Genomic DNA, 72089 nt, shown 5'->3' with positions numbered 1-72089 from the left:
GAGAAGAGTAAAGGCAGCTATAGCTGCAAGAAGGGGTCCAACTCCATATTACCGCCCATGTTTTTGTAATGGGATGTCCAACAAGCTCATATAGGTGTGATGGTCAGGTGAACACATCATTTTAGCTAAATAGGATATATTGTTATTGTTATATTATCGAATGTTTGACCCTAACTTGTCTAAAGATGGTCTTGCGCTAGAAGAAGTTTTCATGACTTTATTTGACATTTGTGTGTGGTGTATGCTTGACATACAGACACACACACACACTCCAGATGCGCCAAAACTGGCGCGACGGACAAGTGGTGCAGTTGCTCAAAACAACAAATCAAATTGCTGCTTTCATTTTCCAGGATCCCTCTAAGAAATGAAATCTGATTGGTTGCTACAGGCAACTACTGCATTTTTCCTTTGCACTAAATTTGATAAATCTCCCCCGAAATTTCCTCTCTTCTGTCATTCTAAAACTATAATTATTTATTGTCCTGCCTTTTTGATTGCAGTTCATTGGCACTTTTTAACTGCTAGAAGAATTCCTGCAACAAATTAATGATTATTTCAGATGTTATGCAAATGCATTCACTATTGAACACCATGCAATAAGCTATAAATCTGATAAATGTTCTCAACCCTGCTGTGTTTTCCACAGGGCTAAAGTGAATATATTTTCCTTTGAAAACAACTAAATCAAAACAGTGTGAGCTTTATAATTTACTTTGTAATATGCTGAAATTCCTTGTCACACTAGCATTCTATTGTCATTTATTGTAAAGCATCAAAGTTCTAAAGTAAAGAAGAAAAATAAATATATTTCATACACAGAAACCCAATGCAGCCGTGAATCATAAAGAATCCTTAATTTGGCCTTGCTTCTCCCATCCATCACTATACACAACTGTCATATATAGAGATGAAGCCCTAGCAAATCATCTTTTGAGCACTAATTTTATTGGATGGAAAATTGTTGAAACCTATTATAACAAACAGCATTGCACTTGGTAAGAAAGGAAAATATAATGTATAACAAAAGAGACTTAGTAGGAGATGGCGTGGATTCAAAGAAGTAATAATTCTCCATAGCCTTGTAAAGGTCTCCCAGATAACTTAAAAATATTAAAATATTTTTTTATCATTAACCTGTTCTTTTTGCTCATTATGTAATTAATCCACCGCTTAGCATGCCACTCTTCTATGCCTGGTTTATACTGTACTATGCGAGGGCACATTGAGATACTGTGTACATCATCAGATCGTATGCTGCTTTTGTATTGGCGGCCATCGGCGCTTACTTCAATAAAGAAGTTTTTACAAATATCACCAACCCAAAATGGCATTTATTAACTGTAAAAAAATGGTTGCTGATTCAAAGGCAATTGAATAGTCATTAGAAACTAAAAAACAGATTGCACTTCCGAGCTCTCTATTGAATAATGAGTAAAAATAAGGACTAATAAGCAATGCAGAAGACAGCTAGTTATATCTAATGGACACAAAAATAAAAATAAATATCTGCAAATGTGCTAAGATTCTAGTGATTGCTATTTAAATACAAAGTATTAACCCCTAGGCGCACCACGACGCAACTGTGCATCCATGTGGCCAGTGCCTTAGCGCAAAGGGACGTACAGTTACTGCGTGGTTCTTGGTGCACACTGTCGGCAACAGTGTGCACCGGGAACCGGGAGGCCAGCTGTCCCTGATAGCTGACACTCCACCGTATGCCGATCAGCGGCTTATTTCCGCTGATTTAACCAATTAACCCCTTAAATGCGGTGATCGATTGCAATCACCACATTCAGGGGTTTCTAGCACTTCGGCAGACCTCACAATGAAATCGTGAGGTTTGCAGATGGCTAGCATGGTGATCGAGGCCAAGTAATAGCCTCCGTGTCTGCCATGAACAGAAGCCTATCAGGACCAGCCTCCTGATAGACTTCCTGTCAGGGTGACTGGACGCCACTGCCGTTCGCGATGCACACTGTCAATGACAGTATCTGTGACAGTGTCGGTGACAGTGTGCATCGGGAATCGGGAGGTCAGCTGTCCCTGACAGCTGACACTCCACTGTTGCCGATCAGCGGCTCATTGTCGGTGATTTCGGCAATTAACCCGTTACATGCGGGGCTCCGCATGTAGGGGGTTTGTAGCACATCAGCAGCCCCCATGCAATTATGGGGGCTGCTGATGCTTGTGATGGCACCCGGGGGCCAGACAATGGCCTCCGGGTCTGCCATGTACGGAAGCCTATGAGGACCAGCCTCTGGCTGGTCTTCGTAGACTAACTGTCAGAGTGACTGTGATGTCACACTGACAGTTGGAATACGTTACACTACCTAGGTAGTGTAATGTATTCTAGCAGCGATCAGAGCTGCAGGTAAAAAAAGAAAGTAAAAAGTAAAGAAAAAAGTAAAGAAAAAAGTAAAAAAAGTTAATAAAAATGTTTTACAAAAGTGTAAAAATAAAAGATTTTTTTTTCCTATAACAAGTTTCTTATTATAGGTAAAAAATGAAACCATTAAAAACACTACACATATTTGGTATCATCGCGTTTGTAACGACCCAATCTATAAAACTATAATGTTATTTTTACCGCACGGTGAACGCCGCAAAAAAACCAAACTAGAAACAATGCCAGAATCACTATTTTTTGGTCACCACCCATCCCAAAATATAGAATAAAAAGTGATCAAAAAGTCGCATGTACCAGAAAATATTACCAATAAAAACTACAACACGTCCCGCAAAAAACAAGCCCTTACACCGCTTTGTTGACTGAAAAATAAAAAAGTTACAACTCTCAGAATATGGTGACACAGAAAATAAATTATTTTATAAAGAAGTGATTTTATTGTGCAAACGCTGCAAAATATTAAAAAGCTATATACATATGGTATCGCCGTAATCTTACCGACCCGCAGAATAAAGTAAAATTGTCATTTATAGCACATTATGAACGCCATAAGAAATAAAGAATTTAAAACGCCAAAATCACTGTTTTTGGTCACCAAAGTTCTAAATAAAATGTAATAAAAAGTGATCAAAAAGTTGCATGTACCAAAAAATCATACCAATAAAAACTACAGCTCGTCCTGCCAAAAATAAGCCCTCACACCGCTCAATTCATGGAAAAATAAAAAAGTTTGGCGTTTGGAAGGCGGGGAGTGAAAAACTAAAATGGAAAAGCAAAAAAAGCATCTGTCCTGCAAAGGTTAATTAATTTCTATTAAAAAAATAAATTATTACCACATGTGGGTTATTGTCATACTCGAGAGAGATTGCGCCACAAATTCAGGGCGACTTTTTCTCCTTTATCTCTTGTGAAAATGAAAAAATTCAACATTTTAGTGGACTAAAATGTTTATATTCATTTTCACGGCCTAATTCTACTAAATTCTGCAAAAAACCTGTGTGGTATAAATGTTTACTATACCCCTAGAAAAATTCCTTGAGGGGTGTAGTTTCCCAAATGGGGTCACTTTTGGGGTGTTTCCACTGTTTTGTTCCCTCAAGGGCGTTGCAATCGCGACATGGCACTAAAAACCAATCCAGCAAAATCTGCGCTCCAAAATCCAAATAGCGCTCCCTCCCTTCTGAGCGCTGCCGTGGGTCCAAATAGCAGTTTATTACCACATATGGGATATTTCCGTAATCGGGGGAAGATGCTTTACAAAGGTTGGGGTGCATTTTCTTCTTTATTCCTTGTAAATATTACAAATTTCTATGTTTTTTCATAAAAAAAGTAGATTTTCATTTTAACAGACTAACTCCAATAAATATAGCAAAATACCTGTGCGGTCAAAGTGCTAACTATACCCATAGATAAATTCCTTTAGGGGTCTAGTTTCCAAAATGGGGACTTTTGGGGAGTTTCCACTGTTTTAGCACCACAAGACCTCTTCAAACCTGACATGGTGCCTAAAATATAATCTAAAAATAAGCAGGCCCCAAAATCCTTTGCTTCTGAGGCTGGTGTTTCGGTCCATTAGGGCACTAGAGCCACATGTGGGATATTCATAAAAACTGCAGGACCTGGGCAATAAATATTGAGTTGTATTTCTCTGGTAAAACCTTCTGTGTTACACAATTTTTTTTATTACAAATGAATTTCGGCAAAAAAAAGAGAAATTTGTTAATTTCCCCTCTACTTTGCTTTATTTCCTGTGAAACGCCTAAAGGGTTAAGAAACTTTCTGAATGCTGTTTTGAATACTTTGAGGGGTGCAGTTTTTAAAATGGGGTGATTTATTGGGGGATTCTAATATATAAGGCCCTCAAAACCACTTCAGAACTAAACTGGTCCCTGTAAAAATAGCCTTTAGAATTTTTCTTGATAATGTGAGAAATTGCTACTAAAGTTCTAAATCCTTGTAATGTCCTAGAAAAATAAAAGGATGTTCAAAAAATGATGCAAATGTAAAGTAGACATATGGGAAATGGTAACTAGCGACAATTTTGTGTGGTATTACTATCTGTTTTACAAGCAAATACATAAAATTTAGAAAAATTACATTTTTGCAAATTTTCTCTACATTTTTGTGTTTTTCACGAATAAATATTGATTTTATAGAGCACATTTTTCCACTATCATAAAGTACAATATGTCATGAGAAAACAATCTCAGAATCGTTTGGATAGGTAAAAGCATTCTGAAGTTATTACCACATAAAGTGACACATCAGATTTGAAAAAATTGTCTGTGCCACAATGCCAAAACAGGCTGTCCTAAAGGGGTTAAAATAATAATAATAATAATAATAATAATAATAATGATAATTTATCTAGGACTACGATATGTTCCGTCCTCAATTTATTGGATATTGTTCATACTTCTGTTTAAAAAAACATTTTGTGACTTTATATCTGTGATCAACAAAGGTTGACAGATTCTGTCAATTTCATTGGGATCCAGCAAAACTCTAATGTCCATTGGGACTGCCAGACATATGATGTCAGCAGAAATAAAGATTGGACAGGCATGAATTTTCCCATGCAATCCCTTTGTATTCCCTGAGGTGAATAAAATGTGCTTTATTAACCCCTTCAGGAAAGAGCCTGTTTTGGCCTTGTGGACGCAGCCAATTTTTAAAAATCTGACGTGTCACTTTATGTGGTAATAACTTGGGAATGATTTTACCTATCCAAGCGATTCTGAGATTGTTTTCTCATGACATATTGTACTGTATGTTAGTGGAAAAATTTGATCAATAAACTTAGTATTTGTTGGTGAAAATCACCAAACTTTAGAGAAAATTAGCAAAAATGTGCATTTTTCTAAATTTAAATGTATCTGCTTGTAAGACAGATAGTAATACCACACACAATAGTTACTAATTAACATTTCCCATTTGCCTACTTTATGTTGGTATCGTTTTTTGAACATCCTTTTATTTTTCTAGGACGTTACAAGGCTTAGAACTTTAGCAGCAATTTCTCACGTTTTCAAGAAAATTTCCAAAACCTATTTTTATAGGTACCAGTTCTGAAGTGGCATTGAGGGCCTTATATTTTAGAAACCCCCATAAGTCACCCAATTTTAAAAACTGCACCACTCAAAGTATTCAATACAGCATTTAGAAAGCTTCTTAACCCTTTAGGTGTTTCACAGGAATTAAAGCAAAGCAGAGGGGACATTTTTAGATTTCTTTTTTTTGTCAGAAAATCCATGTTAATCCATTTTTTTCTGTAACACAAAAGGTTTTACCATAGAAACACAACTCAATATTTATTGCCCAGATTCTGAAGTTTTTAGAAATATCCCACATGTGGCCCTAGTGTGATAATGGACTGAAACACCGGCCTCAGAAGCACAGGAGCACCTAGAGGATTTTGGGGTCTCCTTTTTATTAAAATATATTTTAGGCACCATGTCAGGTTTGAAGAGATCTTGTAGTGCCAAAACAGTGGAAACACCTCCAAAAAGACACCATTTGGCAAACTACACCCCTCAAGGAATTTATCGAGGGGTATAGTGAGCATTCTAACCCCACAGTTTTTTTGCTGAATTTAGTAGAATTAGTCCGTAAAAATTAAAATCTAAATTTTTTCCAATAAAACGTAGAAATTATCAATTTTTACAAGGAAGAAAGAAGAAAAAGCACCCCAAGATTTGTAAAGCAATTTCTCATGATTACGGCAATACCCCATATGTGGTAATAAACGGCTGTTTGGACACACAGCGGGGCTCAGAAGGGAAGGAGCACTATTTGGCTTTTGGAGCTCAAGTTTACTCAACTGGGTTTCAGGTGTCATGTCGCATTTGCAAACCCCCTGAGGGACCAAAACAGTGGACACCCCCAGAAGTGACCCCATTTGGGAAACTACAGCCCTAAAAAGAAGTTGTCTAGGGGTATAGTGAGCATTTTGATCCCATAGGTTTTTTGCTGAAATTAGTGTAATTAGGCGGTTAATACTTCTATTGTTTTTTATTCTTTTTTTTTTTACTGCGTTCACCGTGCGCTATAAATGACATATTTAATTTATTCTGTGGTCGATGCGATTACGGAGATACCATATGTATATAGGTTTTTATGTTTTACGGTGTTTGCACGATAAAATCACGGTTTTAAAAAAATTATTTTGTATTTTGTTTTTGTGTCACCATATTCTAAGAGCCATAATTTTTTTATTTTTCTATCAGGAAAGCTGTGTGAGGACTTGTTTTTTTGCGGAGCAAACTGTCGTTTTTTATTGGTACAATTTTTGGGTCATGCAACTTTTTGATCCCTATTTATTCAATTTTTTGGTAACTGAAGTGACTAAAAATAGCGATTCCGGTATTTTTTCTGTGGCGGTCACCATGCCGGATAAATTACATTATATTTTTATAATTCAGGCCATTATGGACGCGGCGATACCAATTATGTATAGTTTATTTTTTATTTTATTTTTTTCTAATAATAAAGGACTTTATAAGGGAAAAAGGGTGATTTTTTTTTAAATTTTATTATTTAACTTTTGTACATTTTTTTTGCAACTTTTTTTTAACCTTTTTTTTATAGTCCCACTAGGGACTTGAAGATCCAATCGTTGGATCGTTGTTATAATACCCTGCAATACTTATGTATTGCAGGGTATTATACCTGTCAGTTACACACTGACAGAAGGCATATTAGGTCACCTTCCATATATGGCAGACCGAAAGCCTTTGTTAGGCTTCCAGTTGCCATAGAAATCGCCCCCCCCCGCAACAATCGGTCCCCGCAATCGCATAGTGGGGTGCCGATGTTGCTATAACAACTTAAATGCGGCGGTCGCTATTGACTGTCACATTTAAGGGGTTAATCGGCTGTGATCCGACCCAATGTTTTCCCCCAGTACGAAGGCTGCTAGTAGCAGCCGGTACTGGGAGATGCCGGGCTGCGGGGAGCGTTTGTGTGCTCTGTTAGGAGCACACGTAGATTAACGGGCTGCAGGCACAAGGACCAGCTCTGCAGCCCGTTAATCTACGTAGGGTGGTCGGGAAGGGGTTAAAAGAATACTTGAATTTGGTCAAACATACATGTTAATGAGGTAATAGGGACTAATAATAGTAATAAAGCACTTTGTATGAATGGTCTCTTACATATCTATATTATAAATTAAATAAACATAATAACACATGAACTTTATATATTTCTTTAACATTTAAAACATTAATGTGATATTAAAAATAGACAAAAAATCAAACAAAACAATGAACCTCTAACTGTGCAGTAGACTAGAAAATCTGACTGTGAAACCCCTTAGGGAAAGTGGATTTTTTTAGAGCAATTTTTACAAACTTAAAACTCGATAAACAGCATGTTCAATGACTTGTAGTCTTCTTTTCGTCAGATTTTATTGACTTCAAAAGATCAGTGATTCAGTATATTTTGCAACTGTAAGAGTTAACAATTATATGTTCAACTGACTTTTACAATAGAAAAATATGTATACTGCTATTAAATGTGCAGTTATTTTCAATGAAACCTATTCTGAAATGAAATTCTATGTGATGTCTTTCAGAGATTATATTGTTTCTCTGGTGCTTACTTTATTGTATCATTAGGCCGGGTTTTCCACATAACATAAATGCTGCGGATTTTCAGCAACAGAATTCTGTGTGGAAATTCCGCAGCATTTGCAGTGGCAGCAAAGTAAATGAGATTTATAAAATCTTAAGCCCACGATGCAGAATAAAATTGCAGGAAAACCATTCATAAATTGACTTGCGGTGCATATTTTAAATACGCAGCTGCTTTTCTGTTGCAGGTTTTCCCCTTTGAATTCAATAGGGATGTAAAGCCCGCAACAATTAACCAAGTGTTGCAACTTTTGCAGCGCAACTCTGAAAAAAAAGAAGTTTTTTTTGGTTTCAAATTACTAAAAAAAAAGCTTATACTTACCACCCGGGCATTCTTCAGTTGTTCTTCTTCAGGGCCAGCCTCATGGGATGATGTTTCATCCCATGTGACTGCTGAAGCCAATCACAGGCAGCAGCGTTCACATGGGCTGCAGCGTCATCCCAGGAGGCCGGACTGCACGGACAATGGAGGGACGCGTCGTCTTGTCTAAGGCCGGGGTAAGTATGAGCTTTCAGCAGTGTAAGTTCTGCCCGAAAAACGACACCACAATGTGATGCATTTTTTGGGACGGAATCTGCTACTGGTTCTAGGTTTGGATACGTGTTGTAAATTTACGCAGCATTTCCATCCTGTGTGTTCGTACCCTTACTATTTACACAGTCCAATTGCTCAAAGATGATGAAATACTGTGTTAGGAGCATGCCATAAAAAACATTCCATGAATTGGATTAAAAAATAAAATATTAAATAAGCATAATCTGGCACACATGGCACCCCTAAATGGTATATATTTATGTAATTATTCATTCCAAATAATTTTTCATGAATAAATATCTTGTGTTAATTGGGACCATATAGTGCAAGTTAAATAGTTAAAGGGAGAAAAATGGTAACTTAGTTAATGGAGACAAACGGAATTTATCTGAAACAAAAGAATTACCATTGAAATCAATGGTAATTCTAACGCCGATGCTTTCCGTTTGGACTCTCGTTCATCTCTTCCTCTGAGGGAAGAGAGCTAAACAGAGCTTAACGGTAGTGTGAAAGGAGCGATACAAAGAAGAGTTGGTTATTAGACTTTAGTAGTAGTGTGAACTTAGCCTTAACCTTTTTGTCTACTTATTGAATATCTTTTAAAACCATAAAATAACTTTAAGTATTTCTAATGCACATGTACTAAAAAAAAAAACTTTTAGTTTTAATTAACATTTTATAGGAAGCCAACAGTTTAAGGAAAAATATCAACCAAAAATATAATAAAAAGTACTCCAGACAAACTGTACATGTAAGGGCATATTCACATATGCATTGGAGGGTCTGTTCCAGGCCTCCGTCGCATACCCGGCCGAAAATACCCAAAACAATAGTGCAACATGCTATTGTTTTTGGTAAAACCATGGAAACCTATTAAAGTCAATGGGTTTCGTCGAGCATGGTGGTATCCGTCGCACAGCGGAACCGGCGCTTCAGGTATATTTGGTGTTCTGCTCCTCGGATGGAGCAAAACAATGCATATGTAAACAGGCCCTAATATGCATAAACTTTTGGACCAAAAGTATGTGAACACCTGACTATCACACCTACAGTGTATGAGCTTGTTTAACATTCCATTCCAAAACCATAGGTTTTAATATGGAGTTGGGCCCCTTTTGCAGCTAAAACAGCCTCCACTCTTTTAGGAAGCCTTCCCACAAGATTTTGGAGTATGTCTATGTAAATTTGCGCCCATTCAGCCAAAAGATTGTGTGAGGTCAGGGACTGATGTTGGACGAGAAGTTCTGGCATGCAATTGGCATTCCAATTTATCCCAAAGGTGTTCGATGGGGTTGAGGTCTGGGTTCCATGCAGGCCACTAAAAATCCTCCTCACCAAACTCGTCACATCGTGTCTTTAGGGACCTCGTTTTCTTTACAGGGGCACAGTCATGCTGGAACAGGAAAGGACCTTCTCCATACTGTTGCCACAAAGTTGGAAGCATACAATTGTCCAAAATGTATTTTTATGCTGTAACATTAACAATACCCTTTACTTAAAATAAAGGGCCTTGCCCAAACCATAAAAAGCAGCTCCAGATCATTACCCCTCTTCCAACATATTTTACAGTAGGCAATGTGGGGGAGAATTAGTAAGACTGGCATTTCTTAATAAGAAACAAGCTGGACGAAGATGCAAGAAAGTTATTTAGAGGGTTACGCTTTTTAATAATGTTGTTAAATCTTGTGCTGTCTGTGTGCCACCGAATTAAACCTACGACAGCCAGGAGCTAGCCTACATTTCTGCTATAATTTACACCAGTTTCTGGCATAAATTATAGTAAATACGGCTGTGGGAGACTACTCACTTTCCACTAACTCCGCCCACTTTTTTAAAGATGTGAAAAACAGCGGAAATGGCCCAGAAGTTTAATAACGCTTATCAACTTTTCTACGCCATAAAACTAACATAGAAAGTTTGCAAATGGCCCAAAAGTTGCAAAATTGGGACTTTTCCATGCCACTTTTCTGGCGCAGAAACGTTGATAAATTCCCCCTATGACTTCGGATTAGTACAGTTCTCCTTGTGTCCACCAAGGCCTGATTCGTTTATCAAAATATCATATTGTAATGCCTGGGTAGGGAGAAAAACAGGTGAGCCCTAATCTACCCGCCACTCAGTCCCTGCCTACTTGCAACGGCCCATCCTAAGCGACGGCGTACAACTGGGCGACGGTCCCTACACTCATTAAGTGCACGACAGACAAACAGACAAGGGTAACAGAAGCTAAGGGAAATGGGGCTGTTGCCCACGGCAACCCCGTGAGCAACAAGAGTAGTGAACGAGCCGAGTCAAACCAGGAGTGGACGAGGTACAAAACGCAGAGCAGGAGAATAGTGAACGAGCCGATTCAAACCAGGAGTGGACGAGGTACAAAATGCAGAGCAGGAGACTAGTCAGTCAAGCCAGGGTCAATATGAAGCAGAAGACAAGTAGTAAGCAGCAGCAGCAGGGCCAGGAAACAGACTGAAAGAATCACAGGCAAAGGAGGAGCAGGAAGTGAAGATATAAATAGACAGAGGGCGGGAGCTAGCTCCGTCTGGCCAGGCTGTGATAGGCTCTCCCACTCCTCAGCCTCCCAGGCTGATTGGTGGAAGAAGGGGTCACTCGACCAGACTTAGGAGCAGGTGCAGAGTGAGTAACCACGGGCGTCGACACAGAAGCTGTGTCAGGCAGATCCTTTACACAGATAGTGAAATAGGAACCATCACTTCAGAGAATATGTTTCAACTACTCCGGAATTCACTGGCGGTGTGCTTTACACCACTCCAGCAGACACTTGATGTTTTGCATAGCGATTTTGACCATATAAACTTAAAGGGGTTGTGCCATAAATAGAAATCGCAATATATAAACTCAATATGCATTTTAGAGTAACTTTATAACAATAATATTGTTATTAAAAAAAAATATGTCCTTGCAGAAATATGGCAATTATCTGGTCGTAATAGCACCCCCTGGTGTTCACCTGGTGCCATTTCAATTGATGGCACAACCCCTTTAATTAATGAAACTCCCGACGCTAAGTTCTTGTGCAAATGTTACTTCCAGATTTAGTTTGAAACTCTGTAGTAAGTGATGCAAGAGGATAGCCGATTTTTACACAACACAGGCTTCAGCACTGGGCGGCCCCGCTTTGTGGATTTGTGGGATCTACCATTTTAACAATTTAAATTCTGAGCTGTTGTCAGATGTTTTCACTTAACAGCACTTACAGTTGACTGGTGCAGATCTAGCAGATCAGAAATGTCCTGAACTGACTTGTGGTAAAGGTGATATCCTATGACAAGCGCCACATTTAAAGAGGCTCTGTCACCACATTATAAGTGCCCTATCTCCTATATAAGAAGATCGGCGCTATAATGTAGGTGACAGTAATGCTTTTTACCAGCCTGGACGTGATGTTTATTCAGAATCCTGACACTTCTGAATCTTTTGTGTGAGATTCCAGCAAGGCAAGCGTAATATCGTTTGAAGTGACAGGTTACATCGTAATCTCGCGAGATTATGTTTGCCTTGCTGTAAATCTCACAGAGACGCTACAGACATGTCAGGATTCTGGATAAGCATCACGTCCAGGCTGGTAGTGATGTATATTCATTATCAGGACACTGCAGTAATGTTAGTGTTTGTGTATGTAGCTGCACATAATGATATAACTATATCGCTAGTGCAGTGTGAATGAATGGAGAGAAGTGTATGACGCTGATTGGTCAGCGTCATATACTCTTCTGTACAACGCCCACTTGGTCTAAAGTAAAAACACGCCCACTTGGGCTTTAAGAAACTCATTAGCATAAAGCTAAAAATCGCTCATAAAGTGGTTTAAAATAGATCGTTTTTTGAACTAAAAAGCATTACTGTCACCTACATTACAGCGCTGATCTCCTTATATAGGAGATAGGGCACTTATAATGTGGTGACAGAGCCTCTTTAAAGTCAATGAGCTCTTCAGTACTTCATACTACTTACTATCTGTTGTCTATGTTTGCATAGCTCTGTGCTTGATTCTATGAACCTGTTTGCAATGAGTGTGGCTGAAGCACTTAACACCTTGGCGCATAGTCACGTACATGCACGGCATGGAAAGGCAACCATTCGTGCATTCATCTGTGCATTCATCTGTGGATTTACGTGATTGTGAACGTGCGGGCACAGGAGCTGTGCCCGCATGACCACCGCATTGGCCTGGCTGTGAATGACAGCCGGCATCTGGCTGCAACGGGTATACTAAGTACACCAAAGCATTATATCTGAAATCAGAAGATCGCATTGTAAAGTCCTCTAGTGGGACTAAAAAAAATAAAAAATTAAAACAGGTAAATATAGTTTATAAAAAATTAAAAATAAGATTACAGAAAAATATTAAAAAAATAATTAAAAAACATACACATATCTGGTATCGCCGAAACTGTAACGACCTGAACAATAAAGGTAACAGATTAATTAAATATTAATTAAACTACTGGGTGAACACACAAAAAAACACACAAAAACAACAGCAAAAATGCTTTTTTTTCCATTCCCCCCAGCAAAAAATAAAATAAAAGTTAATCAATAAGTCCTATGTACTCCAAAATAGTACCATCTCGTCACGCAAAAAACAAGCCCACATATTGCTACATCCACTGAAAAATAAAAAAGTTACGGTTCTTTGAAAGCAGCAATGCAAAAACAAATTATTTTTTTTTAAACATTTTTTAATTGTGCAAAAGTAGTAAAACACAAAAACCCTATACATATTTGGTGACATGTTATTTACACCTTAAAGTGAACAGCTACAATTTAAAAAGCGAAAAACAATGCTGGAATAGCATTTTTTTTTTAATTACTTCCCAAAATTATTTTTATAAAAGTAAATCAATATAATATACACACTCATAAATTGTGCAATTAAAAAATACAACTTGTCCCGTAAAAAATTAGCCCTCATATTGCTATTTCAAAAGACTATTTTTACAGGGACTAGTTCAGTTGTGAAGTGGATTTGAGGTGCCCATACAATACAAACCCCCATTAATAACCCCATTTTAAAAACTGCACCCCTCAAAGTATTCAAAACAGCATCTAAAAAGTTTATTAACCCTTTAAGCATTTTACAAGAAGTAAAGCAAAGAAATTGTCAAATTTCATATTCTTTGCAGAAATTAATTTTAACACTTTTTTTCTGTAACACAGAAGGTGTTGCCAGAGAAACGCAACTCAATATTTATTGCCCAGATTCTGCAATTATTAGAAATATCCCACATATGGCCCTAGTGTGCTCATTTACTGAAGCACAGACCTCAGAAGCAATGGAGCACCTAGAGGATTTTGAGGCCTTCTTTTTATTATATTATATTTTAGGCACCATGTCGGGTTTGAAGAGGTCTTGTGATGCCAAAACAAAGGAGACACCCCTCAAAAGACCCCATTTTGGAAAGTACACCCGACAAGAAATGTATCTAGGGGTGTAGTGAACAATTTCCACAAATAATAAAGAAAAAGTCCTCCAACATTTGTAAAGCAACACCTCCAGAGTATAAAAATACCCCACATGTTGTCATAAACTGCTGTTTGGGCACACAGTAGGGCTCAGAAGGGAAGAAGCGCCATTTGGCTTTTGGAGCGCAGATTTTGCTGCATTGGTTTCTCGACACCATGTCGCATTTGCAAAGCCCATAAGCTACCAGTACTGTGGATACTCATCAAAAGTGACTACATTTAGGAAACTATACCCCTTGAGGAATTAATCTAGGGGTGTAGTGATTATTTTGACCCCACAGGCGTTTCATAGTTTTTATTTAAATTGGGCAGTGAAAATAAAAAATATATATTATTTTAATAATATGTAGCTTAATTTCAATTTTTTTTATTTTCTCAACAAATGAAGGCTAAAAAGAACCCCAACATTTGTAAATAAACTTCTCCAGAGTACGGAAATACCCCATATGTGGTCAGAAACTGTTGTGTGGGCACACGGCAGGGTTTAGAAGGGAAGGCGTGCCATTTGGCTTTTGGAGCACAGATTTTGCTGGATTGGTTTCTTGGCACCATGTTACTTTTTTAAAGCCCTTGTGGGACCAAAACAGTGAAAATACCCCAAAAGTGACTCCATTTGGGAAACTGTACCACTTGAGGAATTCATCTTGGGGTGTAGTGAGCATTTTGACCCCACAAGTTTTATAGATTGTATTAGAATTGGACAGTGAAAATAAAATAATTTGTAAATCAATTTCTCCCGAGTTCGGCAATACCCAATATGTGGTCATAAACTGCTGTTTGGGCATATGGTAGGGCTCAGAAGGGAAGGAGTGCTATTTGGCTTTTGGAGTGCAGATTTTGCTGGATTAGTTTATGGGCGCCATGTCACATTTGCAAAGCCCCTGTTGGACCAAAACAGTAGAAACTTCCGAGAAGAGAGCTCATTTTGGAAACTGCACACCTCAAGGTATTCACCTAGGGGCATGTTAACACTGCAGGTGTTTTCCAGAAATTAGTGTACACTCGATGTTGCAGAGTGAAAATGGTAATTTTTCCATAGATATGCCAATATGTGGTGCCCTCCTTGTGCCACCATGAAACAACAGCTCTCCAATTATTATGCTGTGATTCCCGGTTTTAGAAACACCCTACATGTGGCCCTAATCTTTTGCCTGGACATTCGACAGGGCTCAGGAGTTAAAGAGTACCATGTGAAATTGAGGCCTAATTTGTCGATTTACATAAGTATTGGTTCACAATTTGCAAGGCCCTGATGTGAAATAATAAAAGAAACCCTGAGAAGTGACCCCATTTTGGAAACTACACCCTTCAAGGCATTTATTAAGAGGTGTATTGAGCATTTTCACCCGACAGGTCTTTTCCATGAATGAATACGCTGTGGATGGTCGTGCCCAGTTTGTGCCATTGGAGACACACACCACAAAAATTGTTAAAAGATTCTCCGGGGTATAGTGATGCCAACTATCTGGAAGTAAACTGCTGTTTGGGCACAGTGTAGACCTCAGGAAGGGAGGCAGTGGCATTTGGATTTTGAAGTGCAGATTTTTCTTGGTAGTAGTTTTGTTTGGAGTATTACTGGTATTTCAGTTTATAATGTGGGGGTACATGTAAACTGGGCAGATTACCTCATGGCATAATCAGGTAAAATAATAATCAGGAATAAAAAAAAAAAAATAATCCATAGATGTGTGTTATGCCGTGATGCAATCCTTTATGCACAGGCCAGTGTCGCACTGATAAATGGTGTAGTTTCTTATTCCCCTTTTTGTCCACACTCCGCACCTTTGCAGGTTGGGGAATTTTGCTGGGAAAGTGTTGTCCTGGTATAATGCGGGCACTCTAGTTTTCAGCAGTTATGTTTGGGCCCTCCCATTTTTGGTTCTCTAATTTTAGGGATAAATTGCCTCTTGAAACATATTTTTTCTTTCCTGACTTGTTGGAGCCTTAACTTATTTTTTTTTTTTTATAGACGTAGTGGTATGAGGGCTCTTTTTTGCAGGTCGAGCTGTAGTTTTTATTGGTACCGTTTTGGGGCACATGCGACTTTTTGATCACTTTTTATCCTATTTTTTGGCAGGCAATATGACCAAAACACAGCAATTCTGGCATCGTTTTTTAAGTTTTTTTTTTATGGCGTTCACCACGCGGGATAAATAACAATATTTTTTTAGTTCAGGCGATTACGGTCACGGTGATACCAAATATGTATGGTTTATATATTGTTTTCCATAATACAGGACTTGATAAGTGAAAAAGGGCGATTGTGCTTTATTCTGTTACATGAAACTTTTATTTTTTCCAACTTTTAAAAAAAATGAAATACATTTTAGTCCCACTATGGGACTTGAAGGTCTAACTGTCTGATTTATGTTCTACCTATGTAGTGCAATGTATTAGTGTCACGGCGCGGGGTGTGGACCCACTGGGAACTAGGAAACACTGGGAGACCATTTGCAAGACAAACTTAGGTAAACAACAACGCTCAGGCGAGGAACAAGTGGGCAGAGCCCCTTATTATAGTCCAGCAGCCATTTGGGCTAATCATTGATGGATGACAGCTGGATGCGTACTGGCCCTTTAAGGCCGTGCGCGCGCCCTTCGGGAAACAGTCCGAGGAGCTGACGCCGCGAAGACAGATGTCCATGGCCGGGGCCGTGAGAGGGTAAGTCTGAACTAAGGCCCCCGGCCATAAACGTTACAATTAGAACTGTCAGTCGTCCACTGACAGCAAGCCCATTAGGCTCTGCCTCTGGGCGGGGCCTAATTGACTTCTGTAATGGCAAACCAGGAGGAAATTGTTAGGCCTCTTGTTGCCATAGCAGTCATCGGCACCCCTGTGATTGCATCGCAGGGCTGCCGATTTGTCTACAAGCCTCCTTGATGCAGCAATCGCTTTTGATCACTTTTAATGCAGGGTGTCAGCTGTAACATACAGTTGACACCTGCTGCTGATGACGCAGGCTCAGCTTCTGAGCCCGTGCCATCTTCCCTTCGGTACTGGAAGTCTTTTAGGCCCTGCCTCTAGGCGGGGCCTAGGAGGCTTTCGTACTAGGCATACCAGGAGGCCAGTGTTAGGCTTCCAGGTTGCCATTGCAGCCATCGGCACCCCGGCGATTTCGTCGCTGGGGTGGCGATTGGCTACAAACACTTTAAATGCAGCGGTCACTTTTGAACGCTGCATTTAAGGGGTTAATGACGGGGATCAGAGCTAACTTCAGTCCCTGCCATTACAGCAGGGTATCAGCTATAACATACGACTGACACCCGGGGATGATGGCACGCAGGGCCGGCCTTAGGGGCATGCGGCCTGTGCCTTCGCGCAGGGCGCATCACTCCTGCAGGTGGAAGGGGACGCTGCGCTGGCTCCCTTCCCCTGCTTGTTTCAGAAGCGCCCGGGCCCGGCGACTCAGCAGTTGCCATTCCTCCCGGGCGCTTCTTCACTTAGTGGCCGTCAATACCGCTGTATCAGACATAGTGGCTGCTAGCGGCGACACCGGGCATGAGGGTGGTGGCGCCGCTAGCAGCCGCTGCAACTGCTACAGTGGTAGCAACTGCACTATAGCAGAGCAGGGAGGTATCTCCCTGCTCCGCTATCCACTAGCGCCACTGTAGCTCCCTGAAGGAGCGAAATCCCCGTGTGGCCGGAGATTCCGCTCCTGGAGCACTCCTTGATGTCTCCGTCCATATATGGACAGTGACATCAGGGGAAACTCCTGAAGCGGAATCCCTGTCCACAGCATTGCAGACGCAAAAAAAAGGTCAAACAATGCTGTCACTTTTTTTGCCTTCAAAAAATATGAACATACCCTACAAGTGTAGTGCTTTTTTTTAGGCATTTTCTGCCTTTCTCTAAACAATTTATGGTAGGGGTGCCCTGAGGAAATTTTATTTTTCCAGTGATGCCTCGAGTCCGAAAAGGTTTGGAAACTCGGCTACAGGATCCCGTCGTGGAGCAGCTCAGTTCGTCGTGGGAACAGGGCCTAGGTGAGTACAATTTTTGTTTTTGTTTGGGGGCACTGTCTACAAGGGGGAGGTGGGGGACTGTATGGCACTGTCTACAAGGGGGAGGTTAGGGGATTTGTATGGCACTGTCTGCAGGGAGGCTGTATGGCAAAATCTACAGGGGGGCACTATACTGTGTGGGGGCCACTAAGCGGACATTATACTGTGTAGGGGTACTACACGGGGCATAATACTGTGGGCACAATTAGAGGACAATATACTGTGTCCTTGAAGGGGTTGTAATATATTCTATTATTGAATATTATTATTATACTATATGGGGGCACTATACTTTTTTTATGGGGCATTTTTTTTTAATGATGGGGTGGGGCGCCAAAAGATCACTTCGCACGGGGCGCCATCTATCCTAAGGCTGGCCCTGGTCTTGGTCATGGTCTTCCAAACACTGACGGACATTTTTAGCCGTGTGACATGTCGCATTGTCATGCTGGAAGATTCCATCTGCCCCAGGGAAGACAAACAGCATGTATATGTGGACGTGATCTACAACAGTGCCTTCCACATGGATAAGGGGGCCCAGAGAATGCCATGAAATAATTCCCCAGACCATAACGCTGCCGCTACCAGCTTGTCTTCTTCCAAGACAGGTTGCAGGGTGTTTGTTCTCTGATGTTTCTCACCTGACACGTCAATTTCCAACCGTTCGAAGAAGCAGAAAACGTGACTAATTGGAAAAGGCAACCCTTTGCCAATCATCGGTGGTCAAATTCCGATACTGACGTGCAAATTGAAGCCTTTTTTTCGGATGCACCTTTTGTTAGCATAGGAGCAGTGACCATCCATCTGCTTCGGAGCCCCATATGCAGTAGGGTTCGCTGAACTGTTGTTTTAGACACACATCTGGTAGCCCCTTGGTTGATTTTCACGGTGAGCTGCTCCATGGTAGCATGTTGTTCGGCCCTCGCGCTCCTTTGTAACCAACGTTCACCTCTCATATCAATGGCACGTGGTGCTCCGCAGTTTCCACATCAATTGTTCCCAATATTGTAATTTGTCCACTCATGATACACTTTCACCACAGCAGCATGCGAACAGTTCACAAACTGCTCTGTTTTAGAAATACTGCCACCCTTGAAAGCCAATATTCATCCATTTTTGCAACTCTAATAAATCGCCACTTTTACCCATGGCAAAAACGAGTGATATGTATTCAGACAGACTATCACACACCTAATATACCCACCAGGCCAGTTCATGATACATCATTTCCTTCATGGGCTACGCGCTGCCAATGTCGAAAGTAGGAGGTGGTCATAATAAGTGACTCAACTGTTTATTTACATATATATTATGAGTTTTTTCTGACATAGATTTAATTAAAATAAAAAAAATTCAATCGGAAGCAGTTTTTTGTTTTTTTAAAAATGGTATGTTTTAGTGTATATTTTAAATAAATAAAATACTAAGGTGATAGAAGCCTCTTGCGGGTATGTGAATTTCCTTATAATGTTTATTAGATCAGTGAGAGTATGTTCACACGGCAACACAAAATACGTCTGAAATTACGGAGCTGTTTTCAGGCGAAAACAGCTCCTGAATTTCAGACGTTTTTACAAGTGCACGCGTTTTTCGCGGCGTCCATTACGGACGTAATTGGAGCTGTTTTTCAATGGAGTCAATGAAAAACTGCTCCAATTACGTCCCAAGCAGTGTCCTGCACTTCTTTGAAGCGGTCGTAATTTTACGCGCCGTCTTTTGACAGCGACGCGTAAATTTACAGCTCATCTGCACAGAACATCATAAGACCCATTGCAAGCAATGGGCAGATGTTTTCCGACGTATTGGAGCCGTCTTTTCAGGCGTAATTCAAGGCGTAAAACGCCTCCATTAAATCTAAAAATAGGTCGCGTGCACATACCCTAAGGGAGTCAGGCTTGTATCCTACCTGGTTGTACATGGAAAATTTACGTTTTTTCCTACCTTGCCGTAAGAATTTCATATTCAACAGGATTCTTTATTTCTCTATTATTGAGTGCACACTATTGTCTCTTTTAAGGACCTTTCTTGATTTATGGTGAAAGATTCCAAGGTCATAAATATACTTTTAACAAAAGTTCACAATGTAAAAGGGTCAATTTCTTAGCTGTATCAGTTTTTGCGGAAACCAGACATCGCTCGCGGCCCCTTGCCATCCAGAGGGAAATGGGTAACTGATTTAGTAACATTGGCTTCAAATCAGTGGGAACTAATGCTTGGGAACATTCTTGTTGTGTCTCTCAATTCATCGTTTATAATGTCTCAATGGTTCATAATTAACAGGTTTCTAATACTATCCAGATAGACTCTTTAAGATGGTTTATAGGAAATTTTCAGACTGTCCTAAATGCTCAATGGAACACACACATATTTGATTAATCTTTATTAGAGGTGCCCTAAACTCCATAGATACTGGCAGCTAGTTGTAGTTGAGCTTGCTCAGAGGATTGCAGTTGAGATACATTTTGATCCCAAAAAACGGAAATATAAATATTGTCACTGCTATACATAGAGCTCTTATATGTGCATTCTTGTGTTGTTAAAGGTCTTGATATCTCCAAATGAACCATCTATTGTGGCCTGGAGAAATAAGCTCTCTCAGTCGAAAGAACAATCTATGATAATTGAAATCAATCCCTGAAATTTCAACAAATCTGGGGTATATGGAAAGAAAGGTGTGGTTTGCCAGGTTGAATGCAGTTTTGTGTACCTGAATAGGTAGGATATTTTTGGTTTTCCTTTTTTTTTTCTCAACCTTTTTTACAAGGATGGAGGTGGGAATGGGAAGTTGGGTATGGGGAATTAGCTTGATTGTATCTCTGTAAGATTATTTTTTTTTGTATAAAAATAATAATAATAATAATAATAATAATAATAATAAGGTGATACATTCCCTGGACCATTTTCCTCTACACATCACATGCATAATGTCACAAGAAGTAAGCTTCCATAATGCTAAAATAATAATGAAATCTATTCTCATTTAACTGAAGCAAACTTACAAAAGGGGTGTATATTGATATGTATTCTTATTAGAGAAAAGTTTTGTACAGTAACATTTTCATAATTCACATGTAACATATTCATTATATTCAGTTTAGTTTCATGTAGCATGGTCAGATGGAAGAAAAGCTGTTTATTATCTTGGAATTTACAACACTGCTTAGGGGAATGCACTGCTTATTCAAGGGTTCATAAACACTTTTAAACCATCTGTGAGCCTCAGTTTTATGCTTTCAGAAATGAGTCATGTCAAAATTCTTACAAGTAAAATTGACCTTCATAGAGGAATAGATGAATATGAATTTCCCCTTGTATCGAAACATTGAGAATGTGGTATATTTTATACAATGTTTACAAAATTTCACACATTTAAAATTTCAGCTTTTTGCAATATTTTACATACTGTATGTCCATTTGACCATGTCTATATTTATTGGTAGCCAATTTGTTCTTAGAATGGCTTATAAAATAATAATATTATTATTAATAATAATAATACTATCTTGTGAGTGAAATCAAGGTGAAATGGATGAAGAAAATAGAAAAAAAAAAACACTATTTAGAAGGGTGTGTAAGTTTGTACAATACAATGTACATTAATATGTTAAGCGTAACTATCACATTTGTTTTCCTAAAACAGAAGTACTAAATCCATTCATTCAAAATATCCAGTTTTGTGAGATATGAGGACAACAGGAAGCAACACCACAGCAAGGTCAAATATCTCAACAGAAAGAGCTTGTCTTCTAAGACACCATGCAAGGAAAGGTGATACATTTAAAATAACCAAGCAAATGGATGTAAAAGACCCTAAGGCTATGTTCACACATGGCAGATACGCTGCATAAAAGCACACGGCGTATCCGCCCTGGGTGCCGCAGCGAATTCCAGACGAAAAATCGCACCAAATTGTGGTGCGGTTTTTTGGCTGGAATGTCCGCTGCGGAAAACTGCATATAAAGAAAAAAACGTTTCATACTTACGTAGCCATGGCTACACGTCCCTCTATCGTCCTGTAGGCCGGCCTTCTGGGATGACGTTTCATCCCATGTGATCGCTGCAGCCTGTGTTTGGCTGCAACGATCACATGGGATGAAACGTCATCCCAGGAGGCCGGCCTGAACGAAGAAACACAGAATTCTGGGTAAGTATAAGTTATTTTTTTCTGAGTTGTTTTTTTTTTTGCTGCGGAATCGCAGCTTTTCCACTGAAAAAAAAGTGCAACAACTGCTATTTTTTGCGGATTTGACCTCCCATTGAATTCAATGGGGAAAACCCGTAACACAAAGCAGCAATTCCGCAAATACAATTGACATGCTGTGGATTAAAAAAATCCACCAAAGGTCAATTTCTGAGCTATTTTTCCGCTTATCATTTACGCAGCGTCTGGATGAGATTTGTTCAAATCTCATCCACTCTGCTGCTACTCTATTATGCTGCGGATGTTCCCCAACCAAATCCATGGCGAGAAATTCGCAGTATTTACACTACGTGTGAACTTACTCTAAATATTCAGATGGGACTCAATATTCCTGGTTGCACTACATTTGATTTAAATCTACGTACTGCTGCCTAAGGAGTGATTATAATTTTTATGTTTTTTGAATAATAGTTATGCATTAAATAGTTATACGTAAATGAAAACTCTGCTTAAAACTAAAGTTTCCCGTGTGTTCCATTACTGAATTCATGTATCAGCCGCACGCCTGGTCTTTTTCTTGCTGCCTCCATTACTATATCAGATCTACCACACCCGGTCTGTTGCGTGGTCTGAATCCGGCCTATGTGACACACTTTTTCGACTTGATTTACTGGGAATAAGCCGGTGTCACTTATACAGGCACCTGAACTTCCTGAAATTAAATGGACCCTTTCACACAGTCTCTCCTCAGGGGGTAACAGAAACTCCCATCACAATTACCGATGAGGATTGGACTGATTCCTGTCACAGGCAGAGATGGTCCTGGCTCTAGCTGATCATGTGATGATGTGCTGGGGTATCATGGGATTGATAGTATAGCACAGAGAAAACAAAGGCAGGATGAAGTCTAAAAATCAAGATGCCGTTTGATCAGAATTAGAAAGGAGGCTGGACTGCAGGGAAGTGACTACAATATGCTTAAAAGAAGTCCAGGGCAGGATAGACTATCAAGTGGGGGGTGCTATGATGGAAAGTTGTGTTATCCCTGGAGGCCTTCTTGAATAGTAATTGCTGCTTCATTTGAAATTGTAGTCTTTAAAGTGGACCTATCATTTTCTGGGAAACCTCATTAATGGGGGACTGATAAAAAAAATCCAGGCCTGTGCATTCATCCCTGTTATGAGGTAAACCATGCTGTTCTCAATTATTAAAAGGTTTACCACAGCCAAAAATAAATAATTTATTTGCCCTTTTTTAAATACATTTGTTTCCTCATTTATTTTACTACAGGGTGAGTGAGGGAAAGTGGGAGAGAGGATGTAATTTTTGGGATGCTCCTAAAGTTGTGGTACCATAAACCCCTTCATTTGCAAAATCCTGCAATTTTTTTTTAATTTTTTTTTTAAAGTAAAAGCACAAACTATATTCCCCTTTATAGCCCTAGATGAAGATTAATACTTTGGGCATCGGTGTTTCTAGAGTAGTCATTTTGAAAGTGTTATAGAAGCCCAGCTTTGTAAAATTAGCATTAAAATAAGGTGATGTTTGAAACAAGCTTCTTCTATTAAAGGCCCTCCGATGTCTCTATGGGATAAACAGGTCACATAAATTGAGTATCCTCATACATAAAGTAGCAGAATGTGAAAATAATTTTAACCGTGGCCCATATTGTGTAAGAAAACGACTTGCATAAAGTAACACTTTCTTTAAAAAAAAAGCACATTTTATTTTTTTCCATCTAATAAAAGAAAATGGCACAGAATATCTGGATCACTAAAAAGATGCTTAAAGGGGTTGTCCAGTGGCATAGCTGTTGGAGCCGCTGCAAACGCAGTTGCGTCTGGGTACCTAAGCCAAGGGGCCCATGGGCCCCCCTTACCACACTGTGCACTGTGCAGACCCAGCGACGTGACATCCGCCGAAGGGGCCAAGAGCGGAGGATTCCAGGGCAGGCTCTCCTGACTCCCAGAAAGTGCTGACTTCACACGAATTCAGTGATGTGTGAATTGAGTGAATTCCTGCTTCCGCCCCATCTCTGACCCCGCCATTACTTTCTGGGAGTAGGGAGAGCCAGCTCACTTCCCGCCTAAGTTCCCGAAAGCACTGGAGGGAGGAACTATAAGATTTCTGTCTGCTAGGGCCCTGTATCTAAGTCTACTTTGCAGTAGACTTAGATATAGAGCCCAGATTACTGTTTGCAGGGGCCCTGTATCTAAGCCTACCATGTGGTAGGCTTAGATACAGTGTCCAGCAGACAGTATCACACATGGGCCCTGTATCTAAGCCTTCCATGTGGTAGGCTTAGATACAGGGCCCAGCACACAGTATCATACATAGGCACTGTATCTAAGCCTATTATGTGCTAGGCTTAGATACAGGGCCTAGCAGACCATATTACACATGGGCCATGTAGCTAAGCCTACCATGTGTTATACTTTCTGCTGGGCCCTGCATCTAAACCTACCATGCGTGATACAGTCCACTGGGCTCTGTGTCTAATCCTATCATGTGTGATACTGTCCGCTGGGCCCTGTAACTAAGCCTATCATGTGCTATACTGTCCACTAGGCTTTGTATCAATTCCGATCATGTGTGATACTGTCGGCTGGGCCCTGTAGCTAAGCCTATCATGTGTGATACAGTCTTCTGAGCCGCTGTATTTAATCCTATCCATAGCTATAGAGATCGTAGTGCTATAGATGTGCTGTCAGATGTAACTGAAAGCTGCGGGTGGTCCAAGAGGAACTTTTGCACCAGGTCCGATGAGCTCTTAGCTACGCCACTAGTCTAGTCCCTAAAAATTGATGGCCTATCCTCAGGATAGGCCATTAACCTCTTCAGGACGAGGCAATTTTTTGAATTTTTGATTTCTGTTTTTCACTGCCCGACTTCCAAGAGCCATAACGCGAGCCATAATTATTTTATTTTTCTGTCAATGGAGTAGTCTGAACGCTTATCTTTTGAAGTTTATATTAGCACCATTTAAAAAACAATATAATGTATTGGGAGACTGAAAATTTTTTCTTTGCGGGCTGAAATTGGAAAAAACTGTAACTCCACCATTGTTTTTTAGATTTCGTTTCCATGGCTTTCGCGGTATGGTAAAAACGACAACTTAACTTTATTCTGTGGCTCAATATGATTATGGTAATATCAAATTTATATTGTTTTTTTTTTATATTTTACTACTTTCATAAAAAAACAAAAAGTTGTTTTGTGTTACCACATTCTGGGAGCCATAATCTTTTTATTTTTTCGTCGATTGAGCGGTGTGAGGGCTTATTTTTTGCAGGATAAGCTGTATTTTAGCTGTTAGCTAAGTTTACCAAAAAACAGCTATTTTGGTGTTGTAAATGTTTTATTTTTTTACGGCATTGACTGTACGCGTTAAATAATGGTATATTGTAATAGTTCAGACGTTTACAAAAGCAGCGATACCAATTTTGTTAACTTTGTTATTTTTTCCATTAGTTTAGAGCAAAATGGGAAAAGGTTTATTTTTTGAACTTTTAATAATTATTATTTTTTGACTACTAAAATCTTTATTTCACTTTTTTTCGACACATTTTATTAGCCCTCCTAGAGGACTTGAACCAGCGGTCGTTGGATTGCCTGTACAATACACTACAATACTAATGTATTGCAGTATATTGTAGTTTTTACAGGCTTCTGTTAAGCCCTGCCACAGGCAGGGCTTAACAGAGCCAAAGTGAAGGCAGGCCTGGATTGCCATGACAACCATCGCCCCCCCTCCTCCGACTGCATTGCCCCGATGAGCTGTCTTACTCCTCAGGTGCTGCGAACGCGATTGACCGCAGCTTTTGAGGGGTTAAACAGCCAGGAACAGCACGATTGCTGTTCCTGGCCATTGGTCCTGGGTGTCAGCTGCAGGGTTTCTTTGGAGGGGCAGGGCAGAGACAAGAGGTGTGTATCAAAGGGCAAAGGGGTGAGAGAACTGAAAGTAGCAGTGGTGGCCAGGGGGAGACGCAACCACACAGGGGCTCTGTGGAGTGACAGGGAAGAGACAGCGGCTTGTAAGGGGCAAAAAGGGAAACAGTGCGTGTGCAAAGAATCTGTCGGGGTGTAGGGGGGCAACATAAACAAAAATCAATTAACTGAAGCGGCTGCAGTCCTATACACAGCAGAGTCACTCACCAAAATTTAGTTCTGGCTGCTACAGATCCTAAGATCTCCCCCCGCAGTACGCCTGGATGATGTGTTTTTCTACAGGGTGGTCTGTGTGGCACTTTCTACAGGGGGTGTGTGTATGGCACTATCTACAGGGGGGTGTGGCACTATCTACAGGGGCTGTCTGTGGAGCTATATACAGGTAGGGCGGCTGTGTGACTCTATGTACAGGGGGTGTGTGTGTAACACTATCTACAGGGGGTGTGTGCGACACTATCTACAGTTGTGTGTATGTGTCTGGCGCTATCTACAGAAGGGTGGTGTGGCACTATCTACAGGGCGGTGTGTGGCGCTAGCTACAGGGGGGTGTCACTATCTACAAGGGGGAGGGCGGCAATATCTACAGGGGGATGTATGGCATCATCTACTGGGGAGTGTGTGACGCTATCTACAGGGGGGTTGTGGCACTATTTATAGAGGTTTGTGACACTATATACAGGGGTTGGAGTTTGGCAATGTCTACAGGGGGTTTGTGTGGCACTAACTACAGGGGGTTTGTGTGGCACTATCTACAGGTGTGTATGGCACTATCTACAGGGGTGTGTGACGCTATCTACAGGGGTGTGTGTGGCACTATCTATATGGGTGTAGCACTATCTACAGGGGTGTGTGGCACTATCTACAGGGGTGTGACAATATCTACAGGGGGTTTGTGGCACTATCTATGGGGGTATGACACTATCTACAGAGGTAAAAAGAAAAAAGGAGATTTTTGAAGCAGCACTAGTCCCGAGTATGGTGCGGTGCACGCTGTCAAGCCAGGCAAACCAACTCCAGCACGATGTATATCCAAAGAAGTAGTAGGACAACAGCACACGTCTTCAAATCATCAAAGTGGTTTTATTGTCAAGACATCCACAAACGACAAGCAACGTTTCGACCCATAGTGAGTGAAGGGTCTTGACAAAGACCCTTCACTCACTATGGGTCGAAACGTTGCTTGTCGTTTGTGGATGTCTTGACAATAAAACCACTTTGATGATTTGAAGACGTGTGCTGTTGTCCTACTATCTACAGAGGTGTGACACTATCTATACGGGGGCTGTATGGCACTAACTACAGGGCACTGCGACACTACCTACAAGGGGGGTATGTGACACTATATACAGGGGTTGTGTGTGCCACTATCTACAGGGCTGTGTGGGACATTTTCTACAGGGGGATCTACGGGGGTGTGTGTGGCACTATCTACTGGAGTGTGTGGCACTATATACAGGGTGGTGGCGCTATATACAGGGGCTGTGTGTGGAGCTATATACAGGGAGGGGGGCTGTGTGGCGCTATCTACAAGGGGTGTGTGTGTGACACTATCTACAGTTGTGTGTGGCGCTATCTACAGGAGCCGGGTGTGGCACTATCTACAGGGGGGAGGGTGGCAATATCTATAGGGGGCTGTGTGGCATCATCTACTGTGGGGTGTGTGACGCTTTCTACAGGGGGGTATGGCACTATCTACAGGGGTGTGTGGCACTATCTACAGGGGAGGGTGGCAATATCTACAGGGGGCTGTGTGGCATCATCTACTGGGGGTGTGTGTGTGATGCTATCTACAGGGGTTGTGTGCCACTATCTACAGGGGTGTGTGCCACTATCTACAGGGGGGTGTGATGCTATCTACAGGGGTGTGTGTGGCACTATCTACAGGGGGTGTGACACTATCTACAGGGGGGTTGAATGGCACTATCTACGGGGAGGTTATGACACTCTCGAGGGGGGTGACACTATCTACAGAGGGGGCTGTGTGGCACTATTTACAAGGGGGTGTGTGACGCTATCTACAAGGGGGGGTGTGGCACTATCTACAGGGGGTGTGGCACTATTTACAAGGGGGTGTGTGACGCTATCTACAAGGGGGGGTGTGGCACTATCTACAGGGGGTGTGGCACTATCTACAAGAGAGTATGTGGCACTATCTACATGGATGCCACTCACAATTCCACCTGTAGATAGCACCACTCACAGTGCCCCCTGTAGTAAGTACCCCATATAGAGCCCCCTGTAGATAGTGCCACACACGGAGCCCCATGTAGATAGTGTTATTCACAATGCCTGCTGTAGATAGTGTCCGATATAGAGCTCCCTGTAGATAGTGCCACTTACAATGCCCCTGCAGATAGTGCCATTCACAATGCCCCTTGCAGATAGTGCCCCATATAGAGCCCCCTGTAGATAATGCCCCTCAGAGCCCCATGTAGATAGTGCCACTCATAGATCCCCTGTAGATTGTGCCCTCTATAAATCCCAGAGTAGACAGTGCCCCCATAGAGTCAACTGTAGATAGTGCCCCCCATAGAGTTCCCTGTAGATAGTACCCGCATAGAACCCCCTGTAGATAATGCCCCCATAAAGTGCTCTGTAGATAGTGTTCCTATAGAGCCCCCTGTAGAAAGTTCCCCATAGAGCTCCCTTTAGATAGTGCCCCCATAGGACCCCTGTAGATCGTGACCCTCATAAATACTCCTTTACATAGTGCCATTCACAAAGGCCTCCGAAAAAAAATGACCATTACATACTCATTTGTCCTTGCTCCTGCGCCGTCCTCCAGCAACGCAGGCCAGGCCACTTCTGACCATGCCTAATACAAAGAAACAAAGCAGGTAGCTTGATGACGTCATCAAGCCGCATGCATCGTTGGTAAAGTGCCCAATGGCGGGGCAGGGAACTGACAGTACCCGTGCCTCGCCAGCGCTAGACTAATCAATTGTATCCGTGTTCTAAGGATGCGGAAACAATTGAGTGCAGGGGGCTGCAATGTGCTGGGCCCCCCCGTGAGACTCGGGCCATGGGCGGCCACCCCAATCGCCCCAATGTTGATCCGCCATTGATTCAAACCACTGAATATGAACGCAAAGGGTTCATAGTCCTTAGAGCAATGTATATTGAATTTACCTATTCTCAAAAAGAAGAATAGATAGTCATAGATAATAGTGAGTAGCAGAACCTTATCTATCAATATAGCTTCAGTGATTTTCCTGGTGTGCACATGATCTATCTGACTAATTAAATTCTCTGCCAGAGGCCCATTTGAGCCTTACAGCTTATAGCACTGTTAGACAATATTTGAAATGTTTAATTCTAAAGACTATTTGATATTGATTAACAAAGGAACCGTCATGGTGCTTTAAGGCCCCGGAGTTAGATTATGATATGATTAAACTGTACCATTTTGTCTTTTAAAGCTGGTTTTAAATTATGCTAAATTATGTGGTTATTATAGTGAAGAAGTTGTTGTCAGATGATAAAAAGATTATATTTCTGTTGTTCATGACTTAGGTATGCTTTTTATATATTAGTTTCCTTTTAATTAAAAATGTATCATAATTAGAAGAAAAATATTTTTATTATAATCTCTTTATTTTGATATACTGCAGTGTATACTAATTATTTAAAACGTATAGTACAAATAAATTACCAAAGACTGAAAAAATATTCTTTGAGCTAAAAACTTTACTTTCTCAATAAATTAAACAAGTACACTTTTGAAGATCCATGTGTCAAGTTTTGCTTATAAACTATCTGGAAATCAGTCTGGGAGATCTGAAGAAATGAATACAGAGTCTACAATTAGGGTATGTTCACACGTCCTATTTTCGGCCGTTTTTCGGGCCGTAAACGCCCGAAAAACATCCGAAAAATCGGAAGCAGAACGCCTCCAAACATCTGCCCATTGATTTCAGTGGGAAAACGGCGTTGTGTTCCGACGGAGCGTTTTTCGTGGGTTTTTTTTGCGAAAAAGAAGTGCAGGTCACTTCTTGGGACGTTTTTGGAGCCGTTTTTCATTGACTCTATAGAAAACAGCTCCAAAAATGGCCGTAAAAAATGCTGCAAAAAATCGCGAGTGGCTCAAAAAACTTCTGAAAATCAGGAGATGTCTTCCCTTGAAAACAGCTCCGTATTTTCAGACGTTTTTTAGTAAGCGTGTGAACATACCCTTAGAGTCAACTCTACCTTCTTTTGCCCTTGTTAGAGACAAAATACAGTTCTCTTCCCATCATTAGCTAACGCATCTGCTACTAGACTACAGATCAAACACCTGTCTTCTTTCTTATGGGACAGACTTCAAGGGGGAAATTAACATTATCAAGTAATCTGGGCTTTTCCATACTTTTATTTTTAAATCTAAGAAGAGAGATGTGAAGGCTAAATCATAGTTCATGGAAACAGCAGGTTGAGGCCTTATTGGATATTGAGGGGAAAAACTGATACAATGGGGCAGGTTTAACACATATGTATAACAATTTTCTGGTGTAAATACATTGAAAAACGTGGCATATGGGGTGAATGCCATATTTTTAGAGACCCTACAACATTTTTTAATAATAATCTTTAATAATAATAATCTTGATTTTTATAGCGCTAACATACATTATTCTGCTGCACTTTTCAAAGCGGGCAGAATGTTGCTGATTATAGCAGCTGCTACTCTAAAATTGATCATTCTCAGCCACTGTGATATTCTTAGTCTGTGGCCTGAGAAGGTGGTGTATGACACAGAGGTTCATAGAACACCAAAGTGAGAATCCCTGTATCACCCCATCAGCTTTAAGCAGGGTGACTTGTTTTCTGTATCTGTGGAAAGTGAAAATAATGGTTTCATAATGGCCGCAATTGTTATTTGCTAGAACTGTATGTTCTTTTCATATAAGATTTCAATAAATGCAGTCACATAGCAAGTATGTTTGAACTATATTAATCACACTGACTTTTTTAACTAAATTCTAGCTTACCAGTACGTTAAAATATGTATCCAACATATCTCAATGAAAAGCTACAGAGAGTAGTTTTCTTTTAGTATCCTTTTGTATAAATAAATATAACAGAATGTTTTTTTTTGGTTCGATATACTGTATATGAAGTGAAGCAAATAAATGCAATATGTTGTGTCTGTTGTTGTGTATTCACTAATAAACACATACAGTTACTGACAAGGTCAACATTAAGACAGCTGCTATGTTAAATGCAATATGCTGGATACATTTTGAAAAAGATGAAATAAAAATCACTTGCTGATACATTTTAAAGTAATTCAAAGTGAAACTCATATATTATATTGATTCATTACACACAGAGTGATCTATTTCCAGCATTTTTTTCTTTTAATGTTGTAGATTATGGCTAACTGTTAATGACAACCAAAAATGTAGTCTCTCAGAAAATTTTAAAATTGGGTAAAAGTTGAAGATTGTAGACTCATCGTGTCACACTCTAATCACCTTATCAACACAAAACACCTGCAAAGGTTTTCTAAGCCTTTAAAAGGACTGGTCTGTTGCTCAGTGGTCCTGTTTTCAGACAAAAGTAAATGCTGCATTTCATTTGGATATCTCGGTCCCAGAGTCTGGAGGAAGAGTGGAGAGGCTCTCAATCCAAGTTGCTTGCGGTCCAGTGTGAAGTTTCCACAGTCAGTGATAGTTTTGGGGGGCCATGTCACCTGCTGGTGTTGGTCCACTGTATTATATCAAGTCCAGAGTCAATGCAGCCGTCTAGCAGGAAATTTTAGAGCACTTCATGTTTCCTTTTGCTGCCAAGCTTTATGGAGATGCTGATTTAATTTTCCAGCAGGACTTGGCACCTGCCCACACTGCCAAAAGTACCAATACGTGGTTTAATAACCACAGTATCACTGCGCTTGATTGGCCAGCAATCTCGCCCGACCTAAACCCCATAGAGAATCTCTGGGGTATTGTCAAGAGATAGATGAGACACCAGAGCCAACAATGCAGACGAGCTGAAGGCCGCTATCAAGCAAGCTTTCACCTCAGCAGTGCCACAGGCTGATCGCCTCCATGCCATGCCAGAATTGATGCAGTAATTGATGCAGAGTCGGAGCCCTGACCAAGTATTGAGTGCATATACTGTACATACTTTTTAGCAGGCCAACATTTCGGTATTAAAAATCATTTTTGAAATTGGGCTTATATTGTATTCTAATTTTCTAAGAGACTTAATTTTGGTTTTCATTAACTGTTACCAGAATCATCAACATTAAAAGAAAAAAAAATGCTGGAAATAAATCACTCTGTGTAATGAACTTATACAATATATGAGTTTCACTTTGTGAATTGAATTACTGAAATACATTATATATATATATATATATACATATATATATATATATATATATATTTATATATATATATATATATATATATATATATATATATATATACTAGTCCTTCTATAGTCCTTCTATATATAAATTAAAGGAACAGTTAAGCATCACAGTAAATCACCAGGTCAAGTAAACTTCAGAGATATCACTCTGTCCAGTTAGGAAGCATATGCAAGTGAAACAATTTCACTTGCTTTGATGCAAACGAAGGTGACAACAGGTGCACTGGAGAAGCATCAGCAAGACAACCTGCATAAAGGGAATGGTTTTGCAGGTGGTGACCATAGATACCTCTCTCCTTATCCTTCCTCTCTGATTATTTTCTAGTTTTGCATTTTGCTAGTGTCCTTGTCTCAACTGGTAGCATGAGGCGGTACCTGCAGCCCATACAGTTTGCCCAGGTAGTCCAGTTTCTCCATGATTGTACATCCATATGTGCCGTCACAAGAAGATTTGCTGTGTCCCAGTTCTGGGTGTATGTGCAGAGTAGGTCCCCACCTTACAGAGTTCGCCTTGTTGTGGCAGGTGGGCAAACACTTTTTGATCAAAATGTGCACTAAGAACCTCCCTATCTGTAAGTAAATTTAGCAGTAATGCATATTTATTTATATTTATTGGCTTAGGTGGCATTAGTGTTCGAGGTGTGCTGTCACCATTTCTTTGTCTGCTGTATGTTTGCCCAAACAGTTCACCCAGGTAGCCCAGTTTCTCCATGATCGTACATCCATATTTGCCATCACAATAAGATTTGCTGTGTCTCTCAACACAGTCTCAAGAGCATGAAAGGGCCATAGAAGGGTGTCAACCAATCAGCAGGAAAGTAGCTGAGGACCAGTGGTCTACTATAATGGAGGCTGTCCCCAATGCTTCATTGAGTGAGGGTGGTAGACTCTCTCAGTTGTATATCCTACATTGTGTTTATATAACGCCGGTGCTGCTACATCGTATGGGGGTTCGGCCTGACGCTACGTGACGAGATGTGTCCTGGAGCCCGCTGATCTCCTCCATATGCTGTGGGACTGCCCGCAATTGGATATGTTCTGGACCGGCATCTTGGCAATTGTAGGGCGGGTGTTTTCTATGACGGTGCCAAGGGATCCTAAGGTGTGCTTGTTGGGCTCTGTGGATGGGCTGCCCCTGGACCCACATGGGAAGGTGGCTGTAGGGTGACTGCTGTATGTGGCCCGAAAGTTGATTGTGCAGCATTGGATACAGCCTTCTCCTCCGAGTGAGCAGGAGTTTGTAAGAGAGGTAAACCTGTTGCTCCTTAATGAAAGGGCGATATTTCTTAAGCGTGCAGCGCCTGCTAAATTCATCAAACTATGGGCGTCATGGCTGGACACTGCCGGTCTAGCTTGTGTCTCACTAAGCAGGAATAGAGGGGTAGGAGTTAGGTACTCAGAGGTCTTATTGTAAAGGGGGAGTGATAATGGAAGGTTGCTGTGTGCGTTCATGGGTAATATTGTACGTAGATGTTTGGAGACTCTTGGGGGCACAATTGGTCTTCATTCTGGTATATGCTAAGTTGCCCTTTGACAAATGGGGAGTTCATGGCTATATGATATATAATGTAACTGTATTTGTATATGCCCTGCGAGTACTTCCTTTTTCTTGGTTTTGCTCCTGTCCTTATTGCTATTTCTGGATGCCTGGCCGAGGCGGGAGGGTGGGTGGGAGGCTTCTTTTGTGTGTGTTTTTGTATTTGTTGAAAATGTTCAGTAAAAAGTATTTGATTCAAAAAAAAATCAGCAGGATAGGTATCTGCTCCTTTATGCAGGAAGGAACATGAGGAGCAAAGCAAGAGCCCTAGAAAATGTCCTCCAGTGGGCTACTGGTGTCCATGTTTCCCACCAAACTGTCAGAAACAGAATCCATGAGGGTGGAATAGAGGCCCGGCGTACTGTAGTGGGACCTATGCACACAGCTCAGAACTATGCAGCTCGATTAGCATCTGCCAGTAAACACTAGAATTGGCAGGTCAGCCATTCTCTTCACAGACATGAAAGAGTCTGGAGACGCTATGGTGAACGTTATGCTGCCTGCAACATCATCCATCATTAACGATTTGGTAGCGGGTCAGTAATGATCAGGGGAAGCATATCTTTGGAGGGTCGCACAAACTTCCACGTGATAGCCAATGGTACCTTGACTGCTGTTAGGTACCGGGATGAAATCCTCACAGCTATTATCAGACCTTACCCTGGTGATGTGGGCCCTAGGTTCCTTCTGGAGCAGGACAATGCACGGCCTCATGTGGGCTCCAGCGTGTAGGCAGTTCATGGATGACGGATGCATTGATGTCATTGACTGTCTTTTAAAGGGGATGGCTGCTTTATATATAATGTTTTTTTAAACAGTGGATAAAAGGAATATATGACACTTACTCATATACTGTGTTAAGAAGTTCTTCCCTATTTAATTTCACCTGGAAGTGCCGCCCACTGGTTATCTAGGTTTTCTCCCACCGCAGACCCACTGCTCTCGTCTTTAAAATGTAAGCTGATGGAGGGGCACGTACCACAATCCTGTCCATCAGTGTCTCTCTGATTGTTAGGGTATGTTCACACGGCCTATTTACGGACGTAAATTGGGCGCTTTTGCCCCGAATTACGCCCGAAAATAGCGCCTCAATAGCGCTGACAAACATCTGCCCATTGAAAGCAATGGGCAGACGTTTGTCTGTTCACACGAGGCGTATATTTACGCGCCGCTGTCAAATGACGGCGCGTAACTAGACGCCCGCGTCAAAGAAGTGACCTGTCACTTCTTTGGCCGTATTTGGAGCCGCTATTCATTGACTCCAATGAATAGCAGCGCTAATTACGGGCGTAATTGACGCGGCGTTCAAGCGCCTGCACATGCCGGTACGGCTGAAATTACGGGGATGTTTTCAGGCTGAAACATCCCCGTAATTTCAGCCGTTACGGACCCCCGCCGTGTGAACATACCCTAATGCACTGCGCCTTCCTGGTGCGCAAGCACACATAAAAGTATTATATATGAAACTCCATAGTACAGAGACTCTGTGAGCCGCCATACAGACTGCATGCCATGTGCTTGGTATACGGTATGGCAGATAGCTACACCATTACAGCAGCAAAATTGCAGGTAAATAAATCTGCATTTTTTTGTGTGCATGTTTTATTGCAATTGCCTTGTTAAGTATACAGTATAAGGAATTAAGTGTTGTTTGAAGAGAGGGGCAAGAATTGGCAAAGGTTGTTTTTTTTGTTTCTTTTGTTAAGCTTTTGTAAAGGCTGACCAACATTTTTTGAGAAGCGATTTATTGCTTTCAGATAAATAATTGAGTCAGTAGACACAAGAGCACAAATATAAGATACATTTCCATTTATTCCCTTTCCGCATATCAAGAGTTCATGAATCATGATCTAGTGGCAGTGATTTGTTAGAATGATATATGTATTTAATTTTGTGCAAACAAGCAACAAAGCGACATCCAAATTACTCTAGAATGCATACTATGTCCATATTGAAGCTGCGATACACAGACCATGTTGATAATAGGTAACATCTTACTTTGCATTTTTCTATTCTGCTTAGTTATCGGTTATCACATATATCTTCATTATGAAAAGCAGAGAACATAATATGTTGACTTTTCACTCTTTATAACTAATTAATCCTGCCCAGTAATATATTTATGACAAGTAGCAATTTAAGATCAATGCCGGTAATAGAAAGTGGGATTAGTTCTGTATTTTTCTACTACTATCATTTTTAAGAGCTCTTAATATTTAGACATGCTTCCCAGATCCTTATAATGTTTTGGTAAAAAATGTTTCAGTGTTGTAAAGGAGGAAATATTTGATATGTATTATGCGTTAATTCAATCTCTTGAAGCAAATAATAGGACATTGAATAAGTGACACTTTTTATGATAAACTAGAAAGTACAGCATTGTCTTCATAAAACAGCAGGAATTTATAAGTCTCCTCTTCCATCAAGAATTCCAAAAACAAAGCAGTTTGTTTCCCATCTAGGAAAGTGTTTGGATATGTGCATCTGTGATGGTCATGGGGCTGGCAGGAAGGAATTGTTACACAATAAAAAAAAATCTTTAAAGGCATACACATTACGTTTACAACAGGAACAGTCACTTAAACTGAATGTGAAAAAGTAGAACAATCCAGCTTCAACATCGAACTTTACTTGCGTTGCAACAATGTAGTAGAAAAGGTGTTTGTAGTGAGATATGCCCAAGGAACCAACCTCCACCATAGTTCCCTTGGCAATAGCTTGTTTTCAGCTTTCTCATCATATATTAGCCACTCTAGTACAATGAATACACAAAATGACTCCTCTAGCAAGTGCGGGGCTAGATGCTTAAGACGAGGTACAGCATACTACCCAAATAGTGCTCAAGGGAAACTCCTATATATACTTATATACACAAGAAAGAAGAGGAGCATAAAAGCCATGAATAAAAATAAATAGCTTTATTGGACATGTAAATACATACATAGAAAACGTTAAAAAGGTACAAAACAGGACAGGAGGACACTGTGTTTTTCCAGTGAAAACACGACTAGAGAAACTCCATATAATGTACAAGAGATGATATAGGGTAATCAAGGAGATGGATATACGGTATGAGTGATAAATGTATTAGTGATAGAAGTATTAGGCACTAAAGACCATGTCATGATATACATACAAACAAATGCATATAGGTGTATAGGCATAGAGTAAAGTGCTAGTAGCAGGCAGGCAATGAGTCTAAGACCTAATATACAAGTGTGAGTCAAATGCTAACAGTAGACATATTTAACCCCTTCCCGCGATTGGGCGTGACTGTACGTCCGAAATCAAAGTGATTTCCCGCAGACGGGCGTACAGTTACGCCCTGCAGATAAAGCGAGCACAGGAGCTGTGCGCGCTTTATCTTCAGCGGCTGTCAGCTGTTATACACAGCTGACATGCCGCTGCAATGGCTGCCATAGCTGTTACCGCCGATCGCAGCCATTTAACCCCTTCAATGCGGCTGTCAATGACGTCCGCCGCACTGAAGTGGTTTACAGAGGGAGGGAGATCCCTCTGTAACCCCCGGGCCCTCCCGCGGTGGATCGCGGGTGGCGATTGTTGCTATGGCAACCAGGAAGCCGTTACTAGGCTTCCTGGTTGCCCAGGTACGGTAGCCTATTAGGTCCTGCCCAAGGCAGGACCTAATGTGCTAACTGTCAAATGAAGAATGACAGTTACGATGCACTGCACTACATAAGTAGTGCAGTGTATCGTACCGGGGATCAGAAGACCAGATCTTCAAGTCTCCAGGTCAGTGTAAAAGAAAAAGTAAAAAATGTAAAAAAAAATGTGAAAGAAAAATAAATAAATAAAAGTTAATAAATAATAAATAAATAATAAAAACAACACTTGCCCTGTTTCCCTGATCAACTCCTTTATTATTAAAAAAACATGAAAATATGAAAAAAAACTATACATAATAGGTATCGCCGCGTTTGGAACGGCCTGATCTATAAAAATATCACATTATTTTTACCGCACGGTGAACACCGTAAAAAAAATTAATAAAAAACAATGACAGCATTTTATTTTTTGGTCATCTTGTCTCAAAAAAAAAAGTAATAAAAAGTGATCAAAAAGTTGCAAGTAACGCAAAATGGTACCAATAGAAACTACAGTTCGTCACACATAAAACAAGCTGTCCCGCAGCGATATCAACGAAAAAATAAAAAAGTTATGGCTGTCAGAAAATGGCGACACTAAAACATGATTGTGGGAACGTAGTGAAACGTAAAAAAACGATATAAATTTGGTGTCGCTGTAATCGTATCGCCCCGCAGAATAAAGTTAACATGTTGTTTATACTGCACGGTGAACACTGTAAAAAAAACAAAAAAGAAACGTGCTGGAATGGCTGTTTTTTGGTTTCCTCATCTCCCAAAAAATGGAATAAATAGTGATAAAAAAAAATCGCATGTACCCCGAAATGGAAGCAATAAAAATTACAGCTCGTTCCACAAAAAACGCGCCCTCACACAGCTCCGTCACCGGAAAAATAACACGTTATGACTCTCAAAACGCAATGATGCAAAATAATTGTAAATGACTGCCCAGACTTATTTTTAGGTCCAGTAGAATTTCACTAAATACCCCACATCGTCATTTGCTGGACCCTGTAGACGCAGTGGAGATGAGGAAACTTTAGGGCCTTGTGCGGCTTATAGGGCTAGGGAGGAAGTCAAATATAAGGCAATACTGGAGCGCAGATATTTTGTATAATACCCAATAAACCCGGCCTGTGTATAAAGGATTGGTTCCAAGCGTACCACACCAATCCATGGATTCTTCATTCACCCCATTTATTACATCATCCTATTATGACCTGTTGCACTCCGCCCAGTTTACATATGCCCTGATGTACTCCGCCCAGCTTACATATACCCTGATGTACTCCACACAGTTTACATATACCCTGATGTACTCCACACAGTTTACATATACCCTGATGTACTCCGCCCAGCTTACATATACCCTGATGTACTCCGCCCAGCTTACATATACCCTGATGTACTCCGCCCAGGTTACATATACCCTGATGTACTCCACAGATTACATATATCCTGATGTACTACGCACAGCTTACATATATCCTGATGTACTCTGCGCATATTACATATACCGTGATGTACTCCGCCCAGCTTACATATACCCTGATGTACTCCGCCCAGCTTACATATACCCTGATGTACTCCGCCAGCTTACATATACCCTGATGTACACCACCCAGATTACATATACCCTGATGTACTCCGCCCAGCTCACATATGCCCCCACATTATAAGCTGAAATACCACTAATACACCATGCAAAATCTGCGCTTCAAAAGCCAAATGGTGGTCCAACTGAGCCCGGCAGTGTACCCAAACGGCAATTTATGACCAGATATGGGGTATTCTGGAGAACCCACTTAACAATTTATGGCATGTGTGTCTATGGTGGTACAAGCTGGGCACAACACATTGGGCACTGAAATGGCATGTTTGTGGAAAACAGCAATTTTCAATCTGCAACATCTATAGTTTACTCATTTTTGCAAAACACTTGTGCGGTCAAAATGCTCACTACACCCCTAGATCAATTCTTTGAGGGATCTAGTTTCCAAAATGGGGTAATTTTTCGGGGGATACCACTGTACTGGTACTATAGCTCAATACAACATGGTGTCAAAAAACGAATCTTGTAAAATCTCCACTCCAAATACTAAATGGCGCTCCTTCCCTTTAGAGCCTTGCTGTGTGTCCATATAGCAATTTATGACCACGTGTGGGGTATTTCCCTACTCTGAAGAAGTTGCTTTACAAATGTTATGGTGCTTTTTCTCCTTTATTTGTTGAGAAAATGAAAATTTTTTAACTAATGCTGCGTCTTATTGGAAAATAATGTAATTTTTCATTTTCACTGCCCATTTCTAATAAAATATATGAGACACCTGTGGGGTCAAAATGCTCACTACACCCCTAGATGAATTCCTCAATGGGTGTAGTTTGCCAAATGGAGTCACTTTTGGGGAGTTTCCACTGTACTGCTACCTAAGGGGCTTTGCAAAAGCAACATGGCGCAGAAAAACCAATCCAGCAAAATCTGCTCTCCAAAAGCCAAATGGCGCTCCTTCCCTTCTGAGCCCTGATGTGTATTCATACAGTACTTTATTACCACATATGGGGTATTTCCGTACTCTGGAGAAGTTGCTTTACAAATGTTATGGTGATTTTTCTCCTTTATTTGATGAGAAAATGAAACATTTTTACCTAAAGCTACGTCTTAGTGGAAAAAAAAATGAAATTTTTCATGTTTACTGCCCAATTCTAATGAAATCTATGAAACACCTGGGGGGTCAAAATGCTCAATACACCCCTAGATTAATTCCTCTAGGGGTGTAGTTTCCCAAATGGAGTCACTTTTGGGGGGTTTCCACTGTACCTTAGGAGCTTTATAAATGCGACATGGTGCAGAGAAATGAATCCAGCAAAATAAGCGCTCTAAAAGCTAAATGGCGTGCCTTCCCTTCCGAGTCCTGCCGCTTGCCTAAACATCAGTTTATGACCACATGTTTGGTATTTCCGTACTCTGGAGAAGTTGCTTCACAAATGTTGGGGTGCTTTTCCTCATTTATTTGTTGAAAAAATAAAAAATTTTGAGGTAAAAATACATGGTATTGGAAAATAATGTAATTTTTCATTTTCACTGCCCAATTCTAATGAAATCTATGAAACACCTGTGAGGTCAAAATGCTCACTACACCCCTAGATGAATTCCTCAAGGAGTTTAGTTTCCAAAATGGGGTATTTTTTGGGGTGTTTCCTTTGTTTTTCGGCACCACAAGACCTCTTCTAACCTGACATGGTGCCTGAAATATAATCTAAGAAAAGGAAGGCCCTAAAAGGCTCTAGGTGTTCCTTTGCTTCTGAGGCCGGTATTTCAGTCCAGTAGCGCACTAGGGCCACATGTGGGATATTTCTAAAAACTGCAGAATCAGGGCAATAAATATTCAGTTGTGCTTCTCCGGTAAATACCTTCAGTATTACAGGAAAAATGGATTAAAATGGAATTTCTGCGAAAAAAATGAAATTTGTAGATTTCCCCGCTACATTGCTTTAATCCCTGTGAAACGCCTAAAGGGTTAAAAAACTTTCTGAATGCTGTTTTGAATACTTTGAGGGGTGCAGTTTTTAAAGTGGGGTGATTTATGGGGGTTTCTAATATATAAGGCCCTCAAAGCCACTTAACAACTGAACTGTTCCCTAAAAAAATGGGCTTTTGAAATTTTCTTGAAAATGTGAGAAATTACTGCTAAAATTATAAGCCTTGTAATGTCCTAGAAAAATAAAAGGATGTTCAAAAAATGATGCCAATCTAAAGTAGACATATTGGAAAAGTTAGCTAGTAACTATTTTGTGTGGTATAACTATCTGTCTTACAAGCAGATAAATTTGAATTTAGAAAATGCTAATTTTTTGCAAATTTTCTCTAAATTTTGGTGTTTTTCACACAAAAATATTGAATATATCGACCAAATTTTTTCACTAACTTAAAGTACAATATGTCACGAGAAAACAATTTCAGAATCGCTTGGATAGGTAAAAGCATTCCCGAGTTATTACCACAAAAAGTAACACACGTCAGATTTAAAAAATGAGGCGCTGTCATTTGGTCCAAAAGAGGCTCAGTCCTCAAGGGGTTAAAGGTCTAAGACCTAAATAAACCACTTATCCCTTCCACTCCTGGAAAAAGCTTACCCATGTGAAGTTGTTTAAGGGAGATGGACCGGCGTGCAAGGAACCCCAACGCGCGTTTCGCGGTATGCTTCCTCAAGGGGTGTGAGGAAGCATACCGCAAAACGCGGGTTGGGGTTCCTTGCGCGCCAGTCCGACTCCCTTAAACAACTTCACATGGGTAAGCTTTTTCCAGGAGTGGAAGGGATGAGTGGTTTATTTAGGTCTTAGACCTTTAAATATGTCTACTGTTAGCATTTGACTCACACTTGTATATTAGGTCTTAGACTCATTGCCTGCCTGCTACTAGCACTTTACTCTATGCCTATACACCTATATGCATTTGTTTGTATGTATATAATGACATGGTCTTTAGTGCCTAATACTTCTATCACTAATACATTTATCACTCATACCGTATACCCATCTCCTTGATTACCCTATATCATCTCTTGTACAATATATGGAATCTCTCTAGTCGTGTTTTCACTGGAATTACACAGTGTCCTCATGTCCTGTTTTGTACCTTTTTAACGTTTTCTATGTATGTATTTACGTTTCTAATAAAGCTATTTATTTTTATTCATGGCTTTTATGCTTCTCTTCTTTCTTGTGTATATAACTCTAGTACAATGAACCTAGTTCTCAGGCCAATCAACAACACTTAGTCTCATCTCAGGGGCACACTCGCGCGGTCATGCACCAATCAAATGGTTGGTATGGATAGTGTTGTCTGTCCCACATGCCTCACCGGGGTTCCCACGCCCATCCACACTGGGTAAATGAGGCAGTAGCTGCAATAGCGCTCCGCTGCCGCTAATCTCGTATTCTCTCTGTGACTCTCAGTCATCACTTCCACTCCAGCCTGAATAAACCCCAGTCTCTTATTAACTGCATACTCACTTTCTTTCACAGTTTAAGATGAATATCACCTATCTACAGGCTCCCTTAGAAACACAATTACAGTAGAGATAATAAAGGAAACTAAAATAAAAACAAACATTTCCAAAGAACACATGTTCATATTGCAAACTACTTTTCTAGAAACGTCTTTTCTAATTTACTGATTTAAAGTGTACCTCTGGTTATAAATAACTTTGCATAAGAGGAATTTTTTATGAATGCGGGAGCATCAATGTTCTATTTAGGTTCTCAGGATCTCTCATCAGGACCAAAACCTTTCCAGTCCACAAGAAAAAAGGTCCTCCCCCATCCTTGTTAGTAGAATCAGAGGGCTTGCTTTAAATGGTTGAGGACCATAGGTTTCAGGAAGGGCACATGAAAGTTATTGGGAATTTTGAGAGTAGGAGACAAACGTAGCTTGCATGACACAGGATTGATCTGTTGCAAGACTTTAAAGGGACCAAGGAACCTAGGAGAAAATATGTAGGAGGGAATCTTGAGGCGAATATTCTTAGAATTGTTCCTATAAATGATCCTTATAATGCAGTGGTGGGTTGCACTCCCAAGCATATATAAACCAACTTAAACCCACATAGGAGCATGGAAACCAAAAAATAGCTTCATGAGTATGTTAAAACATAGAGAATTTTTATTTTAACATCGTTAAAAAGAATTATATAAAATTTTAAATAAAAATAATGTCAACAGAAAAAAGTACACCACCGCAAATGGTAATAAGTACCACAAAGTAATCCCAACTACACAAATTAGAGGGGGTTCTAATAGTAGAAGTATGATGGATGGAGAAATGAGTCCCACCAGAACCACAACATGCCAGAAGGCCACACTGAAGGTAATGGCTTATATAGTATTAGCATATATTAAGGTACAATACACTATATAAACCAGCATACAAAAGTAGAAATAAGGTAAAGTAAATGAAGAAACATCAGATACATGTGGCTTTGTATGACTTAATACACCTGACAGCATAAAAAGATGAGACAAAACAGAACAAGTGCTGACATTCAAAAGGAGTCAGAGAGGATGGAAACTTAATTTGAGAAGTGAAATTTAGCATGTGCACTGCGGATGCACGTTTCACTATAGTATTCTTCAGGAGGCGTGGGTTAAGGAATGAGAGGGATATGTAGATATAGAAAGTCCTACCCAATGGGAGGTCAGAATGTTCGCTACCGGACGTAGGACATTAGAATAATTGGATTGAGACGCAAAATTTACGAATGAATATCATTATAAATGTTCTAAAAAAGCAATTCAGTAGCAAGGCAGCATGATATTTATTCCGCAAGGTGAACAGTAAATTTAAAATCCATAGAACAATAACTGAAATGCTGTATTTTATTTAAAAAAAAAGTTCATAAAAGTTATTCAAAAAGTAAGTGTTACGATGTTCTGGGATGCTCTCCTGTATAATTGTCCTTTTTGTATGTATTTTTATGTCTTACAGCATACACAAGTATTGTGTTCTTCTTATGTATGCCTATGTGTCTTTATAATTGGCGTATTCATTGTTTTCCTTGCCTGTATGTCTTTTCAAAAATGCAATAAAAACGAATTTTAAAAAAATTTGTTCAAGGGAAAACAGCCTCTGATTTTCAATAGTTTTTAAAGCATCAAACATTTTTTCAAGCATTTTTTTAGCTGTTTTTGGAGCTGTTTTTCTATTGACACAATGAAAAATGGCTCCAGAAACGGCTCAAGAAGTGACATTCACTTCTTTTTAAAGGGCTTTTTTTTACGGCTGTGTAAAAAAACGCCACATCTGAACGAAACGCCGATTTTCCCATTGACATCAATGGGCAGATGTTTGGATGACTCCAGCTTCCGTTTTTTCCAGGCATTTTTTCGAGGAGTATACGCCGCAAAAAAAATACCTGAAAACACTGCATTTGAACATACCCTTTAAGTTCTGAGAATTGCAGAAGGTGATCCTTAAGCAACTGTTGAGCTTCTGTCCAACTGCGTTTATTTTCCTCACTAGAAGCATTAACAAACTGTTCCTCCTTACCCTTCATTCTAGGCTTGATGGTTAAAGGAATCGGTTTACATTTGAACTTATGTCTACTAATATTTTTTTACATAAACGCTTTTAGGGTATCCCAGATTGCCAAGGGTGAAGCAGACCCCCTGTTATCCCGCAAAAAACCCTCTAACACTGTCACTACTCTGCCTGACAAGCCAAGCATATGAAGCCAGAATGGATTAAGCTTCCACAAACCACCACCTCTCCCTATTCCTGCACCGAAGGCTAGTGATTTCATTATGGGAGAATGATCGAAGATGCTCCTCTGCAAATATGAAAAATCTCTGACACAGCTAAACATCAGATCATTCCCCACCGCGAGATCAATTTAGATAGTGAGCTTGAGTAGATTGGATTTTATCTCGCAATTCCACTTCAACAAGGATCCTAGCAAATGTGTTTGTAGTCTGAAGCGGTATGGTATCACCATGAAATTTATCCAAAAGTGGGTCAAAATAAATATTAAAATCTCCTTTGATAATGGATGGTAGATCAGGGGATGCTGCCAGGAATGTCAGCACCTTTTTAAACACTTCATTAGAATAAGGTGGAGGGATATAGATCGCCACCGAAATGATCGTGACAATATGAATCGTACACTTCAGGTCAGGGGCGTAGCTAGGGGGGGCGCAGGCGGGGCATGTGCCCCGGGCGCAAGGGAAGGGGGGGGGGCGCCGAAGAGCAGCTGATCGCTGCTGACAGGCGCCCTGTATGTCGGACACCTGCAGCAGCTTAGGAAATTAGGGCGTTCTGACTGGGGTCTGTGACGGCCAGGGAGTGGACCAGTCCAGTCACCTGACTTGTCACCTGACCTCACATCAGTGACATGAGGTCAGATGACTCAGGTCAGGGGACAGGTCCACTCCCGTGCTGCAGCCTCCCAGCATCTGAAGTTACACATGCCGAGAAGCAGAGAGGAAGCTCCGCCCACAGCCCATCCTGACCTGTCAGCAAGGAGACATGGTGAGTGTCTGTGTGTGTAGTGTGAATACAGTGCGTGTCTGTGTGTGTGTGTGTGTCTCTCTGTCTGCCTGTGTCTCTGCATGTGTTTGTCTCTTAGGGTATGTTCACACGTAGTCAACCAAAACGTCTGAAAATCCAGAGCTGTTTTCAAGGGAAAACAGACCCTGCTTTTCAGACGTTTTTTACCAACTCGCATTTTTACCAACTCATTTTTTTACCAACTCGTTTTTGGAGCTGTTTTCATTGGAGTCTATGAGAAAACAGCTCCAAAAACGTCTGAAAGAAGTGTCCTGCACTTCTTTTGACGAGGCTGTATTTTTACGAGTCGTCGTTTGACAGCTGTCAAACGACGACGCGTAAATAACAGGTCGTCTGCACAGTACGTCGGCAAACCCATTCAAATGAATGGGCAGATGTTTGCCGACGTATTGTAGCCATATTTTCAGACGTAAAACGAGGCATAATACGCCTCGTATACGTCTGAAATTTGGCCGTGTGAACATACCCTAATATCTACTACATTATCTGTACTCAGAGTTATCACTGTGTTATCTGTGGTGTCACATAGGACCGCAGGTAACATCTACTACATTATCTGTACTGTGTAGCAAAGCTGAGATTGTAATTTAGCACAATGTGTTATCTGTGGTGTTACATAGGACTGCAGGGGACACAACTACATTATCAGTGTGCTATCTGTGGTGTTACATAGGACCGCAGGTAACATCTACTACATTATCTGTACTGTGTAGCAGAGCTGAGATTGTAATTTAGCAAAATGTGTTATCTGTGGTGTTACATAGGACTGCAGGGGACACAGCTACATTATCAGTACTCAGAGAGTTATCACTATGTGTTATATGTGGTGTTACATAGGACTGCAGGCAGCAGTTACTACATTATCTGTACTCAGAGTTATCACTGTGCTATCTGTAGTGTTACATAGGACCGCAGGTAACATCTACTACATTATCTGTACTGTGTAGCAGAGCTGAGATTGTAATTTAGCACAATGTGTTATCTGTGGTGTTACATAGGACTGCAGGTAACATCTACTACATTATCTGTACTCAGAGAGTTATCACTGCGTTTTCTGTGGTGTTACATAGGACTGCAGGCAGCAGTTACTACATTATCTGTACTCAGAGTTATCACTGTGCTATCTGTAGTGTTACATAGGACCGCAGGTAACATCTACTACATTATCTGTACTCAGAGAGTTATCACTGCGTTATCTGTGGTGTTACATAGGACCGCAGGTAACATCTACTACATTATCTAACCTGTGTAGGAGAGCTGAGATTGTAATTTAGCACAATGTGTTATCTGTGGTGTTACATAGGACTGCAGGGGACACAGCTACTTTATCAGTACTCAGAGAGTTATCACTGTGTGTTATCTGTGGTGTTACATAGGACTGCAGGTAACACTACTACATTATCTGTAATCAGAGAGTTCTCACTGTGTTATCTGTGGTGTTACATAGGACTGCAGGTAACACTACTACATTATCTGTGCTGTGTACATATGTGCCTGTGTGGGTATATATGGGTATGTTTGTGAATGTGTCTTTGTGCTTGTATATTTGTGCCTTTTATGTATTTGCATATGTTCCTGTCTGTGTATTTATCTGCCTGTGTGTGTGTGTGTGTGTGTGTGTATGTGTCTGTACGTCTATATATTTACCTGTATGTATATATTCCAGATGTGTGTATGTATATTTGCCTGCATGTCTATATATCTGTCTGTATGTATGTACAATATATATGTTCCAGCGTGTCCATATATGTGGTTAATTTTTGGTTTGTGTAGGGGGCGGAAATAGAGAGTCCCGCACAGGGCCCCATCCAAGCTAAGGCCCGCCCTGGCTGTCACCAACCCTAGTCAGAAGGAACTCCGTCGCTGCCTGTGCCGCATGACCTCCTCGGCTCATCCGGTAAGTCACACCAGGCAGAGCGGAGAGTGGTAGCGGTAGGCTACCGCTCACCGCTCTGTTCACAGTGCGGTGCTAAGTACAAGGGGTGGGAGTGTGGCGCTATTTAAAACGGGGGAATGTGGTGCTATTTACAAGGGGGGGAGTGTGGCGCTATTTACAAAGGGGCAGCGGGCTGTGTGTGGCACTATCTACAAGTGGGACTGTGTGGCACTATCTACAGGGGGCTGTGTGTGGCCTCTTTAATTTATTTTCTGTTAATTTATTTTTATGTTAATTACATTATAGAACTATATTCGCTTGTAAAATGTAGAAATGCTTTTATACTCGCGTTACATTAAAAAAATTGTGAAAAAAAACTACACCTCATTGATTGGTAGGGAAAGAAAACATGGCGAGGGGGAAGGAGATGTCGGGAAATAAGTTGGGGGGGGGGCGCCAATCTGAATCTTTGCCCCGGGTGCAGGAGAACCTAGCTACGCCTCTGCTTCAGGTACACATATCGACCTTCCGGATAAATAGATCTTTCCCTGCACTAAAATGGGATCGACCTGTGCACCAGCACACTGACTCCCCTAGCGTGCAATTAGTACGTGGAGTGATAATCAGAACCAATCCACACTCTACGAAGTTAAATGTGTTTCAGATAAACACAATATAGCCGGTTTGTATTGCTTCAAGATATTTAGTACTGCATATCTTTTGGCAGCATCCCCCAGCCCCCTTACATTACAGTCCACAATATTACAGTTACAAGCCATGAGAGCCAAGAGAACATATATTCCAGAGTAAGAGTAACACCAATCCTATCCTTTCTTTATACCGTTCTATTGCAGAATCTGTGGGAGCCACATCTCAACATAGCATGCCACCTATGTGTAATGTCGAAATCTGGTACAAAAACCCCAGTTATCCCAAAAATGCCCTTTAAACCAAAACCCTTAGACCCTCCCCCCAACTCCCACAACAAGACAAGCACACATATAGTAGCATCCATTCTCGGGGAAGGAGCGGGGGCAAAGAAATACAACCCTGGCCAGCTAACAGCAGGAATATATATTAGTTAGCGATCGTCATCACAATTCGTCAAACTGAGCCACCATGAGTCACTATGAACTCACTAGTGGGCGCACCAGTTATATGACCTGATTACACTGCGAATCCTGCACAACGCCGTCCAAATGTATGTGGTCCCGCTCTGTACTTCTACCACTAAACTAATCCTCATGTTTGGTAGGTATAACACCAACAGTCCATCAATGTAACGAGAGATGTACAACTCACATCCTTCCCATTATTGTGGAAAATCACTCCCAACCATTGTGAGTTACATTTATCAGTATTACAAATAAAGGGAACTCCAACATGCTATCACCTAGAAAGGAACTTGCAACAGCAATAGGCCTCATATAACATCAAACACCTTATATCAATAGCAAATCAGTATAATGCGATCTATCGTAAACTCAAACATTATATCAGGAAGTCCATCCATTAATCAGTTGCTGACTTTCCTGTATCCAATGAGGCATCAAAACGCCCATAGCATCTAGACGTTCATGTGGCTCCTCCATTCTCAATTGTTGCTCATATCTCTCCAACCAGGATGCCACTTCCATTGAAGTATTGAACAAATGGGTATTTCCCAGTGCTGCTATCCTAAGCTTTGCTGGATACAACATAGTGTAAGAAACATTCATTTGGCACAGTTTGCGCTTGACCTCTATAAATGTAATTCTCTTGCGCTGTACCTCTGCAGAATAATCAGGAAAGAGTGAGATCTTGTGACCATTAATAGTCAAATCCGGATTGTCTCTAGCCCTGCGAAAGGACAATGTCTCTGTATCTGAAATGTAAAGGCTTTATGAGTATCGGTATTGGCGGGGCCCCAGGAGGCAAGGGTCTAGAGGGAACTCTATGAGCCCTTTCTATGGCAAATAGAGGTGTGAGATTGTTGGTGCCAAATGTATCTTTAATCCAGGATTCAAAGTATACATCACAATTAGCGGCTTCAGACCTCTCTGGGACCCCCACTAGGTGGATATTTTAGCACCTTGACCTATTTTCCAGGTCATCTGCCTTGGCCTTTAGCTCAGCTATTTCTTGAGTCTGCCTGCGAGTGTCTCCAGCTATAGGGGTCACACTGTCCTCCAGTTCAGATATTCTACCTTCCACTGCAATTGTGCGCTCGGACACCTTTTTATTGTCCTACTTGCTGATAGCGAGGGATTCCATAATACCTCTAACTTGCGCTTGAAGCATGCATAATACAGAACAGAATTGTTTAACAAAAAGAAAGACATCTTTAAGGGTAGGTTCTGCGTTTGGGTCAGAAATTTCATGCCCAGTTGTTAATGTTACTGTAGCATCAGTGTGCCGTTCCTCTCCCATCCCAGGACTAATGGCATTTGTCACCTCTGGGGTCTGATCTAACAGGGATTCCTGTTCAGGAACAATAGTTGACCACACAGTCTGAATGTAGATGGCGTGTGAGCAAAGTGTTTCAAGCAGGCAGCTACGTCTTTCTGGAGCTCAGCTCTTTTGAAGTCTCTGACCGGGGTATCTATACCATCCTGTAGTCTATCTGCCCATGCTCCCTGTTCCCCTTTACCTCTTTTAGTCATGTCTGCCACAGAGGAACTTTGAAGCAATGCAGATGTATAGTGGGGGCTTAGCGTTTGGGAGAGTAGGCAGGAGCTGTGCGTTTTAGGGCCTTGAGACGCCCCGGCTTGCATGTACTCACAGTTCGTCTCAGCGCAAGAAACCCCTGTCGCTTCTGGGGTTGTTATGCCCTGTTAGCTGTCCAGGAAGGCTTTCCGTGGCAATGTCTATTCAGAGTCGACACTCCATGCTGTATCCAGCAGGCATTGGCGTCTCTGACCTGTCTGAGGCAGGAACAGCTTCCACAGTGACATGCACACCACAAGGCCCAAAATGGCGCGCCGGAGCAGGAATAGGCCATCCTGAGATGAGTGCAGTTGTGTCCGAAGAGCCTCGTCCACGGATTTTCTGAGGTGTCCGCTATCCCCATTGAAAGCAGAGCACGGTGTGGAGCATGCAAATAGCAAACACAGCAGGATTCAGGAGAATTGTGCTGGATAAATGCTGTGTGGCGGCGGGATCTCAGCAGGATCACGTCCTGTTACATATTCAGCTGGGCCGCGCCCCACAATCACTTCTACTAAAAGAAATATAAGTAGATATTGACTCCTTCCAATAGCATAATTGATAATATATTAACCGCTTAAAGATAAAGCTAATATTGGTCTTAAGGATGCACAGTATATTTTTGTTCTGCATTCTGACAGCCATAACATTTTAATTCTTTTCATTTTCATACATATATGAAGTCTTGTTTTTTTGTGAGACGAGTTGTCCCGAGCACCATTTTGGCTTACATATATCGTAGTATTTAAACCCCTTGACGCATTTTCACATACATGTACGGGATAAGTATTAAAGGGAAGTATGGAGCTCCATACTCAGAAGGTGTCAGCTGTTTATTACAGCTGACACCCGGGACTAACAGGCAGGAACAGCGATCATGACCGCAGCATCTGAGGCGTTGAAAAGAGGGGAGTGGCCCCCACGACAACTCATCGGATCCCCCGTGACGAGATCGAAGGGTGCCGATGGTTGTCATGGCAGCCCAGGGGCCTAATGATGGCCCCCAGGACTGCCTTCATTCTGCCTCTTTTAAGCCCTGCCTGTGGCTTAACAGAAGCCTGTAAAAATGGCAATATACTGCAATACATTAGAGGGTCCAATGTATTGTACCAGCGATCTAATGATCACTGGTTCAAGTCCCCTCGGGTGGGCTAATAAAATGTGCAAAAAAAGTTTAATAAAATTGTTAGTAGTGAAAAAAATATATAAAAAAATTCCCATTTTTCCTCTAAAGTAATGTAAAAAAAAAAAAGAAAATTGGTATCGCTGCGTCTGAATTATTACAATATACCTATATACCATTATTTAACTCGCACGTTGAACGGCGTAAAAAACAATAAATATAAATTTGTTTTTTGGTCACCTTAGTTCAAAAAATTTACCAAAAATGTGTATGTAACAAATAGTTGTTTTTTTGCAAAATTAGTAAAATATAAAGAAACCAATATAAATTTGGTATCACCTTAATCGCATTAAGCCACAAAATAACGTTAAGTTGACCTTTTTACCGCACGGTGAATGCAGTAAAAATGAAAACTAAAAAACTATCCAGGAATCAATTTTTTTTCTAATTTTGGCCTGCAAAAGTTTATTTTTTTCAGTTTCCCAGCATTATATGGTACTTTAAATGGTGCCATTAGAAATTAAAACTTCTCCCACAAAAAATAAGTTCTCACACCACTCTATTGACAGAAAAATAAACATGTTCTGGCTCTTGGCAATTGGATTGGTAATGGGTCTATCATCTAAGTGTTGAGGAGGTACCAAAAGCAAAGCCCTAAACGTCATAGGTGCCAACTGTTCCTCTATTGCCACCCAAGTCTTCTGTATTGGTGTTCAGAACCAAGTAACAATGCGAGAGAGATTAATAGCCCTAGAGTATCTCTCAGGGTCAGGAAGACCTATACCACCCCTATTCTTGGGAGTAGAAAGTAACGATCGAGCAAATCTCGCTTTTTTGCCTCGCCATATAAAGTGTGAAATTAACCTTCCTATGGAGTGGAAAAAAAACTTAGGCACTAGAATAGGTAAAACTTGTAGAACAAAAGTCAGTTTAGGTATTATCAGTGACATAACAACATTTTTCCTCCCAAACCAAGAGAGAATTGATATGTCTAAGTTCGTAATGGCGGATTGTAAGGCTCTCAGCATTGGAATATAGTTTAGTAGGTACAAATATGATAAGTCACCATCTAGCTTAACCTCTAGAAATTTAAGTTGTTCTCTATTCCAGTCAAAAGGGGAATTTGCAGGCAATTTCATGGTGATATTAGCTGGTAGATTAAAGCTTACAACCTATGATTTACCGGAATTAACCTTAAAATTGGATAAGCGACCAAATTCGAGAAGCAAGTGTGAATTTGAGAGAGAGCTATAACTGGGTTTGTCGTTAAGCAGCATATGCTGCTACTTTGTGTTCCATAACTTTCACTCTAAGACCCTCAATAAGATCACTGTGGCGAATAGTATGTAAAAGAGTTTCCATCACCAAGACAAATAGCATCGGTGAGAGTGGGCAGCCTTGGCTCCTACCATTTGATATCTTAAAAGGAGACGATAGTAAACCGTTGGTGGACAGAGAGGCTGAAGGAGAATCATACATTGCAAATATAGCTGAAATTAGGAAAGAGGGGAAATTTAATTTGTGCAGAACCTTTTTCATGTAGCCCTAGCTAACCCTATCAAAGACCTTTTCTGCATCTGTCCCTAAAAGTACTAGTGGTGTTTTGTGTTGTCTTGCAAGGTATATTAAATGTAGGACCCTAGCCGTGTTATCCTTTCCTTCCCTGTATTTAGTGAAACCAACTTGATCAGAATGGATCAAATTGGGAAGAATAGTCGTCAGTCTGTTAGCTATCATTTTAGCCATTAACTTCAGGTCAATATTAAGCAGTGAAATGGGCCTGTAGTTAGAACACAGCGACAGATCCTTGCCTTCTTTCGGAATTAATGAGAATATAAGCGTGTGTCATGGAATTTGTAAAGGGGCAGCCCTGCAAAGCTAAATTACAAATAGATAACAGATGAGGGAGTAGCGTTTTTTCTAAAGTAGAGTAGTATATAATAGGGAAGCCATCAGGTCCAGGACTCTTCCCTGTCGGAGTGTTCTTAATGTCTGATTCCAGGTCCAATACAGTAAATGGGCTAGCCAATAACTCGGATTGTTCTGTAGTGAGAGATGGAATGTCTAGAGATGCAAGGAAACCGTCTGTCTTTCGTTGTCTATCTAAAAGTGTATTGGAGTCGGGGGTTCAATTCTAAATTGTATACTGTAAGTCGGTATAAAAAAGGTCTGAAATGTTCTGCAATATCTTTAGAAGAGGAGATCATACAACCACTAGAATTTTTAATCAGGGGAATACAATTTTGGGCATTTCTTTTCTTAAGTCTTTGCATCATAAACTTAGAGGCTTTATCCCCGTGAGCAAAAAACTTCTGTTGGGAATGGTATTTTGCAGAGATGGAGTTCAATATATCTTTCAATTCAGTTCTAAGCGATTGCAACTGTGTCTGTTGTGGTAATGCTAAAGATTTTTTATGCAAGCCTTCCAATTTTTGTATCTGAGCATTCAGCAATGAGATTTGTTTCTCTCTAGCTTTCTTAATTTTCGAGCCTAGGCAGATAAGATGGCCCCTAATATAAGCCTTATGGGCATCCCAGAGGACATGTGGAGAGACATTTAGACGAAAATATTCCTCTAGTAAGGAGGTGAGGTATATTTTATTGTCTTCTGAACCGATAAGCATCTCATTCATACGCCATTTAGGGGATTTGTTCAAGCAATTAGGTATCCTAAAGGTCAGAAAAATAGGGGAGTGGTCTGAATGCAGTTGGACCCCTACATGTGCTGAGGAGAAGTATTGTAAATGTTCCTGAGAGATAAATATGTAGTCAAGACGATGATAGGATTTATGAGCGGCCGAGTAAAAGGTATAATCTACAGCAGAGGGTGATAAACTTCTCCAGGCGTCCATCAAATGTAAATTATGTAAAACTTTTTTCAGTGTGCTCAATGCTCTGTAAGAGATAGCACATTTCCCAGATGAAGAACCCACAGAAGGGTTTAATGCCGCATTCAGATCACCCCCCAAAATGACCACTCCCACCTTGAATGAGTCTAAGACAGCAAGCGTGTCTAAAATCCATGACATTTGATTGACATTTGGTGCGTAGATGTTAGCAAATGTAAAGAGTTGTGAACCCACTTTCCCCTTGAGAAATAAATATCTGCCATCAGGATCTTGCTTATATGTAATATACAAAAAGGGTATACCTCTATGAAAACCAATACTCACACCTCTCGCAGCAGAACTGTCAGAGCCGTTATGGAACCAGGTGGGGTAAGAGGAAAATGACAGGTTGGGATATTTGTTAAATTTGAAATGTGTCTCCTGTATAAATACAATGGAACAATGTTGTTTTTTCAGCAAAGAGGGAATTTGTCTGCGTTTTGACGGAGAATTAAACCCCTTAACATTATAAGATGTTACAGTTAGATCAGCCATATAGGGGATGCCAGTGATGAGAGATATGAACAGCTATCCAGACCAATAAAATATATGGCGGACAATAGGCCAACCCCAGAGTAGCAGCGTAAGACGAGCATCGGCTAGTCTGAACTTTGAATATACATACATATCTTGGCATTGGCATCTCAGGTAATGAACAGAACAATTTAAACCAAAACAAAATGTTTAACGTCATTTATAAAAGTTTCCCTTTTAAAAGAATAAAGTTATCTCTAAGAGAAGGAAGTGGGAGGATGGTGTAATAAAACGGTTGTTCCACCGTACCTCTTAGAGCTCACTCACCAATGACATACAACTATCCTATAACATCGAAACCCTACAACATTTGTCACAGGCATAACATTACGATATAATAAGAGTGAGAAATGAGTGTATAATAGTAAGGCAACAGTGAGTTAGATAGGCGAGAAAGCCCTATGTGTAGAAAATAAAGCACAGAAACATATACAGTAACAGATCTAATAGTTACGTATCTAGGCACGGAAGCAAGGTATGAAATTAAAGCTGAGTCCAGCAATAAAGGTCTTTGTCATCGTAGAAGGAAAAAACTTGTCAGTTCACATATCACATGCAGGTCTCTTCATGTACAAGACGTTTCGGTGTGAGGCGATTGGCACGCTTCTTCGACCGCTGTTGTTTCAGGGTAGAAGCAGTTTCCTAGGCCACAAGTGGAGTCACCACTGGAACAGAGGTTAAGTCCCTGACAATGCCCCAATTTTCAATAGGAAGCGATGCTATATCTAAATTACAGTACACCTCCTGTAGATCGTGGAATTTAGAAACCCTATGACCTTTGTGGATGAGAGAGATCCCAAATGGGAATGATCAGCGATAGGCAATTTTTTTGTTCCGAAGCCAATCTGTAAGCAGTTTCATTAGTCTCCTTTTCTGTAGAGTTATGGAGGCAAGGTCTTGAAAAATAGCAATTGGTGCACCTTCATACATAAGAGGAGCATAGTCTCTGGCCCCTGACAGAACCAAGTCTTTGTCTCTGAAATTAAGAAAGTGACAAATTACATCACGGCGTGGGTCAGTGGGTTTTGGTCACGGCCGGAGCGCTCTGTGTGCACGTTCAATAACAAATACAGGAGGATATTCCGTCCCAACTGCTGAACGACAAATCTGCTGCACAGCACCCAAAATGGCGTCTGAAGGAACGGATTCTGGATTACCGTGGATGTGGCTATTATTCCTTCTACCCCTATTTTCTTGGTCCTCAAGGGAACATATAGGGGGTCAGGTGGTCTTGGCAAGTAGAGAAACTTTGGGAAGCTGCCTCATTATATTCCAACAGGGAAGCTTGTGTGGTTTCTATCAGTTCCACTCTCTGACCAATATATTTAAATTCCTCTTTAATGTTAGACAGTTCTTGAATTATCAGCTCTAGGGCTTTATGAAGTACCTGCTTGAAGAATGATCTGGAAAGAGGGAGATCTCCAGTCTCCATCGACTCCTCCGCTCCACTCTCACTCTCGGAAACATCAGTGTGCGGTTCCTCTCTGCGTGTTGCAGATGCAGGCACCATCTTGGATTCCCGAGCAGCCGCTCCCGCCGGTTGCTTTTTGACAAATTTCTCCAAATCACCCTGCGATTCGGCAGGTCTTTGAGAACACGTCCGTTCAGTCCAGCAGTAAGCTCCGCCCCCCCATTTAAAAATCAATCAAATAAAAATTAATTTAAACTAGTTTAGCATGTGCTATAAATAACGTGTTAACTTTATTTTGCGAGTTGTTACAGGGATACCAAATATAAAATCTATGTATGTATGTATATTTTAAAATATATAATGTATATTTTTTTATGTTTAATCACCTTAATAATAAGCTTATTTAATAAAAGCTATTTTTTAATAAAAAATATTTGTATTCATTATTTTGTTATCTTTCTATAATTGAACATCTTTATTAAAATGTATTACCTTTTTTTTTTGGTCCACTGAGGGACTTTTACTTATGATTTTTACCTTTAAGAATAATGCATTGGAATACTCCTATATACAGTGTTAGGATCCAGCCAGTTCTCCCGAACCGGTTGTTAACATTACAGCGGGTTCAAAGAACCAGGGTATAGTGGTATCCCAAATTGGTCTCTCTGCACTCAATTGTATCCGCGTCCTTAGGAGGCAGATACAATTAAGTAATCACTAGCACAGGCAAGGCAAGTGAACTATTAGTTCGGTGCTTGACCAATAAAGCAGACGGCACGATGACGTGATCGGCACACCTGCGTCTTTCCGCTGGAGCACACATGGTCAGAAGAGACCACGCTTGCGTCGCTGAAGGATGACGCGGGAAAGGTGAATATGTAACTTTTTTTTTTTTTCAGTCTGCAGTTTTAGTGGTACTGTCTACAGTGAGCTCTATGAGGGGCATAATCTAAAAAAGCCTCTATCTGAGGCACTATCTACAAGGGGTTCTATGTGGGGCACTATCTACAGGGGGCTCTGTGTTGCACTATCTACAGGGGGCATTGTGAATGACACTTTCGACAGGAAGCACTGTAATTGGCACTATCTACAGGGAACATCTCTAATCACACTTTCTACAGGGAGAATTGTGAGTGGCACTTTCTACAGGGAGCACTGTGAATGGCACTTGCTATTGGGGGCACTGTGAGTAGCACTAATGACAGGGGGCAATGTGAGTGGCACTACATCCGTATCTACATTGGGCACTGTGTGTGGTGCTTTACTTTTACTTTGTCCCTTCGGGGGCCTAAACTTAGGACATGCAGAAAAGGAGTAAACACATTATTTATGGAGATCGGTAAATGGTGAAAAATAATTTTGACATCATAGATCTACGTCACTTTAAAAGTAAAAAAGTTATGGCTGTTGGAGCGTGGGAAATCAAAAACACAGAACATTTTCTTAGCAATCTAAAAAAATACAGCATGGGTGATTTACCATTGTATTTAAGCGTGAGCTGCCCTATTTTCCATTTACAGAAATAATTCAGAAGGGAGGACAAAACTAAAATATGCAGATTACACACAGATATGTCTGCACTACAGCTGCCTTAGCAGGAACTGGGATTTTCTTTTTATTTTAACAATAGGTACTATTTAACCTTTTTTTCTTGTGCATCTGACAGTTCTTAAAAATGTCTTCTGTATTTCAATCTCTTTGTTCTAATCTAAACAACTCTTTTGTTTGTGTTTTTAGATTGAGAAAGTACGAATACTTATTTTATGGCTCAATTGTAAAGCAGTCATCTCTGAAATTAAAGGTACAAATTTGAGTTTCTGTCTTCCTTCTGTTTTATAATTCAGTCTATTTCTTTCTGATATTTTTATTGTACCCACAATTTATGTTAGTACAGCTATACAATTTTGAGCCAAATTACAGTGGGTTTGCTTGGAAAATTTTGACACTTGCACACATTTTCCATCTTCTGTACATGATCTAATTTCACAGAGCATTTACTTCAAGGAAGAATACATACAGGCATAATATTAATTTAATTGTGCAACCACACCAAGAAACCACACCATATAATTGTTTAGAGAAAGTGTAGATTCCAGATTAATTTAAATGGAATAATACGATTATGTCTGCTGTAAAATGACTAGAAATGGAATTTAAAGCACATATTTGTTTCACTCAACAACTTACACATATAAAACTGCTCCATGTTACAAGGATTTGATAAACACATAGATTGATAATGTATTTGTATTAGACTTTAAAGTTTTGAAAGAATGGAAAATCTACTTTAGGGCTCTAAAACACCATACTATCCTGAATTTAGAGATAGTCGAACCAATTTGACAAGTTTGTTATTTGCATGTAGGAGGCTCAGCAAAGGATTGTAATTTTAAAGATCCCCTTAAATCCCCCTATTCTGAAGGCAGACCCTGATATATGGGATCTAGTGGGGGATAACCCCGCCATTACATTTTGCAGGGGACGCAACATCAAGGACAGAATTGTCCATAGTCATCTGGACTCTAGAGAAAAACAACCTGGCTAACAACCACATTGAGGGGTACCTCCCAATGTAGTGGCTGTAGGGCTTGCAGTTCTGTCCTTAAGAGCAAGAATTTTAGAAGCAATATCACAGGAGATACTTTTGATATAAAGTCCTTTATTAACTGTAAGACCATGGGAGTAGTATATCTGATTACCTGTCAATGCAAGATGCAATATGTGGGAAAGACGAAATGAGAATTCATCAGGAGTATTAAAGATCATATTTGTGACATTGGTAAGAAAGAGGATACCTCTGGGAACATCATCAAGGGGACTTGACGGTTATTACATTTCAGGGCATAGAACATGTGAGACCCTCAATTAGAGGGGGTAACTGGGATAGGAGGATCTTGCAAAAGGAGGCCCAGTGGATTTTCAGGATGCAAACCATCAAACCACTGGGTCTCAATGAACACATCTCCTACACCTGTTATCTCTAGACCAAATCCATATGTGTGACATGTATATCAGACAATTGGTCTGGGAATGTCACATCAGTTGATTCGAGAATTCAGATATAGATATCGCATAAAGATTCCCACTATAGCGAGAATTTGTGGTAAGTTTTATCATCTTCCTGAATTTTCCATGTCTGGAAATGGTTCCCTACATGGAACATATAAGATTGTATGTGTTTGTTTGAGTTATCTATCCCACATAATACATCGCTAAATCTACCAGGTTAACGTCAAGACTAATAGAATCTGGGCCGCTTTAAGCTCCCCAGTTACTTTTAATGCTGCAGCATATTTACCTGAGTCGCCGTGCTGTCACAAGAGGACCGACCGCACCAGCAGACTTTACTCTGACGCCTAATACGCTGATTGGTCGACCAAGGAGGTGGGACTAAGCCCTTATAGTTTCGGCGTTCTCGCGGCGTGTGTGCGGCCAGATACCAGTGTCGTACACGCGCCGGGAGAAACTGACAGCACACTTGTGCTGACCAACAAAAATAACTATTATCTGTGTTGACATTCCCCTGAATAATCAGGGTGCAGAAATGCGTAGGGATTAGAACACGTCAGTGGCAAATTCAAATTTGCTACTGCTGATACAGGTGTCCATACTAAATAATACAACAGCAACATTGAGCAAACACTCTGTACACATTATATCAGTTTGTTGGATCTGTCCGCCAATGCCTATTACCAGATCTATTTGGGCATAATTGCCTAGGTTTTAATACTTATATTATAAAATTGTTTTAAAGGTTCATTCGGGCAGTTAAATATCTTCAATAATTGAACGTATACCTTCACTTGGTTGTTTATAGATACCCAATAAACGTGCAGCTTTTGCAAGACTTTTAGTACATTTAACTTGTGCAGTTAGTGCTAATATATAATTTCTATAAAGCAGGAAAAAAAGTTTAGTGCTGGGCCCCCTTCTACCATATGCCACAATGCAGCCGCATGCCCTGCTTCTATAGAACGTATGACACTGACTATATTGCCATGCTTGGATTTTAACGGCACCTTCTCAGCACTAAAAGTTAGCAGAACTAACCAATAAGATATCTATCCGTGTTGATACACAAAAACTCTGCAGCTTGTATAGCACTTTAAGCTCATTTAACTTGTGCAGTGAGTGCTAAGCAAAAGCAAAATCATTTCAACAACATACAAATGTATTTTCAGCTTAATTTGAATAATTCTAAACATCTAAACCAGCAAATAAGGTGCTTAGAATAAGGGTCAGTTCACACTGAGGTTTTTGACATGTTTTTTGACGCAGACACCGGTTCGGAAAACGCGACAAAAAATGGCCGAAAATGCCTCCTATTGATTTCAATGGGAGGCGGGGGTGTTTTTTTCCCCGTGACCTGATGGTCGGGAAATGGATTGTACCCAACTCTTCCCGGTACCCATGGTGGTGTGTACTGGGGTAATCATGAGGTGTTATGGTTAGCCTTTTCATCGGCTAACGCTAAGCCCCGCTTTAGTAATGGATGCTGTCATTTAGACAGTGACCATTGCTAAGGAGGTAGTAATACAGTTAAAAAAAAACACAGACACACATAAAAAATATTTTATTTAAATAAAACACCCGCACATAACCCTCGTTAACCATTTTATTAGTAATTAAAAAATTGCTGTCATTAAAGTAGTACTCTAATATGAAGTAGACCAACAACTAAACCTCTAAAACAACACAAACACAAATAAATTTGTAATAAAAAGTAAAACAATTTTAATGCCCCATTCACATCATGTTATTAGCCTACGTTTATCATGTACATCATGTAAAGCTCCCGACGTACACAATAAACATGTTCATAGGACTCCATTATCCCAACGGAGATCAATAGTGTGTCCTTTTGGCCTCCATCTGGCTGATATATGTCAGTATACCTTTTTTTAAAGGATGGAATAGTGTAGTAGACTACGCTAATCCATCCTGAGTAATCCCACAAAAAAACGTATACCACACGGTATAAGTTTTTTACATGAGGACCTATGGGTGACAGATGCATCCGTCACAGGTTTATGTGAAACGTATACTTCTGGGAGCTCCCAACATCATTGTCCATATAAGGACAGTGATGGTGGGGGCTTCCACAGAGCTGGAATCCTCACGCAGTGCTCTAGTAGAGACTCTGCCCTAGGACTCCAGCCCTGGGAAAGCTCCTGCGTCACTGTCCATATATGGAGAGTGATGTCAAGGGCTTCCCCAGAGCAGGACTCCCGGAGCAGAGCCTATACTAGCACTCTGCTCCGAGACACCAACTCTGGGGAAGCCCGTGACATCACTGTCCATATATGGACAGTCATGTTTGGAGCCGAGCTGGAATCCCAGGCAGAACGCTAGTAGAGGCTCTGCTCCGGGACTCCGGCTTTGGGGAAGCCCCTGACATCACTGTCCATATATGAACACTGATGTCACGGGCTTCCCCAGAGTCCCGGAGCAGAACCACTGACATCACTGTCCTACTGTCATATATGGACAGTGATGTCAGAAGCAGAGCTGGAGTCCCACACTGTACATGCGGCCGTCCTGTTCCACAGTGACCACCAGGGTGCGCTCGTGATCTCAGTCCAGACTTAAGGAGCCAAAGCGCACACAGGTGGGAGATTGAGCTGATTGCTCCCAGAGCACCCTGGGCTATAAGAAGGGCTATGCCCCTCCCTGCAATGCCTGACCATTGTTGTCTTTATCCTAGTATGTCTATGCAAATGGTCTTCTAGTGTTTCCCAGTTTCCAGTGTTTCCCGTTCCTGCTACCTGTAACCAGTATCCCGTGCTATCCTGGTCAAGTACCGTGTTGAGCTGAAGTCCTGCTGTGCTGTATACCACGCCTGTTTTGCTACACCATGCCTGGAGCCTGCCTGCTGCCTAGTCCCTGCCGAGCCGGTCTTGCTACTGTCTGAACTACCACAGGTACACTATATGAACTATAGACTGTGACCTGTGTCCTGTTGGCCAGCTGCCATACCGTCAAGGCGGTACGGCAAAGTGGGTCCACGTACCCGAAGTGACACAGGCAGAGCGCTAGTAGAGGCTCTGCTCCGGGGCTCCGGCTCTGGGGATGCCCCCAGCATATATGGACAGTGATGTGAGGGGTTTCCCCGGAGCCGGAGTCCCAGAGAGGAGCCTATACTAGCACTCTGTTCCGGGACTCCGACTTTGGGAAAGCGCTAGTTGCACCATATACTGTGTCCCCAATTATAAGAACATCATACACTGTGTACCTAATTATAATAGAACCATACACTGTGTCCCTGATTATAATAGCACCATACACTGTGTCCCACACACACACACACACACACACACACACACACACAAAACACACACACACACACACACACACACACACAGTGCTCCCTGTAGATAGTGCCCCCCATAGATCCCCCTGTAGATAGTACCCGCATATAGCCCCTTGGAGATAGTGCCCCACATATAGCCCCTTGTAGATAATGCCCCATATATAGCACCCCTTGTATACAGTGCCCCACATACAGCCCCCCTGTAGATTGTGCTCTACATATAGCCACACCCGTTAGTGTCTAACATACAGCCTCCCCTGTAGATTGTGCCCCACATATAGCTCACCTCCGTAGATAATCCCACTCACACTTTTAAGTAAAAAAAACAAAACTTTACATACTCACCTTGATCCCGTCCCTGTGCGTGCGTCGTTGAAATGCGCTGATTGGCAGGACACAGTGACTTGTCCCACCAATCAGCGCCTTTCAACAATGGAAGCGCTAGCATCGAAAGGCGGGGCAAGTCATTCTGCCCTGCCAATCAGCATCATTGTGAGGCGCTAAATGGTCAGCGCTTATGTATGTAATTGTATCTGCGTCCTATAGATACACGTACAATTAGTGTAGAAGGGGGTGGCGACGGCTGATTTCACTGTGCTGCCGACCCCTCAGACAGGCAGCAAGTCGCTCATTGTGGAATGGCAATGGTGGAAGCAGTGGGAGCGGTGGTCATGGCGGGGGCGGTCGTGGTGGGCCTCACCATCTCAGTGGGCCCGAGAAAACCGCCCCACTTGCCCCTCCCCTAGCTACGCTACTGGCTTGACTATAGTGCCATGTTTAGATGTCAATGGCATCTTCTCAGCACTACAAGGTTACTGAACTAACCAATAAAATATCATGCCACCTAGTAGAATCCACGTTAGCTCCAAAAAAAATCTGTAGATTTTGTAAGACTTTTAGTACCTTTAACTTGTGCAGTTAGTGCTTATATATTATTTCTCTAAAGCAGTTTAGTGCTGGGCACCCTTCTACCACATGTCACAATGCAGTTGCACACCCTGCCTCTATAGTAGGCATGGCACTGACTATATTGGCATGCTTGGATGTCAACGGCACCTTCTCAGCACTAATAAGTAGAAGAACTGTAACGGCAGTGGTTGCGGACCGTCTACGTTCCTCATCTCGCAACGGCCAAGAACTGCCAGCATCTCCCTCCTCTGAGACGCCAGCACACACGGCCGTCCTGCTCTGCTCTGAAGCCTAGGGTGCGGGCGCACTCGTTCACGGCCTTTATGGGGCCGGTGCGCACACATGTGAAATCTTCCCTGACCAATCCCCAGATCACCCTCTACTATAAAAAGGGCTCTGCCCTTCCACTCCTTGCCTGAGCATCGTTATTGTCTACCCATGTTCGTATTGCAAACGGTCCCTTAGTTGTTTCCTGCTCCCAATGTTACCGTATTCTGATTCCTGTAACCTGTATCCTGTTGCTGTGTTTGTTTCTGAGCCTAAGCCTTTAGTTGGAGTCGAATGTGTCTTCTCCCATGTCTGGTATCATGTGCCACGTCTGGAGTCATCTACCACATCTGGTATCATCTGCCACATCTGGTGCCAAAGACTCTGCTGCGCCTCATGTCTGTCTGGACTCTTGCAGGTACTCTTGTGCTAAAGACTTTGCATAGACTTTGTATTGACTGTTGTTTGGCCAGCTGGCACTCCGCTACGGTGTGGTAGCCTAGTGGGTCCACATACCCCAGAATCGTGAAAAGAATTAACCAATAAGATATCTATCCATGTTAATACACAAAAAATCTGCAGCTTTTATAGCACTTTTAGCTCATTTAACTTGTGCAGTGAGTGCTAACACATTATTTATATAAAGCAAAATCATTTCAACAAAATATGAATGTATTTGCAGTTTAATTTTAATAATTCTATACATCTAAACCAGCAAATAAGGTGTTTAGAATAATACATAAAATATTGATTTTGTTAATACGGGAATGCTTGCAGCTTAGTGTTATAAGGCTGCATCTAATTTGTGCAATGAATAATACATTTAGAGAATATATAACGTTTGCATCACAAGCAATCAATTCCACTGAATGCAGAAAAAATAAAGGTTACTCTTCATAACCCACCAATATAGAGTCAGTCACTGCTGTTATTGTCCTGATTTGTGGAAATATGGTAACTTTAGAGAGCAGGGTTCAGCAACCTGTGGCACAGTCGGCACATAGGGCAAGGTTTGCTGGCACACTTCTCTCTCCTGGTGTCCAGAGCCGTTATGTGCTTGGTAGTACTGATCACCAGGAGAGAGAGCAAAGCCTCATTTTGTCTGTCGCTGCTGAACACTTGGCAAGCACACACTGCAGTATTGCTCTCACTCTTGATATCCAGCGTCGCCAAGCGCAAAATGAAGTTCAATAAGCGCCCTGTAGAAGAAAATTTAGTAAAAGTTAGCACCTCTCTGTGTTATGTACACCCCCCCCAAGCTTGTATTCAGTAGCCGTGGCTTCTCCTATGTGCACCCCCCAATTTGGTGTTCAGTAGCCGCAGTCTCTCCTATGTGCACCCCTCAAATCTGTTGCTCAGTAGCCGTGGTCTTTCAAGCAAGTGTTCAGCAATCACCCTCTCTCCTGTATGCAGCATCCCCAAGCTGATGTTCTGTAGTCACTCTCTCTCCTGTGTGCAGCGCCCCCAAGCTGGTATTTTGCACCCACTGGCTTTCCTGTGTGCAGTTCCCCCTAGCTGGTGTTCAGTAGTCATCGTCTTCCCTATGTGCGACCCAGCTGGCGTTCAGTTGCCACATATGCACCACAGATGAATCATCTTTGTAAAGAAAGTCAGGGACAAGGGTCACACTGAAATGTAAGTTTAATTAACTGATTAATCAATTTATGTAAACAGTTTAACTTATATGACTGTTTACATGGCACACTGAGTGCTTTATCAAGAGATCCTTTCTCAAAGTAAAGATTTTCATGTGACAGATTTGCAATTACATTATATTCCACATACAGTAACCCGCTTTAAAAAGAAGATATATAATTCTGACCCATTGACCAGTCTTTTTGAACATATTTTTTAGGTGGAATCTCTTTGTAAAGGCCATATTATGTCTATTTACTCACCCCAAATTTGTTTTCCATGGTTCAGAACACACCAAAGTGTTCCCCATTAAATCATACATCAACTGCAACAGTGAATATGTTATTTACATTATTGAATGCACTGATTGTAGTTTGATGTATGTGGGATGTACTATTAGGAAATTCAAAACAAGGATTTTGGAACATTTGGGATATGTCAGGAACACTGCTATTTGTAACATCTCCAATGCGGCTAGACACTTCATTACTGAACATAACAGGTCAATTAGATATTTTAAAATGTATGCCATCGAAAGGGTTAATAGGTCCATTAGAGGTGGGAATCTCAGCCACACTCTTCTGGATAGAGAGGCTTTCTGGATCTATTGTTTAAAAAACAGATATCCAATGGGCCTGAACCTCCGTAAAGAATTAATGGTCCATTACTGAATTGGTTGGAATATCTATTATACCAAACAGCTTCTATTTTTAGAATAGAAACATATATGTCTTCTATATGATATATGTTCAGGACTAATGTTCCACTATTGAACTGGTTAGAATATGTATTACACCAAATAGCTACTATTTTCAGAATAGAAATGTATATGTCTTCTATATGATGTATGTCCATGATTCCCCTCTTTGATGCATATATAAAATCTAGACGTTGATCATTGAATAGTGAATGCATGAACTGTATCAACGATTTATAAAATAATGATTATATTAAATTAAAATGTTGTATTTCATGTATATAACAGTCATCTAGGATAATATAATCACTTATACTCTATAAGAAAATTACAGCAATATTGCGATAAACTATTAGAGTTTAATAATACAACCATACAAATACAGACGCTTATTACATGAATTAAAACTTCTGTTTCGCGAATATACACACTTCAATCTAATTTACCTCTAAATGAAATCTCGATAATACATTATATAGATATATGTTACATTACACATCTGGAATTGCTGTCATACTTAGACCATCTCAGAATAGTTTTTCATTTTAAATAGTTCTTTTAAAGTCACTATGCACTTCATATTTTGTTTTGTCTATTTTATGCCTTTGCGCATTGTCTTTTGCGATGCAACTGTCAAGCTAATTGTATCTAATCTTAAACAGTCAAATTTGGGTTACATATAAATAAGAGATTAAAGTTAAATATATATTTTTTGTAAACTTTAACTTTTTTGAATTCAGTGAAATTACGATTGTATAGTATATACATATATATATATATATATATATATATATATATATATATATATATATATATATGTAAAGGATCTGCCAGGCACAGCTTCGGGGTTAACTCCCATAATTAATCAGTCAGCACCTGAATCTACATCCCTTAGACTGACTCCAGCTTCCACCACTCAGGCTGGCAGGCTTAGGAGTGGGAGAGCCTATCGCAACCTGGCCAGACTCAGCTAGCTCCCGCCCTCGGTCTATTTAAGCCTGCCCTTCCTGTCCCTCGGTGCTTGTGATTCTTTTTGTGTGGTTTCCTGGCCCAGCTACAGCTCCTTCTATTTTGATCCTGCTCCATACAGACCCTGGCTTACTGACTACGCTTCTGCTCTTCGTTTAGTACCTCGCACACTCCTGGCTTGACTCGGCTCGTTCACCACTCTGGTTGCTCACGGTGTTGCCGTGGGCAACTGCCCCTTTCCCTTGCTTGTATTCCCTTGTATGTTTGTCGTGTTTCTCGTGCACTTACTGAGCGCAGGGACCGCCGCCCAGTTGTACCCCGTCGCCTAGGGCGGGTCGTTGCAAGTAGGCAGGGACAGAGTGGCGGGTAGAATAGGGCTCACTTGTCCGTTTCCCTAACCCCCGTCATTACAATATATATATATATATATATATATATATATATATATATATTCATTAACTTACCTTATGCAAATGACTTTCTGACTCCTGGTGAATTCCGCCTTAATCCAGGTGCACAATAATTGATTCCTTTTGCTTCTTACTGGATATAAAGCTTGACTGACTGCATCAGAAATAGACATGAGCCATTAGAAGGACAAGAGAGTTGTCCGAAACGTATAGGCTGCTGTTACCACCCCCAAGCACTTGAACTTTTAATCTTAGGAAATAAACATGGAACACCGTTTCCTTTTATAATTCTTCTAAAGCACTGGATTATTCCTTTCTTTTTCCTGTTGCCTTGCCGTGTGCCGTCATGCAGGATCCGAGCGCAGTCTGGATTGAGACGATCAGTGGGTGAGCTGGAGGATTCCTCCCAATTTTGCTCAACTGTTTGCCGACACAGGACGAGAATGCTCGTCCTGAGCGGCGGGTACTTGGCACATTAGGACGAGCATTCTCGTCCTGTGTGACAGCCGTCTGTGCGCGCGATCGAGAGCGGGGCAACGGCTGTAAAACACAGCCACGGCCACGCTCTGACAGCAGAGAGGAGAGAAACATCCTCTCTCCACCGTTAACCCTTTGAATGCTACGATGAAAGCTGATTGCGGCATTCAAGGAGAGGGGACTGCGCTTTGATCGCTTCACAGAAGATAACTGTGACGCGATCAAAGCCCACAACTTGTATGGTCAGACAGCCCAGGGTCCATTGAAGGACCCCAGGGCTGTCTGAACATATTTCCTGTTGTTAGGGCATACTGAGGTATGCCCTAACAACTGCCTGTGTACAATCAGTACACAGGCTAATGTACTGGCATATAGATCTATGCCAGTACATTGCAGTTACAAAATCAAAATTATAAATCCCTTTATGGAATTTAACAATTTAACAAAAAAAGTTAAATGAATGTAAAAAAAAATTATGATAAATAAAAAGTAAAAAAATAAACAGAAACACACATTTTTTTTATAATAAATAAACTTTTATTTAAAATAAATAAATAAAATATTTGTTATCGCCACGACCATAACAACCTGTACAACAAATGTATAACATTATTTATGATGATCGGTGTATGGTGTAAAAAAAAAATATTAAAACTGCTGCGAAACTGCTTTTTTTCTGCATTTTCACCAAATAAAAATGTAGATAAATTAAACGATAATGTATTTGTACCAAAATATGGTACCTACATAAAGTAAAAAATGTCCCGCAAAAAACAAAGTCTCATACAACTGTGTCATACAAAAAATAAAAGAGTTATGAGCGTCGGGATGCAAAGAGGGAAATTTAAAAAAATTGATCTGTCCTCAAGGCCAAAATTGGCCGTGTCCTTAAGGGGTTAAAGGCCATATTTGTCACTTTCTTGACCCTTCCCCACATTGCTGTATCCCATTAAATGAAGGATAAGGCAGCAAATCCTAGTAGAGGACCTGGAAGGAGCGAGAAGAGGGGATTAAGTTGCCAAGCTTTTAATCTCTTCTAGTGCTTCCTCCTTCCCAGAGTAGATGCATCCCCTGATTGAACATGTCACATGGGGGGCCCAGAGGAAGGCAATCACCAATATCTGTGTGCAGCTGACATCATGATGCAGGTGAACAGAGCTCAGCACATGTGATAAACTGAAGCACAGCCAACCACAACATGTTAAGGAAAGAGCTGTCATTTGGAGGATGTTGGGTAGAGTGAGAGTGGACCGAGGACAGAGGAGAGGGAAGCCATGACAAGGACTGAGAAGGATAGGGGAGTCATGCTTGTGCAGCTGGTGAAGTTTTCCTGGATAGTAACAAGAAGAAGGGATGTGTCCTAGGGACTGAGACTATACATGTGTTTGTTATTTAAGTTACCACAGGGAAAATCTGAAGTTGTTGTAATATCACAATTTTATAGCAAATTGTGAGTGACTGCCTGTCGTCATGAAGTTATGCAATATTGTCGAAAGAACTCATAAATGAGGTAGGAAAAAATCAAGGTGTTTTTAATCTAACATACAACGTTTTGGCTGAGACAGCTTTAAAAAGGGCTGATCGTCAGTCAAAACGTTGCATGTTGGATTAGAAACACCCTAAATGTTCTACCTCTTATATGGACTGAGTGCTGTCGCCAATCTTGCATAATTTGTTGATATTGTATGGTTAAATTGGACCAAACCCATTAGGTTTTGTGCACCAGAAGGACTTTCCTTCAGGTGCTGCTTATTCTTGCTTTATTGTGCTTGTCATCATGGAGCTCTTACCTTAATTGTTTTATATGTGTAATTGTGAGATATTACAAAATGTATTGTTTTTAGTACTTGCTATACATTATATATGATAGGGTTTTTTTCTACCTAAAAGTTAATAGTGTGTGAATTGATCAACTGATAAAAAATTCCGTTTTTCAACAACATTTTTTTTCAATTCTTTCAGGACATGAACAGGGGCACATATCTGAAAAACAAATTTAAAGAAAATTCGACTCTGTATGTCATGGCTATGTTTACAATTAACTTTGTAAGATTTGCTTGCTGTTCCATACCTAACCACATAGTTTGATGTTAAAGGGAAGTTCTTTACAAATGGAAGCCATCATGACTATCAGCTAATATCTTTAGGTCTGTCTTTTTCAGAAATGTATTTCTAATGATGTTAGTTCCTGGAATCCAATTGCAAATGTAACCAACACAGTTCTCAAGAAAGGGAATAAATAATAGTCAGAAGTGATGCAAGTACAAGTTTTAGTGCACAAGGTGAGAGATCAGTTGTGGTACAACTAAATGCACGGTTCATTTCACAAGGAAGGTGATCATCCATGGACAGGTGTAATGCAGAGTTCAGTATACAAGGCGGGTAATGACAGGCTCATAAAAGCTAGATCACTGGAAGTACAATGATTTTCTGTGTCTGCTCTGAAAAATATATTTTTGCCATTTGCGCATGCTGCAGCAGTTCGCTGCAATGCAAACCATGGTGGATTTTTAATTCAAAGTAAATAAATCAAATTATTAACATGAAAATAAAAGAATGTAGTATAATAAAAATAAAAAACACTTATAAATGACTAATATTTTCAATATCCCAAGTAACAAAAAGTAATATTTGGTAAGATAGAATTCTTAGGTTTGATAAATTCAAAGACTAGCACTAAACAATTACAAAAATAATTTAATGGACACGAAAGCTATTCACTGTTATCACTAATTAGCTTTAATGAACATAATGCCTTTAAAATGTTCTCTTACATTTAAGAACATTACACATCCAATGTGTGATTAGCATAATCTGAAGAGAGATACATAGGAAATGTATAATTACAATTAAGTATAATGACACTTATTTTGTGTCAGATGTCGGATGGGATCTGGCTGTTATATTGGTTTAAATTACAATTTTCCACGTCTTGGTTTTTTGACAAAAAATAGAACATCAAATATAGATTTAGATGGTTTCATCTACAAATGTACAATTTTCAAAGTAATGTTATAATAATTTAACATAATTATATTGCGTAAGTACGTCATCCTGTGTCACTCATTTATATACATAATTTATCAAATTGTAGTCAGCTGTTATATAATATCTAATAATGTAGCTGATTTAATATCACCAGTCCTTCTTCAGAATTAAGTTATATTATGTATACAGTCTAAGGCGCTATTCACATCACAATTTTTGCCTCTGTTTACAAATATGCCTGGAAAAGCTACCGATGTACAGTGGCATACATCACTCATATGGTATTATTGCATCCATTAAACGTATATGCCATGAGCCTTCCATGACATACGTTAAATGGATTCCATAATAACCCATGGGTGATGTATGCTACTGTATGGAATTTGTCCCAGGTATCCGTCATTCATTGGCTATTATGGCACTCATTTACCCTTTCCTGCCACAGCCATTTCTCGAATTCTCACTTTTGTTTTTCCCTACCCACCTTCCAAAAGCCATAACTTTTTTATTTTGTTGTTGATATATCCGCATGAGAGTTTTGTTTTTTGCGGGACGAGTTGTGGATTTTCATGGGATGATTTATTGTACCATATAATGTAGTGGGAAACCGCAAAAAATTATGGAGTGGAATGGGAAAAAAAACAGCGATTCCTCCATTTTTTTTTTGCGAGGTTCTGTTATTACGGTGTTCCCCATGCGGTAAATACAGCATGTTAATTTTATTCTGCGGGTCAATACGATTACGGCGATACCAAATGATACACTTTTTTTTATGTTTTACTACTAAAATTTATGATTTGTTGCCAAATTCTGAAAGCTATAACTTATTAATTTTTTTGTCGATTGAGTGGTGTGAAGGGCTTAGTTTCTATTTGTACCATTTTGGGGTACATGAGACTTTTCGATCACTTTTTATTCAATATTTTTGTGGGAGATGAAGAGACCAAAAAACTGATTCTGATGTTTTCATTTTTATTTTTTTTACCGTGTGCACCTTGTGGGTTAAATAATATTATATTGTAATAGTTCCATTACTGGTTACAGAGCAGACTTGACAAGCTGAAGAAGGTGGGGATGTGTCTCTTCACTGCCTGTCCATACAAGGAGTGAGCAGAGAGAGGGAGAGTTAATCAGCCACAGACACGCTGCATACAAGTATATGGCAAGGGGAGTGGTGAGCAGGGGGAGGAAGTAGGAGAAGA

The sequence above is a fragment of the Rhinoderma darwinii genome, chromosome 1 (assembly GCF_050947455.1).
Source record: "Rhinoderma darwinii isolate aRhiDar2 chromosome 1, aRhiDar2.hap1, whole genome shotgun sequence".
Taxonomy (NCBI): domain Eukaryota; kingdom Metazoa; phylum Chordata; class Amphibia; order Anura; family Rhinodermatidae; genus Rhinoderma; species Rhinoderma darwinii.
This window is presented reverse-complemented; position numbering follows the sequence as displayed.